This window comes from Equus caballus, chromosome 4, assembly GCF_041296265.1.
Source record: "Equus caballus isolate H_3958 breed thoroughbred chromosome 4, TB-T2T, whole genome shotgun sequence".
NCBI lineage: Eukaryota > Metazoa > Chordata > Mammalia > Perissodactyla > Equidae > Equus > Equus caballus.
In genome coordinates, this window is record NC_091687.1 from 16,927,893 (window position 1) to 16,999,981 (window position 72,089).

General features: G+C 39.9%; 1 long non-coding RNA gene across 1 annotated transcript; it reads left to right on the plus strand.

Annotated features, from left to right (window-relative positions):
- The first annotated feature begins 21,156 nt into the window (after positions 1–21,156).
- Positions 21,157–51,588, plus strand: LOC138923946 (uncharacterized). The gene is made up of 2 exons (XR_011438325.1): positions 21,157–21,298; positions 51,295–51,588. It is a non-coding gene; the product is annotated as an uncharacterized lncRNA (long non-coding RNA).
- The last annotated feature ends 20,501 nt before the right edge of the window (positions 51,589–72,089 follow it).

Consider the following 72,089-nt stretch of genomic DNA (forward strand, 5'->3'; position numbering starts at 1 on the left):
GCCCAGGTGGGTCCCAAATTCACTCACAAATGGCCTTATAAGAGAGAGGCAGAAGGAGATTATAAACACAGAAGAGGAGGAGGCCAAGTAACCAAGAAGGCAGAGATTGGAGTCATATGGCCACAAGCAAAGACATGTTGTCAGGGGCTGGCCCGGTGGTGCAGTGGTTAAGTGCCTACATTCCGATTTGGCAGCCCAAGGTTTGCCAGTTTGGATCCTGGGTGTGGACATGGCACTGCTTGGCACGCCATGCTGTGGCAGGTGTCCCGCATATAAAGTAGAGGAAGCTGAGCATGGATGTGAGATCAGCACCAGTCTTCCTCAGCAAAAAGAGGAGGATTGGCAGCAGTTTGCTCAGGGCTAATCTTTCTCAAAAAACAAAAAAGAAACGTTGTCAGACACCAGAGCTGAAGAGGGAAGGGAAAGATTCTCCCTGAGAGGCCCCCAAGAGAGAGCGGCCTGCCAACACCTTGATTTGGGCCCAGTGAGATTGGTGTTGGACTTCTGGTTGCCACAACTCTGAGAGAATAAATTTCCATTATTGTAAGCCACCAAATTTGTGGCAATTTGTTCCAGAAGCTACAGGAAACTAAAACACCAAGTAAAGAGTAAGCATAAGAAAACTACAGATCAATTGCCCTCATGAACATTGATAAAAAAATGTCAGCAAAATTCTTGTGAAGGGAATTCGATAATCCAACACATTTGACAGAGGCAGGACTTCCAGAATGGTTGTGTGAGGAGCTCCCAGATGCCCTCTCTTCAACAAAACAATGTCCAACTGGTGAATTTTTTTTTTAACCCAATGTTTTAAAGTACTTAGAAACTCTCCTAGAAGTGTACAGCAAATGGAGGAACTTTTATTCAAGAAAAGTTACTATATTTTGGTAAGAACAGCAAGAGGCTGTGGTATTTGAGTCACAAGCCATTCCCAGCCAGCTGCTTAGTGGTGGGAACTCTACTGCAGGTGGGCATGGCCAAGGAGACGGGGCTCCCTCTACCCCAGCTCCTTGTCTGGGGATAGCATTGGCCCCTGCGTCCATGACCTCCCCACAGCTCTGTAGTGCAGAAGCTTTCTTCCAAGCAGACATGGCAAGAGGATTAGAGCTCCCTTCATCAACCAGCCCACTTGTGAGGTGGCATCTCCACCCAGGTGCAGCAGGCTTACAATACAGGGCCCTGATCTCCTTCAACACCTCTTACTCAGAGGGTGGAGGCTCCATGCTGGGAGGGGCAACCTGAAAAGATCAAGGGCTGCCATCTCTGCCCAGAACTCCATGAAAGAGCAAGGACATTGCTCCAGGAGAAATGGACACTGCCTCTGCCCCCAGCCCCAGTATACTGTTATAGACGTCTACCCTGGGGGAGAAGTAGGCTGTAAGAGTAGAGAACTCAGCCACATTTTCTAAGCGGACTGACTATTTGGGATAGAGGGTGGGGGAGTTCACGCTTAAGGGCATTGTTGAAAACAACAAAGATCTTAATGGATAGCAATTAAGAGGAGGCCGGGATGCATGAAGCTAGCAGCAAGAAGTGAAATGCTAAGCCAGCTCAAATTTAACAAAGAGAAAAAGCATTGGCCTCAAGGGGTTGAAACAAGTCTCAAAGACTGTGAAAACGCTTCCCCTGCAGGGAGCCCAACTCTAAGTGGATCAGGCTGAACAAAAGGAATACCCTAGGATGTTGAAAACAATATAGCAATCAGCTAGTAATTAGTGGAGGCTAAGAGCTGGATGCAGGGCAGTAGAGGCAGACCAGCCAGATGCTTAGTGGTGAGTCAGGGAAACAGAGCCAAGAGAGCCCAGATAAAGCCACTGTCATCTGTGGTGTCAGAGACATGCCCATGGCCAATGCTTCGCCCCCAGGGAGCAACATTGTGGCTGCTGTGCACTGCAGGGACATTGGCTTCATTGAGCAACATCACCACTGCATGCACTGTGGCGGAAGTCAGCTTCACCGAACTCATTTAACCAAGTCAACCAACAAGAAACAATAACAAACCTTGGGAGGCAGTCTTACTGTCCAGACTTACTACAATATATTAGCTAATATGTCCAGTTTTCAACAAAAAATTACAGAATATATAAAGAAACCTTTAAGTATGACTCACACTTAACTGGAGAAAATGGAAGGAATGGAACTGCCTTCGAGGGTCCCAGATGGTGGTATTCTCCTTACCTCCCATACATCCTAGATGGAGAGCCTTTGATCTGGAACTGCCAACAGGCACAGACCAGAAAACCTCCTTCAAATGTCTATTTTCCTTAGCCAAAGGACCAGGAAAAGGGTGGCTGCTATGGACTTTTTGTATGCATGTATATTGCCTCAAAATGCATAGGTTGAAACCTGTTCCCCACTGCAGTGGTATTTGGGGGAGGGGCCCTTGGAAGGTGATTAGGTGGCGAGAGTGGAGCGCTCGTGAATGAGATTAGTGTCCTTACAAGAAATACGTGAGAGAGATGGTCCCTTTCGTGTGAAATACGTGTGAAGACACAGCGAGAAGGTGGCCTTCTGTAAACCAGGAAGAGAGCTCTCACCAGATACTGAAATGGCACCATCATCTTGGACTTCAAGCCTCCAGAACTGTGAGAAATAACTTTTGTTTTTTAACCCACCCAGTCCCTGGTATTTTGTCACAGCAGCCTGAACTGACGAAGACAGTGGTTTAACAACAGGAAAACTTTTTGACAGTATGCCCCTTACTCCAGCCAGACACTAACAGAAAACCACAGGTCCCCGGCCCCACCTGGCTAACTGGGGCTGAATGAGTAGTTAATTTTCCATCCACCACCACCGTGCCCGTGGAGGCAGGTGGTGCACTCCAGCTCCCCTTCCAGGCAGGGAGCTGATCTCCCACCCCCCAGGCAGAAGCAGGCAGTGCTGAAGTTCACCTGCCATCAGGGAGCATGGTGGGGCTCAGTGGGGCCCATCTCAGGATCTCACGTTCTCAGCTCAATGAAAGCACTAGGACACAGTGCATGAATGCTCCTGGCAGAGCTCTTTGCAATCTCAAAAAGACAGAGACCACTCACCTGACTTTGGCTGAACAGAAAGTAAATTAGGGCATCCACATGATGGAATTAACCCTATGCAACAGTACTTTAAGAAAGAAAATAGATACATCTTACAAGAAAAACACATAATATTGAATGAAATAATAAAGCTGATCCTAGAAGCCTACAGGAAGTATGAAATAATTTTTGAAAGCTGAGAAACAAGTAGAACTAGATAGTAAAAGGGATACACGAATGAAAATTTTTTTTCAGAGGCCGAGAACGGAAGTGGAGAGTGGCTAACTGGGGCAGGCAGCCCATCAGCATGGGGAGAGGCAACTGCGTAGAGGTACGATGCCTGTGCTGTGCTGCTTCTTGGGTTGAGTGGTGGGTTCGTTTGAGTTTACTACATTGTTATGCTTTTCAGCTTGCATATATTTCATTCTTGTGCAAGTTATGAAAGTCGCAAATATCATCAAGCAGGTAAAGGTAAACCTTTACTTGCATCCTACTATATTCTTTCATTCATGATAAAACTTCTTTAGACAAAGTCTTTTAAGCCCTTAACTTTTAGGCCAAAAAGAGGATAATAAAAATTTTCATCTCTCAAAAGGCTTCTCTATTTGCCATTGAAAACCATGGCTTTCAGAACTATGAGTTAAGAATCACCTCTGGGAATAAGAAGCAGGCATTTGACTCCATGTCTCAGCCATTTCCAGCCCTCTCTCTATGATGGTAGATAAACCCTGAACCATCAGGAAAGGATGACACACAGAAAGAAATACCATGAATGGGGCACCCTGTTTAATATTGCAAGTGTAGGGGAGGAAGACATTTCCTCTACCTGCTCTGGGTCCTTCTGGCTGGACAACAAATTAAATTCACATGAGACAGAATAACAGGAGAAAACTAAACAAAGCTTTATAACATGTATACATGGAAGAGGCTCAGGCAAACTGAGCAACTCGCCAAAATGGCAGAAGCCACCACCTTAAAATCCACCTCAGATAAAGACAAAGGAGGATGTTGGGGGTGGGGGGTTCGATCATGGAAGTTTACCAAAAAAGCACAGTAAACAAGAGTAAGGTTATTATGCAGATTTGAGTCCTTGCCTTCTGCACTGATAAGAATTTCTAGAGATGCAGTCATCCCTCCTTCCTGGTACAGAGAGGGAGACACCTTTACAGATGGAGATTTCCCTTATAAATGTAAATGTCTCTTAACAAAGGGTAAGTAAATTCTCCTTTTTAGAGTGTTTTTCCTGTCTGCAGTTTTTAAAAGTAACCAGCCCCAAATAATCCTTATGCCAAAGAGGCATATCTTGAGGTGGCCAATTCTAGTCCCCAACACAAGGTATTATCTATTGACTTAAGTGCAATGTAAGGGTCAACAACAATGTTCTTCTCAGGGGGACTGGATAGTACACAGTTGTGATTTTTGCATATTTCTATTTTCTAATTCTCGCTTTTCCTATTTTCATCGATATACATTTTCGTGTCTACCTCACAGAGTGTTGGCCCCAAAGGTTGAAGGTGAGATCAGTGGTGATCTAACCAGTCACTTTCCTTCAGGTTTCTACAAAGAGTAGTGAGCACCCACCTCATGGGCTTTGCAGGGGAAGAGAAATGAGGAAATGAAAAGCACCCACTGGAATGCAGTGAGTTTTTAAAAGGATGGAAAGGGATCACGGCTCTGAAAGAATATACAGCATGTTCAAAGGGAACGTGGGGATGTTTTATAAAAAGATATTGCACAGAATCACATTGTTAACTAAATTTTGGAGAATAAATAAGAGATTACAAGGGAGAGATATGGGGAAAGGACATTCTGGAAATACTAGGGCAAAATAAATCATTGAGCATATCAGTAAGGAAGAAGACAGGAAATGCTCATGTCCTCAGTGCGTCTCATTAGTGTATCTACAACTGCCAGGGAAGCTGTAAAAGTTGCCAAGTTCTAGACATCTCGAAAGTTCTTATTCTGGATTCTGGTCTTAAGAAGAGTTGCTTCTTGGCTAGTTAGGAACCAGACCTGCGCCATACTGCCTATCTCCTCCCTCCACTGTTTCCCTGGAGTGAGTTCCCCACACATCTCCCCTGGGGCCCACTTGGGCTCTCAGTGCCCCCAAGCTGTACAGGTTCACTGTCCCGCATGGATTCTGAGACTGCTGCTACATAAGAACACTGCACTGCCAAATGGCCCTCGGGAATGGTTGATCTTGAGAGTTCAATATCTCAGTGGGTGCTCCCCAGACGTGGAGGTTCCAAGGGTTTTCTCTATCATGGGAACCCCACAGAAATGTGATCTTGACATCAGTGCTGGGTATTAACAACTGCATCCTGTGCGAGGTGAGGCAAACACACAGAATTTCTGTTCATGCCTATTTTCCTTCCTCAAGCTCCACTTTGATGATGTGATTTTAGCAGAATTAAATTTGAACAGGTCAAATGACATAATTGATGACATGAAGCTTCGATTATAATGACTAATTGATCAACGGCTGCCAGAGCAGTTTTTGGCCACCGTTGCATACACATGTATGCATGCACACACGCTCATGCTCTCTCTCTCTCATATTGTGTTAGTGACAGGCAGATGGTTCAAACACAATAAGTAACAGATTAGATATAGTAGCTTCTTAGAAAAAACAATATTTATGATAAGAAATTGTCTATGGGCCTGAGTTAGGCAGGCTTCATTTAACTGAGCTTACACACTGGATGCTCGCTGCTTCTCATTTTACTTTCTTGCCTCAAACATCATCCCTGAGTCCATATTAAGCAACGGAGAGCTCTGGAGCAGAAGTATGTTTACTCTGCCCCCACAGCTTACCCCAGCCCAAAGAACGGCCTCCTCGCTTCCGCAGTTTATCATTCAGTCTCAATTTTTCAGTCATGGGCTAAAAGAGAAGTACATCCATACAGAACGGCCCTGCATTTTCTACAAAAGCTGCTGATATGGGATATTTTCTACCGAGAAAAGTGCATTCTCCTAAAAATATTTAAATATCATGAACAACATAACATATTTTTCTTTTGAGGGCTTATCTATCGAAATGCTAAAAGCTTCATAACATTTATGTGCAGTTTCAAAGACTTTACTTAGCTTGCGTTTCTTCCCATAATTCATCATCTAAGAGGAGTGACAGCACCTCCAGAGCAATATTTGTTGCGCGTTAGTGCGTCTGATGTCCCGATGCTCCCTGGAGGTGGGTGCTGGTGCTACCACCACTGCGCGGATCTGGAAACTCATGCTCAGGGATGAAAAGCAATTATCAGAAGCCACACAGCTAGTGAGTAAGGGAGTCTGCACTTGAATCCACATTCTCAGGTTCCATTCCACCACCTCCTGCTCCATTGCAGCCATGCAATAATTGTGTTCAGATTTCATTACAGATGCTCTTTTAAAAAGTAATATATAAATTAAATGAATAAATAAAATCGTATCCCAAATTCCCATACTCCGACCATTCTTTCCATTGATTTTTGTCCTAATCCCGCAGAAGGAGCAGTGGACCTGCAGTGGAGACAGGTAAATGAGTTCAGGTGACCATGTGGGGTCTGCACGCAAGTCTCTAGAGCCCAGCCTTGACGCTGTCCTGGAGGGAAGCCCCAGAGCTCTATAAATCACTTCAGTTATTCAGTAAGCGCTGGATTTGTGGGCCTGAGACTGAAGACGGGGAGCCTAATTTGGATGCTGTTCTAGTAGTGCAGGCAGAAGAAATCGGAGCTTGTATAGAAAGAGGACTTTGAAAGTTAAGAGGTAGAGAACGTGAGGCTGGGGGCGTGAGGGAGGGGTGTTCCCAGGATGGATCTGGGGGGTCATGTGAGAGATCTGTCTCCATTCAGGGCCCCAGCTGTGGGAGGTGACATCACCCAACGCTGTTGTTGGGCTATGTTAGTGTGGATCTGAGTTACCCTTGGCCAGAAGTACCAGGAAAGCTCTACTTCCCCGAAAGCCAGAGATCATTTACAAACAAATTAAAATGTAATCAAACTTTGGCTTAACTCTAGAATAACAAAAATTGCTTGTGTGAGTGCCTATAGATTTTTCTGTATATCCGCTCAAAGCTAAAATTTGCATTAATCCATATCACTGAGAAAGATCACGAGAATGTTGGAGCTGTGGGCGCTCTGTCTGGTCTAACCCTCTCCTTTTATGAATGACTTTCAGAGACAGGAAGACAATTTCCACGGACATGGGCATTGCCTCTGGAAATACAGCCTCCCTTGCAAGGAAAGAAGCTCATTGTGCAATTTGGGGAAGACAGTGAGGACCGTGAATTTCTAATTGAGCAACTAAGCGGAAATAGGAAACATGATCGTGTTTCTAAATTAAAAGGTCTGTTTGGAAAAATTGTAAGCTTGGGTCCTGACAATCTCCATAATTTTCCTAAAAGCATCCTGAAGCATTCATGATTCAGCATTCTTTTAGCTACCATTGAACATCAAAGGAAAAAAGTCCCTCTAATATGTTCCAGGCAGTTCTTTTTTTCAGATGATGCTGCGACAGCCATCTTTAAACACTGTGGGTTATACAATAAATGCTGGCCCCGACCGGATTAGTAATTTGTTGTAAATAAGGGGAATGTTTAAAGAGCAGTTTAATAATATTAAACTTTGTGAACTTTATCTTGTTTACTGATCACTCATGCTAACCAACTAAAACATGCAACCATCGGTCACCATTAAAACGCTGGACATGAGTTGCTTGATACAGATTTTTAAGCACAGGATTTTATTGCTTGAATACGTGGATGTTTCCCTGATAGATTTCTACAATATTTTTGCTGTAGCATCAAACTCTTTTTGAGCATGACCACCTCTGGCCCAAGAAAATGCAAAACTCCTCCAAAATGCGCCAAATTTCCTCCAGCCTTGTTTGAAGCCTCAGTATGGAAGTGATGCTCAGACTGAAGCTGGGGGAAGAAGAGGAAGGAGCTAATCAAAGGACAAGTGGGACATTGTTCCCGCAGAGGGAGACAGCCTGTCTCTTCTCTGGGACACCACCGCTGCTCAGGGACTTTCTTAATGGCCATCTTTGTGCTCATAGATTTAAGGGTCAAAATTGAAAAACAGCTTCAGAAGATAGCAACCTGGTTTTCTATAACTGTCCTAATAAAAAATCTTCACCATTTCATTAAATGCTTCCATTAATAATGTAACAGTTTTCACATTGCTCTGCATTTAGAAACTTCCAGGCCACTGTTTCAGGTAGCATGTGAAATAAAACCTATTTGCTATGCTTGACCAAGAAGGAAAGAATTTTAACGTGGAAGAAATATTAATAAAGATCACCCACAATTGCATCTCAGTAATTACAACTTCTATAATGTTCCGCATTGGTTTTCTCAGAGCCGTTCTCTGAGTGTATCATTCAGTTCTCCCAACAACCATGGAAGTGCTTACTATAATTTTCATTTCAGAGATGATTTGCTGGAGACTCAGAGATACTAAGTTAACTTGCCTCAAATTATGCAGGCAATTAGTGGCAAGAGCTGGATTATAAATGCTCGCCTTTCACCTCCCAAGTCAGTGCCATGCTCTCATGGGAAGCCAGATCACTGAAACGCATGGCTGTCTGCTTCAGAAGACTGTGCGTTTCCCACCCACAGAGAGGTTCCCTGAAATGAACATGACCTTCTCCAAAGGATGCTGTGCAAGGGACCCCCTCTTGCAGTGGTGGGTGCAATGGATGGCTTGGTAGTTATTTCTTTGTTTTCAAAACCTGAGACTCAATGATCCTTTCAATCCAAGGGTGTGTGTGGAGGGACAGCGGACCACTGATGTGTCATTGACTTTGTCACTACACTGTGATACCCGGTCCCTGCCTTTGAGCATCTTGTACACCAAAAGGGAGGACAATTTGGTAAGTGACTTCTTAGAGAAATATGACTTCAGTGGTCTACGTTTCTTCAAATACAAATTGAAATAAGGAGAAGGCTCTACTGAGTTCTTGTGTTGGCCTCTTTGAACCAGGTGCTGTTCATAAATTAACCTGCATCCAGGTGGCCTTAGTGGTGATGGCGTCAGAAAGGTCTGATTTCAAAATCACCTAAATTGCTAATCAGAATGAGAAAGAGAGAGAGGGTCTATTGCCACTTTCTTCCCAAAGTCCTTATCTGAATTATCTGGGATTGTGACTACATGTACATTTCCTAGCAGGGTGCCCATTACAATGTCAAGTCCCCCCCAATTTTGCGGCTATTCTTCCCACCTTGCTACTCCTGGGCAAGACTGACAAGGCCCCAGATGCTCCCTCAGCTGTTAGAGAATGATGTTTCACACCATGCTCCCTGCAGAACACATCCACAAGACGCTGGAAGGTGTGCTACTAAAAAAAGTGTCCTAGGGGCCTGCCTGGTGGCATAGTGGTTGAATTCACACGCTCCTCTTCAGCAACCCAGGGTTTGTGGGTTTGGATCCTAGGTACAGACCTACACACAGCTCCTCAAGCCATGCTGCGGTGGCATCCCACATACAAAATAGAAGATTGGCACAGATGTTGGCTCAGGACAAATCTTCCTCACCAAAAAAAAAAGAACAGTGTCCTAGGGCCAAGCGTGTCCCATGGAAATTATGGGGCTCTGCACATAGTGTGCCCTGAGAGTCTGTAAGAGGGTGGTATCACTCCAGCATTAGCCCAGCATGGCTCCTGAAAGATGATGCTCTCCCACCCTCCAGAGAACACGCCAGAAGAGTTCCACAGAAGTCGGTCTGGGAAGAGCTGGTGCAAACAGAAAGTCCGCATTTCAGCAAAACAGATGGAGAGGGAGCACTTAAGAAAGAGTATTAGAGGGGCCGGCCTGGTGGTGCCAAGGTTAAGTGTGCACTTTCCGCTTTGGCGGTCCGGGGTTCGCTGGTTCGGATCCCGGGTGCAGACATGGCACCGCTTGGCAAGCCATGCTGTGGTAGGCGTCCCACATATAAAGTAGAGGAAGATGAGCACGGATGTTAGCTCAGGACCAGTCTTCCTCAGCAAAAAGAGGAGGATTGGCAGCAGATGTTAGCTCTGGGCTAACCTTCCTCAAAAAATAAAGAGTATTAGAAAGGCTATGAGCTAGAGTGACATCTACCTTGAATGGGTGCCAATATATTGAGATACAAATAATTTGAGCTTTACCCTATGTCAGTTGTTGGTAGCAAGTTATTTGGCACATACCTCAGATGTAAGGACTGGGCACAACCTTGCCCTGATGGCCACAGGTCTCCGAAAGCGCCAGGAGAGCACCGACTGCTCGGTTCGCACTGCCTCTTAGCAAAGACTAAAACTGCCTTGAGGGAGAGAGGAGCCCAAGTATCTAAACACAGGGCAAAGGGACGTCTTGAAAAGAGGGCTACTTTTCATTTTGCTTTTTACTTCTTATCCCCCAACCTCGGTAGCCTTGATCCCAATTTAAAGATCCGCTATTCCAGGCCTACGAACTCTGGGCCCTTTCGGCCTCACCCAGGGCTCAGGGCTGGAGGCTGTTTCCCACACGCTGCAACTGCCCAGCTCAGAGCTGACCGTGGGGGAGCTTTGGCCAGCGGCTGCTATTTAGCAGCTAAATCAGAAGTTTCTAGGAAACATATCTCTCCCTGCATTTGTTTCCTGCTGCCCCTGGGGTATCGGGGGCCAAGGTCAAACATAAAACCAATCCTGCAGCTTCTCCTTAACCCTGGTCATGTTGCTCAGCCTTAAATGGGGGTTAGGAAGAACTCTGGACTGAGGACCAGACTTTTAACCCATCCCTGACCCCATTGGCGGGGCCGGGGCCAAGTGGCCTTGCCCAGAACGCTGCGGGTCCTTGTCTTTCCCTGTTGATTGCAGCTGTGTGGGGCTAAGGTCACTTCCCAGCCTAAACGTCCTGCAGTGCACTTGCCTTCTGTCCTCCTGCTTGCACGGCTGGGCTTCATGCTGAGGTAGGGAAGCTCCCAATGTTAAAATGCGGCCCAAGGTTAGAGGTTACTCCATCAGTGACAGGCAGTGTGTCCCCAAGCTCCACAAATACTGTCAAGTGAAATTTACTGTAAGTGTTGAAGCAAATTTCCTAGAAATTAAGCTCAAAAGTCTATATAAAAACTTTTACTTGTTCATATTATTTTAATCTTTTCTCTTTTTTAAATATATAAAAATTTGAATTTTTAATATAAAATATTTTTAGTGTTGTCTTATTTAATGTATATATAATTTGACAACTTCCCTGTGAAATAAGCATAGGATATGGCTGAAAAATCTGATTTTCAGGTGATCACACTGGTAAATACACAGCTTGAGATTTATTCTTTACCTGAGTTTTCCCTACCGGATCTCTTCATTCTGTTGGACCCAGAGTTTTGAAACTTTTTTTGTTTGCTGTACCTTTTGCTAGTCTGGGGAGCCCTAGGGACCCCTCTCAGAATAATGGCCTTGAACACATAAAACGAAATACATAGCATTACAATGGAAATGAACTATATTGAAATAAAATGATCATCTCAACATTGTATAAGGTCCATGTATGTGTGTACTGTCAACGAAAATAATCCATAACCAATCTATACGTGAAAATTTGAGTGAGTTTATTCTGAGCTGAAATGTGAGGACCATGGCCCGGGGCCTTTCTTCCCGAAGGAAGAAAGGGCACCAAAGAAGTGGGGTGCACAGAGTGGTTATATACCCCCAGAGAGGATGCTTCACGTAGGATCGAAATGTCCCTTTTACAATAGTCGCGAGACTGCTCTGTCAGCACAGCGGTTGATGGACACAGCAGGTAGGTCTGCTGTTTCAGTGAACACAGCAGGGTGGCAGTCTGTTGTCTCCAGCTGAGTGGTCACAGGTGAGTGCCGCAATCAGTTCCTAGCCTAAGGAAAGATGCTTAATCTTTAAGGAAATGCCAACGTTGGGAGGGGGAGGGAAGTTGCACCTTTATCTCAAGGGCCTTTGTTCTTGCCATAGTAAATGTACATACAGTGCATGCTCAAGGGCCAGTCAGGTCCTTTTGGAAAAAACAAAGTCAGGCCGAATTAGGTTTATACCAAATGGCTTCCTCATATACTCCAATATATCCTATTACTTGCCATTTTTATTTGTCTGTACAAAATAAGATCTAATATTGTGTGTGATAGTGTCAGGTGATCTCAAAGTAGCAATTATATAGTTGACATCTCTGCAACAAAACTCCTCAGATGTAAAAACATCTGTAATTTCAATTGTGGTAAAACCATCAGCCTTGCTGATGCTGTTGTGTTTTTCTTCTGTCTACATTTTAAAAGGAATGAAATGCTAAATTTCAGGTAGAAGTTAGTGAGATTGATGATGTCATTTTTTTCTTATACAGTTTTAGAGACATGAAGTGTGCTACCCACAGATTCTGACCAAGAAGCCCCATATCAACACGTTTGAAGGCCTAATCCTGAAGGTGGAAGGAAGGTCACAGGAGGATGTTGTCCCTCATCTTGACCGACTGACTTCCCCATGTCAGACTTGAGTTTGAAAATCTGAGAGAAACAAGGGATAAAGAGAGACTGGGATATAAAAATAACTTTCCAAAGGTATTGACCACAAGCACGTGACCTATTTTAATTTCAAACCAAGGGCAAGGTTATAAAAGGTCATCAGAAATCCAATTTGAAGATTTCTCTCAGAAACGTTTGTAGATAAAAAGAAGATGATACGTAAGGGAATATTTGCTTAAAGTTCATTAGGAGAGGCACAGGATATTTCCAGTGTCGTCTTCTAGGAAGCTGACAGCAGGTGACAAGGGAGCAAGTCCACTTCCCAGAAGGGAGTGTCAATCTTATCAAAACCTGTCAGTAAATTGCTAAGGCACCTCTCAGGAATTCTAGTCACTCCCTGGAAATGGGTGTGCACTCCACTGTGAGCAATGGTTTAGGGCAATTTTCTTTCTCAGGGAGGAAGAGAGGAGCAAATGGAACACAATTAACTGACCCGGGAAAAGGAAGACCTCGGATGGGAAGCAGAGAGCAGCACCTTCACTGGCCACACACAGGTGAGTGGACACTGTTCAGGACACAGTGGCTGCGGAAGGCGGGTGACAGGTCTGTGCCACGATGGGCAAGTTACTCAGCCTGCTGAGGCATCAGTTTCCTTTTAGGATTAACTGTGACATCTCATATCAGATGATTTGTACAATGCCTGGTACAAGGTGTAGATTCCAATAAATCATGTTTTCCACTGAGTCGTCCATTCCATGAGAGGTACGCACAGTTGTATGTCTAGCATGTAGCCCAGTGTCTGGGACACAGTAGACAACTCGTAATTATTTACTAAAGAAATGAAGGTCAAAGAGGAATCTGAAGCTCTATTTCTCCCATCCCACCTCATTTCAAACACTCTGTCAACCCTTAGGAACTTCATTTCTTCGCACTCACCCCTAAGTTTGTTTTCCAAGAAGTAGGCAATATATGTGTTATTGAATTGAACTGTCTTCTTATCTATAATAATAATAGCTTTACTATTAGGTAATAGTAGATAATAATGGATACCAATGAGATATCGCAACCCAAATGTGTGTTTTTATACAAATAACCCATTGCTTAACCCCCGGGCACCACTATTCTACTAAACCTAAAAGAAAGACAATTACTCTAAAATATCTGCATCCTAGAAACTCATCATATCACCATGTGTGATATCCACATCATGAGTCAGTATTACACTTTGGGTTTTTTGTTATTTCAGGATTAACTTCTCTGTGCTGACCTGGCTTCCCAACAGCTCTGTTTTCTCTACCCCAGGGTACATGATTGACTGCTCATCCTCCCTAAGTTTTCTGAGTTTCAAGTCTGACCTGCTATTGGAGTTTCTAGCTTTCTGGGGTGGGGCAGACTTGAATACTTTTCCCCTGGTACCTCCATTTTTACTGTCCCTGGATGTAAGCTCAGGATCCTTTAGTGAATAAGGTCTTTATCACTGTAATACTTATCAGTCTATTGACACCAGGAAAGAGGAGGGAACCTGGTAACTTGAGAAGTGGGTCTGGGCCTCTGGAGATCCACAGGCTACGGGTTCTTGCCAGTGGCTGGCTCCCTCTCTTAGATAGTGCCCAGAAGTCCCTCTCATGGCTCCCTTTTCTCCATGATTCCTGAGGGTAGAGATGAAAAACATCCCCTGTCTTACCTATGCCAAGTGACTTCCTCTAGAGAAGCTGTCTTTCTGGGCATGAAGACCAGGAGGCACAGCCAAGAGGCCAAGGTCTGTGAGCAACGGGAAGGTCCCTGCTCATTCCCAGTCTCCTTGTGGTCTAGTTACATACCCGGCTCCCAGCCAACACAGTCTGAGAATCTCAAGGTGCCTGTCTCCCTCTACACGAGGTATGGCTGGAGACAGAGGGGTCCTCAGGACTTTCTCCTCATCTAGGTGGGGTCGTATCCCCTGATAGAGCTTGACTCATACCTGGGCAGGTAGCATCCAGCAAGTGCTTCCTTCCGACAGGCCTCATTATTCAGTCGATAGTGATTTCACACCACCGCTCTTCTGAATGACATCTTCAGAGTAAGTTTTATTCAGAGGCGCTGTAGGACCCACCTCTACATGCCTCCACTGACAACCTCCAGTTCACGGCCCCAGGATTTAGGGGCTTCTCATTAGACTTTATTTAAAGAAAGATCTTTCACAATTTAAATCAAAAGCAATCACCCCAGAACTTGGAAACTATTAAATCACACAATTCTGTGAGGGCCTTTTAGTTCTGTACCTAATTTTGTTAAGTACTTGTCTCATTCTACTTCTCTCGGAAAATATTGTGGATAGTCTAATTAAGTCCTTGCATGTTTTCTCCTTCTTTTTGTCCTTTCTTCCTTCCCTCCATCCTTCCTTCCTCCCTCTTTTCCTTCCTTTCTTCTTTTCTTTCTTTGAATTTGGAGTTTTTTAGAAATCAATATTTTGTATTTCCATAAATTATTAAATATTTGCTTTCAGAAGTGGTTTACCCACTGCCTGGATTCAAAGATAATGCAAATATATAGATAAAGATGAAGACTGGAGTCTCCAATGAAAACAATATTTGAAATAGAGTCCATTCTTGCCCCCTGATTAGAGAAGCTGAACTGAGAACAGGCTGTCATGCACAGGTGTCCTTTCAGACACAGGCAGAGCTCATCCAGGAGGCAGTGGGTACAGGGAAAAGAGTCGCCTATGGGGTGTTATTAGATTGGCGTTCTGGCATAGAGGGTAAACTCTAAAGCTAGACTCTCTGAGTTTTAATCTGCTTCAACTACTTATTCTCTGGGCTTTGGCTTTCTCATCTATAAAATGAGAATAGTAATGGTATCTCTGAGATTGTTGTTAGAGCTGCAGTTTTCCCGTCTCTAACTAAAAGGGTTTTCTTGGGATGACACAATTGTCACTCATAGAACAAGGCCCAAGGACTGATTCATAAATGCCTACTTTTAGTATGATTCTTGCCACTAGACAGTTGTCTGGCAGCAAACCACTTCACTCTGAACTTTAGTCTCATCCTTTGTCGAATGTGATAGTCATCCATCTCCTGCTTCATTATGTCAAATCATGACTCAAGTCCGGGGAGACTTGATTATGTTTGATGTTGAGCAATGAATTGTTAGCATCTAAGTTAATTGATGACAGAATTCTGGAATGTAAGGATACTTCAGGGTCATGCGATCCACGAACTTTCTATTCATTGTGTTTTCTTCTCCACGGGGCTCCTTAGAAGTGGTCTTTCTTTCCTTCTTCTTTTTTTTTTTTTAAGTCAAGTGTTATGTAAGGTCTCTCTCTCTCTCTTTTTTTTTTCTTGGTGAGGAAGATTGGCCCTGAGCTAACATCTGTTGCCAATATTCCTCTTTTATTTTTCTCCCCAAAACCCCAGTACATAATTGTATATTTTAGTTGTACATCCTTCTAGTTCTTCTATGTGGGATGCTGCCATGGCCTGGCTTGATGAGTGGTGTGTAGGTCTGTGCCTAGGATCAGAAGAGGTGAACCCCGGGCCGCCAAAGCTGAGCATGTGAACCTAACCACTGTGCCACCAGGCCAGATCTAGGAGTGGTCTTTCATTGGTCAGAATAAAGACCCACATAACAAGTAACAGGCAATCCATTCCTGTTTTGAGTAGTTTTAAAGATTATGAGGTTTATGTTTTATTAGGTTACAGATTTTTCTCTAACTTTTCAACCACTCCTCTTAGTTCTGCTCCACGGAAGCCTGTGCCCTATTTCTCTGTTAGAGTTTCAAATATTAGAGACAAGCTTTTGTGCAGTCTGACTCAAACCACCTCTGTCAATCCTCAAAATCTCATTTTTCCTTCTTGTTCCATCGTATGACAAACTGAACACGTGACTTTTTTGCCTCTCTCCCATCCTGCTGTGTGTGTGTGTGTGTGTGTGTGTGTGTGTGTGTGTGTGTTTATAAACAGCAAAGCACCATTATGAAACTTTGTTTTGGACTGAGGTTTTAGGATGCTATCCATAAGAGCATTATATTGAAGTAAATTTCTTATAAAGCCGCAGGCTAAGGTTTTTGTTTTTATTTTAACCAGTATAACTAAAATAGAACATTTAAGCTGAGAAACTGTGTTAAATTACAAATAAGTAAATCCCCTGGAAGGGAATAAGTTACTTGACCCTAATCTGTACCTTTCTTTTGTAATCTTCTGAAAATGTTTATGTAGTTTTTTTGTGTGTTTTTAATACTCATGCTCCTTGTTCTTCTTGGTTTGGGCCCGAATGTGAAGCAGATGTGCCGAAATAGTAAAAAGAATGAGTTTTGTAATGTCTCCAGTTCAAAAAAAGAAGACACGGTGTAATGAAATTGACCCCCTCTCCCCTGTTCCCCATCTGCAATCTAAAACTCTGGATTATAAGATTTAACTAACCTTCTTTAGGGTACATGATCTTATCTTTATTTCCTTAATATAAATGACTTGCAGATATTCAAAAGGACCTGAAGTGGCTTACATTAAGATATATGTGCAATATGGTTAAAATTAAAAAGTCAAAAAACATGGAGAAGGAAGAGATATAAATACATCAGTTACTTTGAAATATTGCTATGATAATTGGACATCAAACTGACCACTTCTGGGCATCTTCATAGCCAAGATAAAAGGAAAACAGTATCACTCAAACACTTCTCACGGTCTTATTAAGAAGAAAAATGAATCTAAGTCTGTGCCCAATAAGTTATTCCTGGCATTAAATTCTAAAAGGAAAGTATTGTGTTTGTATACCTGGTAGGGACATTCTATGACACAACAAATAATAGCTCTTAGAAAGTTTTTCTAAGACATAAATGTTTAAGTCATAGGTATAACGTTCTTGCAGTAGAAAAACTAAAAAGGTCCAACTATCTCTGCTTTTGGTGACAAAGTTTACTAGAAAGAGATACGTCCCTTGGTCAATCACCTGACTGAACAAAGTTTATCACCAATTCCTGCTATACTAAAATTTTCTTCTAAACTGCTTGAACTAACGTGAAAAAAAATTAGCACATGGTTAGCTCACTACTGAGCTGGTGATAGATGGGAGGAAAACTCTTGATAACTTGGTTAATTTTGTCAAAGTGTTTGTATGAATCTCTTTTATAATTTGAGAGTAATCAGGAAAACAGGAGAGAAATGAGCATCTGGAGAAGAGGAGAATGGGAAATGAGGCAAGTACAACATCCAAGCACATGTGGATCTCCCGGCTGACCCGGTGCTGGGGCAACTATGCTTCTCTTCTTTGTATTGACTTGTTCTGGTGAAAAATACAAAATAGATTCTATACATACAAAAATATAAAAATAATGAATTAATCAAATGGCACAGAATGGGCATATGGTCAAAAGCAAAAGCCTATCTCCCGATGTAAACTTTATTAAGTTCCTTGTCAACCTTAGAAATTTGTGGTGCAAATACAAGCATAGATTTGTATTTATGTCACGTATATTTTTGCATATATATGGTCTTACTATTTACAGTCTTTTTTCACCCTTAACAATGTATCTTGGACATATTTCCATAACAGTATCAGTAGATTCTCCTCCTAATTTTGAACAGCTGCATAGTATTCAGCTATGTGGATGGCTTTGTGTTAAGTAACTGGTTCTCTGTCAATGGCCGTGTAGATTGTTTCCAGTTTTTACTATTGTAAAATAGTCTGAGATTGATATCCATGTACACTTATGCAAGTGTATCTGGAGGATAAATTTTAAAAGTTGGATCAAACAGCATTGACATTAAGATTCTGGTACAGATTGCTGAATTATCCTCAAAAAAAAATTGCATGAATTCGAATTTCCTCCAAAAGATTGTATGAACTCGAATTTCCACCAACAGTATGTGACTATGCCTGTTCCCCTCACTCAAACAAAACTCTGCTCTCGTGGTCCATGCAGATGCCCTAGGTGGGGAATGGACACTTGTTCACTTTGCATTCTTCTCACTGTAAATGACCTTGAGCACCATCCTATAGGGGTCTTGGTCATTTGAATGTATTTTTCTGTCAATTGTCTTAATTGTTTATCTTTTACTTATTGATATGTAAGGCATTATTAACTCTTTTCTATCATTTGTGTTGTAAATTTTTTCTGGCTGTCATTTGACTTTTGTACAGTAGTTTTAACAGAACTGAAATTTGGAAATATTCTGCAGTCATATGTATCTATCTCTTCCTTTATGATATCCAGGTTTGTTTTATGCTTAGGAGCATCATCTCCACACTCAGTTTTAAAAAAAAGGTTTGCCAACCTCGTGTTCTTGCATTTTAAAATATTTGTACATGCAAGGTCTTAATCTATCTGGCATTTAGTTTTGTTTGAGGAGCCATATGTTATCTGCCCCATTTTTTTTCTTCGAATGGCAAGAAGTTCCCCCCAATGCAGTTATTGAATAAGTGTTTGCTTCAGTCTTGGAAGGTATTCATAATTCAAAGCCAATAAACGATTATTAAGTGCCTTCCAAATGCACAAAACTATTTTAGCCACCTACAACATAAAGATTGGTGATGCCTTTGTGCTTTGGAAGATGATGCTTGACTGAGGAGTTAGAAACACAAATGAATTGTAGCAGTACAGGTGGTATATGTCACGGAACATCACAGACCACTACCTGGGTGGTCTTTCTTAGAGGATAATTAGAAATTTGCCAGGAAGAGATGGTAGGAGCCTTTAAGAAGGACCAGCATATCTATCGACATGGGAGATTTCGACCTGATAGATTCAGGGAACAGGATGTAGCTAAGGACGACAAAAGTCCAGGTGTTAGTAGGAGAGTTCCTGTCCTGAAACTGGGAGGATTGATTGAGACCTGAATGTGAACACTTTGGCCTGCAGGCTAAAAACTCCAGGTATTCCTGCAGCCCTGGAAGGCAGGAGGCATCAGACAATAAGCGAAGACGTGTCGGGATGAGAACCTTGGGAGGGAAATTCTCTGGCTGGTGAGCACATCATAAGCAAGCAGTGGGGAGACCAGAAACAGAAGGAGCAGCTCAGGAGCTGTTCAAACAGCTTGGTAAACAGGAGTGGAGGCTGGGTTGTGAGCATGTGAGAGGTGGACATGTGAGGAGCCCTGGGGCACAGGGTGAAAAAGATGAGGAGCATAGGCATGAGCATGCTGAGTTTGGGACTAACCTTGTGTGCATAGTAGAAACACTGAAAATGCTCATTCTTCTTCTGCATTGATCAAGAAGAGAGCATGTCACCCTGGAATGCTTTCCCCATGTTTCCCTGACTGCATTCCACGCCCTTCCCTGCAGTCGCTGCACCTGAGACATATGCTGCAATATGATCCTGCATCCTTTTGCAGTGATTTAAGTGCACTACATGCTATTGGCCTTCACTAAGCAGGAGACTCCTCAGGGCTAGAGAAAGAGGCATTACTTGTTTCTTATGCACAGTACCTGGCCCAGGGCCTGACATAAACTAGAGGCCCTGTAGACTCTTACTGAATGAATTGGTAATTAATTTGGGCCACTATGAACATCCAGCAGATTAAGAGGCTGCATAAGAGTTAGTCAAATCCTCCAAATCATCGTGAACAGGTCTCAGTACAGGGCGTGGGGTTAGTGTGCCTGTGCTTGGCTGGCATGTCGTGGCTGTTTGCCACAAGGATTCTGGATCGTTTTTTGTCCAACTAGACTCAATTGCCCAATATTTGAAAATGAATCATGCTGGGCTTACCCGCCATAGGATCCACTATTTTCTGAAAGCTGGAGATAGAAGCATTGCTTTGCCACTCTCACTCTTACTTTTACATTTTCCTGGATTCTATATTTTCCCAGGACAACCAGACCTTGCTGGTTTATACAACCATGGAAGAAGTGCGGAAGCATTGAGTCCCAGCTCTGCCCCCACCAGGGTGTAATCACCAAGGCAAGTGCATCTCCACCAATAAAAATGAGAATATAGTGGTGACTAACCATAGAGTCATTGTGAAGATTAAGAACAGAGTGCATTGAATGTGATCACTTACTTGGACAAATAAAGCCTATCTATTAGGTAAAATTGAGAAAATACAGAGAAGCAAATGAAGAAAAAAAAAAAACCACCCACAATGCCACCACCCCAAGGTAGCCACCGTTAAAATTAAATACGAAATGGAGACCGGATTGAGAATTCCCTAAGCAGACAAAACCATTGAAGCCATATAAGCAAAATAGTTTATTTGATGAACATAAACAAAACTTAGATTATTTCTTGTAACTGCCTCTGATATTATAAAAGAAACGTCTCATCTTCCTAAAAGTGGTATAAGATAATCATTTTAAACTAACCCCCTGTCGTCTGGAAACCCCCATTGTAAGAACCAGTCATTGTAAAGGTTAAAATTCCTCGTTTTCACTTGATCAGCCATCCTGTAAAGTCATGACCCTAAGCTTCCTATCGGTTTTAAACTTGAAAGCTCCCAGTTTGTGAGCTGTTCTTATAGGCTCGAGGAACTCTTACTAAATAATATTTACTGACTTGCTGGTTTTAATCTCGCTACTTCTGGATTTTTGACACCACCATTACTATTTTGGTATATCATCTCTCAGACTTGAGTTTTCTTCTTCACTAAAATGGTGTTTTTACTCAAAACCATAGCACAAACCAAGTTCTGTGTCACTAAGCGTAGTTCTGGAATCACATTTTAAACTCGCTGCACAGCATTCCATGCACGGTTTGCTGGTTCCCAGTCTCACTGTCGGCCACTGACGTTGTTTACAATCACTCACCTGTGTACAGAGAGCCAGTCGATAACAAGCAAGAACAGCTCACATGGGTCCGCTTCACTCTGCCCCAGGCTGCCGGCTCACTGCGTCCACACTCCCCATGCAGCCCAATAAGGTCGTATGACTGACACCCCCACATTAGGTGGAGGAAACTGAGACACGGAGTTCTCACAGACGGTAGGTAGCAGAACTGAAATGAACATCCATGTGCTTCCTTCAGAGTAGTTTTCCCAGTCCCCATGCTCTGCAAATCCTTAGTTAGACTCTCTTTTCCTTCTGTATTAACATAACTATTAATTGCAAAAATGGAGTGGCTCTGTCTAAATTAAATGTATGTTTCTAAGTTTTTGAAAATGGGACTGAGTTGCTCTCCAGGAAATTTGTATTAATTTTCATTCCTGCTAGCAGTGCAGCAAATTGTCCATCTTTCTTCCCATGAAAACAGTGGGGATCGACTAGAATAGACTCACACAATTTGCCAAGTAGGACATCAAAAATGTTCTCTTAATTTGCCTAGACGTGTATTTCTTTTATTACAGGAGGGTTCATTGTTTTCCTTTTTTTGTTCTTGTTGTTCACTTTTTCTCTCTCTCCTTGAATGATTTGCCATTTCATAATCTGTTCAGTTACTTCTGAGAACTTTTTTTTTCTTTTGGTGAGGAAGATTGTCCCTGAACTAACATCTGTTGCCAATCTTCCTCTTTTTGCTTGAGGAACATAGTCCCTGGGCTAACATGTGTGCCAATCTTCTTTATTTTTTGTATGTAGGATGCTGCCACAGCATGGCTTGATGAGCAGTGTGTAGGTCTGCACCTGGGATCTGAACCTGTGAACCCCAGGCAGCTGAAGCGGAGCATGGGACCTTAACCACTATGCCACCAGGCCAGCCCCTGAGAACAATTTTAATTTCTAATTTGGAAGAGTTGTTTGTTCAAGAATATTAATACTTTTAGACCATCTGTATTTTAATTGTTTGTCAAAATGAGTGTACCATTTTTTAATTTACTTAATTCTAATGTCTATCATCTTTCTCAAGCAGATTTTTTCTGCCTTAAAAATGACTATTTTCTGGGGCCAGCCCCTTGGCCAAGTGGTTAAGTTCATGCACACTGCTTTGCCAGCCTGGGGTTCACCATTTCAGGTACTGGGTGCGGATCTACACATTGCTCATCAAGCCATGCTGTGGTGACATCCCACATAGCAGAACTAGAATGACATACAACTAGGATATACAACTGTGGTCTGGGGCTTTAGGGAGGAGAAAACAAAAGACGAATATTGGCAACAGATGTTAGCTCAAGGCCAGTCTTCCTAAGGGGGAAAAAATGACAATTTTCTTTAAAATATGTTTATCTTCTAATGCATTCCAATCAAATTTTAACTATAAATTAACCAATTTATTTTAGCAAGTGGTAGTACCATTAGTTGTCCAGTTTCCTGATAGTCTATCTTTTCCTTCTGTATTTGTAATGCTGCCTTAATCTTACATTAACGTTTTTAAACAGGCACTAGTGTATTTCCTGAAAATCACTTCTTTTTTCACTCATTTGCCTCCCTTTTAATTATTATAATTTTACAATGCCTCTCATTATATGAAATGCTAAGCTCACACTGATCTTTTTAAAATATTTTCAGGGATAGTTTTATACTTTTTTCTCCCTGATGAATTTCACAATCACTTTATATAGTAACATGTTCCAGTGGAATTCCATTGTTAGTATATATGGATAATTTAAGGAGCCTTAAAATATTTCTAATGAAAAAATACATGGTTTATTATTATTTACCCACATGGCCCTTTTTTGGTCATTTTCCTACACATGTATCCTAATTGCTCCAATTTTTGTCCATGTTGTAATTGAGCTCATATCCTCCCCCACGTACTAGCATCTCTCATCTAAATTTTATAGCAACATGCTGCCTACCAGTAAGTACACCAGCCACCTTAAGAACTAAAATTATCTCCATATCAGCCCTGATTTTCCTCACAGAAGTAATGACTGTCTTGAATTTCATGTGTCTTACAGTCATCTCTTCTTTTAGTTTTAATAGCTTTTTAAAAATAATATGATATTGTATGTTATCTACAATGACTTTATTTTTCACTTTTAATTGAATGTTTTTATTAGAAGCTTCATTAATGCTGATTACAGCTGTAGTTTATTCAGTTTCATCGTATATATTTTGCTGTGTGACTACACCACAATTTAATTTTGCAGTTTTCCATTCATGAATATTTGAGTCATTCCCATTAGTTTTGTCATGAAAAAATGGTACTCTTAATCACACGATATCTAGGATATGCTAAAAAGACAAGTAAAAAGAAAAAAAGCAGGAAAAGGGGAGTCAGATGATATACAGGTGGCCAAATGTTGAGAAGAGTTGAATCTGGCCAAAGAGTATTTGGGTATTGTTATACTATTCTTTGTATCTGTGGGTTATTTAAAACTCCAAAATTTACAATCTGAAAAGAATAAATTAAAAAAAATCCATGAAATTCCTTACAATATACTGGTAGATGAGCAATATTTCTCTACCATACAGACTCGAGAACAGAGTTGTTGAGTCATAAAGCATGTGAATGTTAATCTATACACTGTTGTGCCAGTGGTTTTCCAGTAGTGTATAAGGGTCTTTAGACACACATGCTCTCTGACACTTTGTATTATCTAATTTCCTATTTTTTTATTTGAATTTTTTTCCATATGTTTCTGCACCATTTGTATTTCTTACGGAAAATCCTTGTGTTCATATATTTTACAAATTTTTAAAACAAGATCGCTTGTTTTCTTGCTTTCTTTCTTGCCAGTTAAGAGGTTTTTAAAAAATATATGCTAGATGCTAAATTTATGGTTTTGCTTTTTCTTTTTAGAAAATGCTTAACTTTATTAGTAATCAAGTATTGCAATTTAAAAACACAATGGGCACAATTTCACACCATCAGACAATTATTAAGAAGGATGTCAATATAAAGTGCTGACAAGAATGAGATGTGCTGCAAATTCTCATCCATTGAGGCTCTAAATGTAATTTTTACAATCACTTCAGAAGACAGTTTGGCATCACCTAGTAAATGTACTATTTGTGTACCCTCTGATTAAGCCATCCTGTTCCTTAATCCATCTCCCAGAGAAATTCCTTTCTTTTTTAATGTGGTGACATTGGTTAATAACATTATATAAATTACCGGTGTACATCATTATATTTCAATTTCTGTGTAGACTACATCATGTTCACCATCAAAAGACCAATTACCATCCATCACCATACACATGTGCTCAGTCACCCCTTTTGCCCCCCTTCCTTCCCTTTTCCCCTCTGGTAACCACCAATCTACTTTCTGTATCTATTCGTTTGTTTGTTGTTGTTTAAATCTTCTAATTATGAGTGAGATCATACAGTATTTGACTTTCTCCATCTGATTTATTTCACTTAGTCTAATACCCTCAAGGTCCATCCATGTCACAAATGGCAAGATTTCATCTTTTTTTATAGCTGAGCAGTATTCTATTGTGTATACATACCACATCTTCTTTATCCATTCGTTCCTTCATGGGCACCTAGGTTGCTTCCAAGTCTTGGCTATTATGAATAGTGCTGCAATGAACATAGGGGTGCATGTATCTTTATGTGTTTGTGTTTTCATGTTCTTTGGATAAATACCCAGCAGTGGAATAGCTGGCTCATATGGTAGATCTATTCTTAATTTTCTGAGGAAACTCCATACTGTTTTCCATAGTGGCTGTGCCAGTTTACACTCCCATCGGCACAGTATGAGAGTTCCCTTCTCTCCACGTCTTCTACAACACTTATTGTTTCCAGTCATGTTAATTATAGCCATTCTGACAGGGGTGAGGTGATAGCTCATTGTAGTTTTCATATGCATTTCCTTAATAATTAGTGATGTTGAACCTCTTTTCACATGCCTGTTGACCATCTATGTATCTTCTTTAGAAAAATGTCTGTTCAGATCCTTTGCCCATTTTTTAATTGGGTTGCTTAACCTTTGTTGCTGAGTTATATGTGTTCTTTATATATTTTGGATATTAACCACTTGTCAGATATATGGTTTGCAAATCTCTTCTCCCAATTGTTAGGTTGTATTTTGTTTAGTTGATGGTTTCCTTTGCTGTAGAAAAGCTTTTCAGTTTGACGTAGTCCTATTTGTTTATTTTTTCTTTTGTTTCCCTTGACGGGTGAGACACGGTATTCAAAAAGATACTGCTAAGACTGATGTCGAAGAGCATACTGCCTATGTTTTCTTCTAGAAGTTTTATGGTTTCAGATCTTACATTCAAGTCTTTAATCCATTTTTAGTTAATTTTTGTGTGTGGTGTAAAGTAATAATCTACTTTCATTCTTTTGCATGTGGCTGTCTAGTTTTCCAAACACCATTTATTGAAGAGACTTTCCTTTCCTCATTGTATGTGTTTGGCCCCCTTGTCGAAAATTAGCTGTCCATAACTTTGTTTATTTCTGAGCTCTCACTTCTGTTCTATTTATCTGTGTGTCTTTTTTTCTGCCAGTATCATGCTGTTTTGATTATTATAGCTTTGTAGTATATTTTGAAATCAGAGATTGTGATACATCCAGCTTTGTTCTTTTTTCTCAGGATTCCTTTGGCTATTTGGGGTAGTTTGTTGTTCCATATAAATTTTAGGATTCTTTGTTCTATTTCTGTGAAAAATGTCATTGGAACTTTGATAGGGTTTGCATTGAATCTGCAGATTGTTTTAGGAAGCATGGATATTTTAACTATGTTTATTCTTCCAAAGCAAAAACATGAAATATCTTTCCCTTTGTGTCTTCTTCAATTTCTTTCAACAACGTTTTATAATTTTCAGTGTACAGGAATTTCACCTCTTTGGTTAAATTATTCCTAGGTATTTTATTCTTTTCGTTACAATAATAAATGGGATTGTATTCTTAATTTCTCTTTTTATCACTTTGTTGTTACTGTATAGAAATGCAACTGAATATTGTATGTTGATTTTGTATCCTGCTACTTTACTGTATTCATTTATTATTTGTAATAGTTTTTTTGGTGGATTCTTTAGGGTTTTTTATATATAAAATCATGTCATCTTGCAAATAGTGACAGCTTCACTTCTTCCCTTCCAATTTGGTTCCCTCTTACTTCTTTTACTTGCCTGATTGCTCTGGCTAGGCTTTCCAATGCTATGTTAAATAGGAGTGGCAAAAGTGGGCATCCTTGTCTCATTCCTGGTCTTAAAGGGATGGCTTTCAGTTTTTCTCTGTTGAGTATGATATGAGCTGTAGGTTTGTCATATATGGCATTTATTATGTTGAGGTACTTTCTTTCTGTACCCATTTTCTTCAGATTTTTTTTCATAAATGAATGCTGTATCTTGCCAAATGCTTTCTCTACATCTATTGAGATGATCATGTGATTTTTATTCTTCGTTTTGTTAATGTGGTGTATCCTGTTGACTTATTTGTGGATGTTGAACCATTCCTGCATCCCTGGAATAAATCCTTCTTGATAACGGTGTGTGATATTTTTAATATATTGTTGTATTCAATTTGCTAGCATTTTGTTGAGAATTTTTGCATCAATGTTCATCAGTGATATTGGCCTGTGATTTTCTTTTTTTGTGTTGACTTTGTCTGATTTTGATAGCAGGGTAATCTTGGCCTCACAGAATGAGTTAGGAAGCTTCCCCATCTCTTCAATTTTTTGGAAGAGTTTGAGAAGGGTAGATACTAAGTCTTCTTTGAATATTTGGTAGAATTCAACAGAGAAGCAATCTGGTCCTGGACTTTTAATTTGGGAGAGGTTGTTGATTACTGTTTTGATCTCCTTTCTGGTGATTAGTCTATTCAAATTCTCTGTTTCTTCTTGATTTACTTTTGGAAGGTTGTATAATTATAAGAATTTATCCATTTCTTCTAGATTATCCAATTTGTTGGCATATAGTTTTTCATAGTATTCTCTTATAATCTTCTGTATTTCTGAGCTGTTTTGTAATTTCTCCTTTTTGTTTCTGATTTTAGTTATTTGAGTCTTCTCTCTTTGTTTTTGGTGACTCTAGACAAAGGTTTGTCAGTTTTGTTTCTCTTCAAAGAATCAGCTCTTAGTCTCATTGATTTTTTTCTATTTTTCTTTAGTCTCTATTTCATTTATTTCTGCTCTAATTTTTATTATCTCCTTCCTTCTACCAATGTTGGGCTTTGCTTGTTCTTCTTTTTCTAGTTCCTTTAGGTGCCCTGTTAGGTTGTTTATTTGAGATTTTTCTTGTTTGTTGAGGTAGACCTGTATTGCCATAAACTTACCTCTTAGAACTGCTTTTGCTGTATCCCATAGATTTTGGCATGTCATATTTTCATTTTCATTTGTCTCCAGGTATGTTTTTATTTCTTCTTTGATTTCTTTGTTGACCCCATAGTTGTTCAGTAGCATTTTTTTAAATCTCCACATATTTGTGGTTTTTCCAGTTTTCTTCCTATGCCTGATTTCTAGTTTCATACTGGTGTGGTCAGAAAAGATACTTGGTATTATTTCAATCTTCTTAAATTTATTGAGACTTGTTTTGTGGCACATATTGTACATTAGTACTTTTTTCTTTGACCTTCATATTATCGTCATAGGTCGTTGGTCTCCTACCTTTACTGTATATTTGCCCTTACTGGTGATTTTACTTTTTTTGATGATTTTCTTATTCCTATTTGTGGTCTTTTCTTTTTCAGTTAAATCAGTCCCTTTAATATTTCTTGTAATATTGCTTTTTTGTTGATAAACTCCTTTAGTTTTTGCTTGTCTGGAAAACTCTTTAGCTCTCCTTCCATTCTGAATGACAACCTTGCCAGGGAGGGTATTCTTAGCTGTAGGTTTTTTCCTTCAGCATTTTAAATATATCATGCCACTCTCTTCTAGCCTGTAAGGTTTCTGCTGAGAAGTCAGCTGATAGCCTTATAGGGTTTCCTTTGTATGTGACTTGTTGCCTTTCTCTTGCAGCTTTTAGGATTCTCTCTTTATCTTTAATTCTTGACTTTTTAATTAAACATGTCTTGGTGTGGGTCTCTTTGGGTTCATCTTGTTTGGTGCTCTCTGTGCTTCCTGTATGTGGATGTCTGTTTCTTTCCTCAGGTTAGGAAAGTTTTCAGCTATTATTTCTTTGAATATATTCTCTGCCTCTTTCTCCCTCTCTTCTCCTTTTGAGGCACCTATAATACAGATGTTAATGCATTTGATGTCCCAGAGGTCCTTTAGATTGTCCTCTTTCTTTTTAATTCTCTTTTTTTTTTTTCTGTTCACCTTCGGTGATTTCCTCTAGTCTTTCATCCAGCTCACTGATCTGTTCTTCTGTATCACCTACTCTGAGATTTATTCCCTCTAGTGAATTTTTCATTTCCATTATTGTATTCTTCTGTTTTGATTGGTACTTTTTTTTTTTTTGCTTGAGGAAGATTAGTCCTGAGCTGACATCTGTGCCAATATTCCTCCACTTTATATGTGGGTTGCCACCACAGCATGCCTGCCAAGTGTTGTAGGTTCATGCCCAGGATATGAACCTGTGAACCTGGGTCACCAAAGTGGAGCACACTGAACTTAACCATTATCCTACTGAGCCAGCCCCTGATTAGTTCTTTTTTATGTTTTCCAATTCTTTGTTGAAGTTCTCACTATGTTCATCCATTCTTCTCCTAAGATCAGTGGGCATCCTTAAGACTACTAGTTGTAGTCTTTATCAGGTAGATCGTTTATCTCTGTTTCATTTAGTTGTTTTTCTGAGGATTTGCCCTGTTCCCTTATTTGTAACATATTCCTTTGTCTCCTCATTTTGCCTCTTTCTCTGTGCTTATATCTACATATTAGGTAGGTCTGATACATCTTCCAATCTTGGAGAAGTGGTCTTATGTAAGAGAGGCCTTATGAGGCCCAGCAATGTGCTTCCCTCTCATAACAAGTTCCAAACGTTCCAGGCGTATTCCCTGTGTGGGCTACATATGTCCTTCTGTTGTAGTGGAGTTGCTCTTACTGCAGATGCATGGGGAGTCTAAGCATGTAAGGCTAGGCTAGCTGGTTGTAAGGCTCAACTGTGTGCAGCTGATAATTTTCCTTCAATCACTTTATTGGGCGGGGGCGCGGGGGGGGGGGGGGGGGGGGGGGCAGCACAGTTGGCTGAAAAGTCTAATAACACACTTCAGCTGCAATTTTTCTGTTAAGTGAGTAGGCTCCCAGCACGGCTAGCTGCTAGTCTCAGGGGCTCACAATTGCTGTAGGCCTCCAACTTGCAAGGCTGTTGTCAACTCTCACAGTAGTGCTGCTGGGTGGACCAGCCACAGGCGTGGCAGCACACAATTGTTTCACACATTGGGTGGTGAGGGAGATCCCCTGTGTGCCTTAACATTGCTCCCAGCTGTGAAGTGCCATGGCTAGAGTGTGGCTTTTTCCTCTCCAGAAAGGTATTTCTGCCTCTTCCACCTTAGCACTGTCCCTTGTTTGGGGATTCTTTTTATCCAGTTTCTGGTTCTCTTTCAGGGACAGTTGTTCCAAGGGTAGTTGTAAATTTGTTATGTCCATGGGAGGAGGTGAATTCAGAGTCTGCCTATGCTGACATCTTCCTAGAAATCCTGTTTTTACCTTTATCCTATTTTAACTTGCTTTACACTGTTTTTTGATGAACAAACCATAATTTTAATGTGATTGAATCAACCAATTCTTTATTTTGTTCTTAGAAACTTTTGCGTATTGTTTTAGAAATTCTTTGCTGATTTGTGGTGCATAATGATATATTCCCACATTTCCTTCTAAACGTTTCAAAGTTTTTCTTTCACATTTAAATTATTAGTCCAATTGGATTTGAATATTATTATTTTTTCCATAGGAATTCATTTCTATTTTGTTTCATGTGGACAACAAGCTTAGAACACTTATTTCTCCTTTGCCACCTTTCCTCCTTCTTCTAGCCTGCAAAGTCGGCTTGAGTTTTGAGTATCTGTGTTGCGTCATCAGATAGGTTGGGAAGACCTGTAATAAAAGACCCATCACAGGACAAAAGGAGTCTGGACTACTAATGGAAAGAGTACCTTCATTCAAGCCATAGACTGCTTACTTCCAGACTTACTTTTTGGGAAAGAAAAATTAAAATTAATTTGGTTCATCAGCTTCTGATGAATCCATATTATACATTTTAACAATCAAATGTAATTTTTTAAATTTTCAAATATGTCTACTCATGTCTTCCCATTTATTCTTCAGTCAATTTTACATGTCTGTAGAGTTAGACTTAATTAACTAATATGTGGTTTTGATTCTGGTAATGATTCTCAGCAAATGCACTTTTATGTCCATGGACAAGAGTGAAGCAATAAATTTATAGGACCTTGCTTTGAAATTTCACAATCTCTGTCTCTTACAGCTGAAAAAATTATGGAAGGACTTTTTATTGCACTTGAGTTACTGTGACTGGTACTCTTTCCCCATCCTTTAGTGAAAGAGTTCTGTTTAAAGCTTCAAAACGCATGAATAAAAACTGATAGAGCTAAAAATAAAAAGAAAGAAAACCAAAATTATATTTGGTGATTTAAACACTTCACTCTCAGCTATTGGTAGAACTGATGGACAGAAAATTAGCGAGAATATAGAACTGCATGCCACCACCAATCAATGGGATTGAAGGGACGTGTATAGAATACTCCACTCAGAAACAGCAGAATACACATTCTTTTCAAGCCCCCATGACAAATCTCATCAATCTAGACCATATTCTGGTCATTAGAAACAACAATAACAACAACACAATTTTAAAAGAATTGAAACTATACAGGGTGTGTTCTCTGACTGTAATAGAATCAGATTCTTAGAAATCAACAACAGAGAGGCAACAGTAAAATATCCAAACACCTGTAAATTTAGTGACACACTTCTAACTAACCATGGGTCAAAGAAGAAGTCTCAAAGGAAAGAAAAAAAAAAAACATAGAACTGAGTATAAACAAATGCAAAACATATCAAAACTTGTGGGATGAGGGAATTACAGACCAGAGAAGAGAGAGTAGACCTGTTTCCCCTGTATTCCTGCTATGCACTACTAGAAATCCTAGAAATGGCACAGCAGCCAAAGTAGAACTCTGGAAGGTGGTAAGGAGGCAAGCTGGTTTTTGGACCTTAGGACAGGAAGAAGATGACAATGGCAGTGTGTCTGTGTCCCTTCACCCAAAAGAGGAAGACCACCCCCACTCAGCATTTTCTGATCCCCAACATAGAAACGAAAGGCAGCCTAGGAAGACTTGTTGCTCATGGAAGGAATTTGTGTCCATTATACAACATCAGGCCAGATTTATGCCACCGGTTAGGGAACTGATTGGGGTTCCCACCAGAAATAAGTAGCCAGGGGAGGTGCTCCTTCCCCACTGGGCCTGAGGCTCCCCTCTGGGAGTCTATAGTATAGTTGGAAGGTGAGACCCACCTACAGCGAGCACCCAGTCCAGGAAGCCGTTTTGTTTCCTCAGACCTGAGACTCCTCTCCCTGACCAGAACACCCAGTCAGGCAGGAGTAGTCAGAAAAAGGGCCACAGCCACAATAAGGTAGCCAGCCTGAGAAGCCTTCTTCCCAGGACTCTAGACTCTCTGATCCTACCCAAAGGCACCTCTGCAGCTCTCCCCCACTGAAAGACACCTGGAATTCAGCCTAGGGAAACCTCTTCTGCTTCTCTTGGCAATACAGACAGGGATGTGAGGAGCCCCAGGGTCACTAGATATGTGCAGCAGACAAAAATGACACAAGAGCTTATTTTTTGATTCATAGAAAATAACCAAGTGAAATTGTAGAATTGAAAAATACAATAACAATAAAAAATAAGAAATTTGATAGATAGGCTCAGTAGTAGTGTGGAGATGAGAGAGAAGAGAACTGGCAAACTTCAAAATCGATCAATAGAATTGACCCAGTCTGAACATGGAGAGAAAAGAGACTGAAAAATAAATGATCAGAAGCTCAGGGATGTATGGGACAGTAATACAAGACCTACCATTGGTACCTTTAGAGTCCCACAAAGAAAGAAGAAAGTGAGAGGGGCCAAAAGAGTATTTGAAGAAATAATGGCTGTCAACTTGCCAAACTGGCAGAAGATATAAGCCTACAGATCCAAGAAGGTGAACATTCTCTAAAAAAAGATAAATCAAGAGAAAAGCATGCCAAGGCACAACATAATTAAAATTCTGAAAACAAAAGCAAAGAAAAAAATCTTAAAAGCAACCAGAGAAAAACAGCAAATACTCATAGGGGGACCCAATTTGAATGACAGTAGGTATCTTATCTGAAACCATGAAGGCGGAAAGAAGTGGCAAAATATTTTTCAAGTGCTGAAAGCAAAAGCTGTCAACTGCATATTTGATATCTGGCAAAACTATCCTTAAAGAAGAAATAGACATATCCACAATTACAGGTGTAGACTTCAGCACCTCCTTTCTGCAATTGACAGAACTACTAGACAGAAAATCAGCAAGAATGTAGAAGATCTGGACAACACAATCCACCAACAGGACCTAATTGACATATATAGAGTGCTCCACCCAACAATAGCAGAATATGCCTTCTTTTTTTTTTTCCAAAGTGCCCATGGAAAATTCACTAAGATAGACCACATCCTGGGTCATATAACAACCCTCAACAAATTTAAAAGGATTGAAATAATACAGATGCATCTTCTGACCACAATGGATTCAAACTAGAAATCAATAATGGAAAGATGAAAGGGAAATCTCCAAAAACCTGTAAACTAATCAACACACTTTTAAATAACCTATGGATCAAAGAGGAAATGTCAAGGGAAATTTTAAAAATACATAGAACTGAATAAAAATGAACACATGATAGAGAAAGCATTTGTGACTCACGGCTAAAGCAGTACTGAAAATAAAATCGATTTTGTTAATGCTTATGTTAGAAATGAAAACAGGAACTAAGTCAATAACCTAAGTTTTTATCAGAAGAAACTAGAAAGAGAAGAGCAAATCAAGTGAGTAGAAGGACAGAAATGATATAGAGCAGAACTCAACAAAATTGAAAAATGCAAAACAATAGAGAAGATCAATGAAAGAAGCAGCTGATTTTTCAAGAAAAATGAATAAAATTTACATACCTCTAACAAGACTGAAAATAATAAAAAGGGAAAAGGCACGAATCACCAATAGCAGGAATGGAGCAGGAGATATCACAGTAGATCCTGGAGCAATTAAAGGAAAAATGGCAAGCAGCTGTTAACTCTACAAATTGAAAAGAAATGGACCATTTCTTGGAAATTACAAACAACCAAACGTCTGGAAAAAACAGTTTGGCAGTTTCTTATAAAACTAGACATGCAACTACTGTAAAACCCAACAATTGTAATCTTGGGCGTTTATCCCAAAGAAACATGAACTCATGTTCCCACAAAACCTGTACACAAGTGTGCACAGCAGCTTTATTGACCATAGCCTAAGCTGGAAACAATCCATGGTCTTTCAACAGGAATGGTTAAAGACTCTGTGGTCGTACATTCATGGACTAGGACTTGTCGCTAAGTGGGCCGCAGAGAGCAACCTGGATGGAAGTCGAGGGAGTTCTGTATTTTGATATTCAGCTCTGGTTATGCAAGATGTTACCACTGTTAGAAATTGGGTGAAGGGCACACAGGACCTCCTTGTAGAATTTTCAACAATTTCTTGTAAAATTATAATTGTTTCAAAATAGAAAGTTAAAAGTAAGCAAGTGTGTACAGATCACCATTGATGAGCTCTTTGAGCATGACCCAAGATTTAAGACAATAATGAAGAGCTCCTGCTGTAGCGCTGTGCATTGCAAAATAGACCCTTGGGTCTGAGTTTAATGTGAATCAAGATCTAAATAAATGTGCCCTTGGCCACTGAACTTAAGTCTAATTACAAAGCTGGATGATGTCATATCTTAGCTCCAACCCCCCCAGGGGCTTCCCATGATTTTCTTAGGAAAAACCATTATTCTAGAACAGTGTATAATAACTAACATGATCTGACCTCCTGCTAGTTCTCAGACCTCATCTCTCATATTAATCAACATCGAAATACATCCTAGAATCTTTGCTCAAATGTGAACTACTTTGACCATCCTGAAAGATAATGTCATCTCTAAGGGGAAAGTAACATTGGCCACAGATTTCCCTAGATACATTCCCTAGACAGGGAACATGACTTAGAAAGTACTCTAGAGATAGAGCTCAGTGTTTTGACTCCTTTTGAAGGTAAGAGAATTCAAGGAATGCAGAACTCCTGAGACCCTCTTGAAAAAATGCAAGAGGACAAATGTCAGCCCCCAAATAATGAAGGCAGAAAGCACAACAAAAGTTCTGGAAGAGAGCACTGAGTTCAGTTAACTGTAGCTGTGGACCTAAAGCAAATGGGAGAATTCTGATTGAATGGAAAAGAAGTGTCCTAAGACTTGAACATGTAGAAATATTATGCTTAATTAAAATCTGGAAGCCTAAATGAAAAAAGTAGTAAAATGCTTTCTTTGTTTATTATAGGGAGTCTAGATTTGTCACTTGAAACTAATAAATCAAGTCCCAGTGGCATGCATAGACTTCAAGGTATCAAGTTAAAATTAATTTGGGTGACAGAAGGGAGAGAATGAGGGAATGTGGAGGAAATATCCTTATACTGTCATTGCTAACACTAGCGAGCCAGTAGATATTATATGAGGAACTAGATAAATAAGTGTATCAGAAATGACCAACTAGAAAAGAATGCAGGCCTTCCACGTTATCATTATAGCATGCAAAATTAAAGCATCAATAATGACAGTAAGGATAAAGCATCCATATGGTAAAGGATGTTCGAGGAGGAGGGAAAACGTGCTTTGACTAGGAAGAACCAGCCTCTCCGTCATATCAATAAAGGCACTAAACGTACGTGGGCTATGCTTGCCTATGACACGATAGGATCACAAAGCAAAATTCAGCATTTTACTCATGAAACGTAAGACAACAAACAACTAAAAACAATTGCAAAATGAGAGCAAAGGTTAGAGGGGATGAGGGCCCTTGGGAAAGGCCAGGGCTCATGCCTGAGACAGACTTGAATTGAGCACAAGAGGAATTAAGTGAAGTGAAGACACTAATTGCCTCGTAACTTCACCAGGAGTGATCTTCAAGGAGAGTGATAGAAATCTTGGTATGCCACTCTCACCTTGAAGAAATGAAGCAATTAATGTCAGATGAAAAGTTGGATACTATTTTTAAGCAAGAATATTTTGCTTTCTTCCTGGTTTAATGATCGGAAATACAGGAGAGACAAGTTTAGTTTCTCCTTTCAAAAGAGAAAGAAGGGTTTGTAATTATTTATATACGTAATAGATATAATTCAAATTGAACTTCCAAAGCTCAGGAGCCTATGGCTGCAGCTTTCAAAGAAAAGCAGTATAAAAATAATCTGTTGCTGATATGTGTATTAATAATATTAAGCAATTCAAGGACAGAAATGCTGTTCATTTATTCTAAATTACTATTTGCAAAATGCATAGTTGTTCATTTATGTATTTGCGAAAACTGCCTTCTGTGATTAACTCACTTCTACATAGGATGGTTGTTTTGGGGTCTTAAACCCAGGCTTACAGTTCTCTTCTACTTCTCTGAGTCTTGCTTACATCATCATTTATAAAACCAGAACAAGAGGGTTTTAGGATTCGACCCAATGCACGTGAAAGTGTTGTCATGTAGGTGGTGTTTGTTGAGCTGTCCAGGGAGGATGTTTTTCAGAGATTTTTCAGATAAGCCTTGAGCCAAGCGAAATGTCACCCCTATACATTTCAGACTACAGAACATCTGTCAGTATTTCCTCTGTTTTCCTCTGTGAGCTAAACTCATGGGCTCACCAATAGGAGGGAGACATCCCTTCTGAAAGAACTTGCAGTGGACAGATCACTCACAAACATGATGCGGGTGAATTAAATGCTGTTTATCTTTCACCGAATTGTTTGCCTCTCAGCAGGCCACATCTCGAGACGGTTAGAAGCTCTTTTCACCACTATCTTTCATGGAAGGAATTTGGGTTAGGGAGGAGGAGGAAGAGGGACAGGAAGCCAGCATTTTTTTTTTTTTACAGAGTGAAATTAAATGAAGGAGTAAGCATGCCATTCACATGGCAATATTTAGCTTTATAACCACACTACATTTTGGTAAAATGAATACCAGAATGTTAATGGCAAAATATTGATGCCATGTCAAATGGCCACAGAAGTATTAATGGCCTGTGCAATGGGGTGGAATGATCAGAGACCTCATAAGCTGTTCACCCTTGTTCAGGGTCACACCATCAGTGTAAGAACCAAAGCTGGAAACTTGCACCTCAGTCCTGGTTCAGGACATATTCCACCCACCCCAGAGGCTCCTCTCTGCTGTTTAGACAGTTCTGCCTCTGTTGGTAGGACTTAGGCTCTGAGTTTTTCAGATTGAGGAGATTCCTTTCTATTTGTAATTTGTTGTGTATTTTTATCAAAAAAGGATGTTGAATTTGAGCAAATGCTTTTTGTGATTTTTAAAAAATCTACTGAGATAATCATGTGGTCTTGACTTTTAGTCCATTGACATAATGTTTTACACTAATTAATTTTCAGATATTAAACCAGCTTTGTGTTCCTAGGATAAATCCTACTTCGTCATGCTGCATGATCCTTTTCTTTATTCCTGGACTCAGTTTGCTAGTATTTTCGTAAGGATTTTTGTGTCTATGTTCACATTACTGCCCTGAAGTTCTCGTTTTTTCTGCTGTCTTTGTCTGGTTTGGTATCAAGGTAATATTGGGCTTATAGAATGAATTGGAAAACGTTTCTCCTCATCTATTTTTGAAAGAAATTGTGAAGAATAGATATTAATTCTTCTTTAAAGGTTTGGTAGAATTCACCATTCATCTGGATGAATGTTTTTGTATGTGGGTAAGTTTTTTATTACTAATTTAACCTCTTTTTTATATTTAGATTTTCTATTTCTTCTTGAGTCAGTTTCAGTGGTTTTTATCTTTCTAAGGATTTTTTAAATTTTGTCTGTTATCTAACTTGTTGGCGTAAAGTTGTTCATACAATTCCCTTATAATACTTTTAATACCTGTAAGGTCGGTAGTAGTGCTCTTTCGTTCCTTCTTATTTTCAGTAATTTGAGTTCTCTCCCTCCTGCTCTCCCTCTCTCTCTGTCAGTAGAGCTGTGGGCTTACCAATTTTGCTGATCGTTTCAAAGAACCACTTTTTGATTTTGTTGATTTTTCTACTTGTTTTCTGTCTTCTCTTTCATTATATCTCCAAGAATATACTTCTTCCTGCTTGCTTTAGTTTTAGTTTGCTCCACTTTTCCCAGTGTTCCATGGAAGGAAGTTTGTTTTTGAATTCCTGACCTTTCTTCTTTTTAAATATGGGTATTTATAGTTGCAAATTTCTCTCCAGGCACTGCTTTAACTGCACCTCACAAGTTTTGGCATGCTGTGTCCTCATTTTCATTCATCTCAAAGTATTTTCTAATTTCCATTGTGATTTCTTCTTTAACAAGTTGGTTATTTAGGAGTACATTGCTTAATTTCTACCTATTGTGAATCCCCCCCAAACTTCTTTATATTGTTTATTTCTTTCATTCCATTCTGATTAGAAAATATATTTGTATGATTTCAATTCTTTTAAATTTATTGGAGTCTGTTATAGGGCCTAGTATCATGTCAATGCTGGAGAATGCTCCATGTGCACTTGAGAAGAATGTGTGTTGTGCTGTTTTAGGGTAAGCAGTCTATAGATATGTTTAGCAGCCCTAACTTTAAAGCAAAAGAAAAAAAATTAAAAAGTATGAAAATAAATTGGTAGTTAAAAAATAGGAGAATGGAGAAGTATATATTGGAGAAAGAATCAATTGGACAACAAGCTTTTGTCAGCCTCTTTCCTTCTGTAACATCACTGGACGCACGCTCAGTAAAGAAAATACTGAGGGGAACAAGATAACAAGGTGGTACCCACTGCAAAGAAGAGGTGCTATGAACCTGAGATAGAAAACTGAAGTCCAGAAGTGCAATGTAGCAAATCAATTAGCTATCATTTTGTCATGATTTATCAGTATTTCAAGTAAGCCCCTGAATTTCAAGTAATTCCTTGTACAGCAAGTGACATTTTCTAATGTAACATTTCTGTGATATTGTTATTGTTATCATTATCATTCACCTGTAAGGAATCCTTGTAGATATGTTTTCCTAATACCTCCACCCAAAATTTTAATACCACAGATAGACTAAATACCTTTTCTCATACTGCATGTATATATATGATTTATATATAAAAACGTAAAATTTTTTAGCATCTAAGAAACAATTTTTCCCTATTGGGGGTAATATAGCCCCCTTGGGTAATTCATGCTTTAGTCCAATTTTCCCAGATGAACTCAAGTGAGAAAGAGAAGCTTAATGAAGCATTTGGAAGTGGAGGAAAAAGAGGCAGTGAGCCTGGGAGACTCATAACTAGAAGGGTATTATTTGCATTGTTCTAGTTGAGAGAAGAAAGTCTGCATGAGAACAATGGATGTAAGAATGGATAGAAGACAATTGTGAGAAATGAGTTTATAATTAGAATCATCAGGAATTATTTTATTTCTGAAATTTCATCAACATCAAAAAGCTAGGTGATTTATAAAAGCTTTTCACGAACTAAAAAACATTGCCATATTAAATATAAATATTGATTTTAAGACTGAGACTAATATCAGAAATTTGAAATTTGAAAAACTAAATGGTAGAAAATAGATCATTTGGATCAAGGAACTTTAGAGCATTTCTATGTTAAGGGATTGGATACATGGTTACGGCATTAATCACCAGAGCAGAGAAGAAGAAGCTGGGATAATGACATACCGTCAAACCCCGCCATTGTGCAGTAATGCACTGCAAACATTGCAGCCTCACAGAATGCAAGATTTCCTTATTATAATGTTAAATAAAAAATGGAGTCAAGGTCGGGCTGGCCCCATGGCCTAGTGGCTAAGTTTGGCGCACTTCTCTTAGGAAACCCAGGTTTGATTCCTACACCACTTGTCAGTGGTCATGCTGTGGCAGTGACCTACATGTAAAATAGAGGAAGATTTGCATAGATGTTAACTCAGGGTGAATCTTCCTCAGCAAAAAAAAAAAAAAAAAAGAAAGAAAAGAAAAGAAAAAAGGAAAAAGATCAAAAAAAGGAGTCAAGACTATGCACTTAGCTAAATGGGAGTTTCAGGGATCCAACTACATGATACAAATCCAAATCCAAATCGACTGGAGTTGTATTTCTGCCATGACTTAATTAATGATAGAAATAATTCTACAATCTAGGAGTGAACAACAATTCCAGGGACCTCCTAATTGGTAGCACTTCCTTCATCTACTCCATCTGTGAGATTGGCCCTGCCCTCCTCCTGCCTGAGACCTTGAGATGAGTTGCCTGCCCATTGCCTCATCTGAAAACTTGGCCTGAGAATGGGATGACCACACGCAGTAAACCATAACCAGTCACATTACAGTAAATATCAAGTTACGACACATTTTGTAATAACAAACTTAGAGTGTATTGGCTGTGGCTTTTCTGCCATATTGAACAACACAGATGTAGATCCTTGGGGTGAACAGGAGTGTGAAAATAAATTTGACAGTAGTCAGAGAGAAAGCTGATGAATAAAAGTTCTCTGAAAGATTGGATAGCATGAGCCTTTGGGAAATACTAACACTCAAAAAGACATTGGAAGAAATGCAGCCAGCAGAGGGAAAGGAGTGGAATATCAAAACACAATTCACACAACTGATATTCGGCTGAGACTTGCTATCTGTTAGCATCACATTAAACAAAGAAAATCAAGGAAAAGATTGAGGTTGGCTGGTGAAAAGGTTTTCTCTTCTTGGTTATCTGAACACGACAGCTTGGATAGTTTTCTTGTGGGGAGGTCTGAGGCCATATTCAGACTCAGTGGGAAAGGATGCCCTAAAGGATTAGAAGTGGCTCCAAGTGTGGAGTTGGGAGCATGTGAGCTGCAGTGCCAGGTAGTTGCAGCCTCTAAGTTAGCAAGAAGAAAACAGTGCTAATAAATATATATATCAGCTGCTTTTACACCCTTGGGGAATGATAAAATTAACCTAAGGGAGGAAATTGCTCTTTACTTAGGAAAAAAAGTTAGTTAGTAGAAGAGGGGAAGCTCTAGGCTGATCTAAAAGGAAGCTAAGATACTCTGTATATTGAAGCAACAGGGTGACCATTTTGGGTACAGAGACTGAGAGAGATCACACGAATTGATGTGGGAATTCCCTCTGCCTAGATTCCAGAAAGCAGCGATTTAAGAATATTTAAAAATGAGCCAAGAGGAGAGGTAGAGAGAGTTCTCTCCATTGTAGAGAGAGAGCCTGAACAGACCAGGGATACAGACAGACGCTGTTGAAATGGTTCCACTACAGATGAGAACAATGGATATAAGAATGGATAGAAGACAAATGTGAGAAATGAGTTTATAATGAGAATGGCTGAGAAATATAGCCATTGTGATGTCTGACCTCAAAGTTATAACAGTTAATTTAATTTAAGTTTTTAAGTAACGTCCATGCTATTCGCACATATTTAATACTGAACAACTTTGAATTGGTGACAGCTTGTGGAATGAGACTAAGCTATGATCACATTCTCTCTTGAAGGCAATGAGAGAGTGCTGGAGGGCCGGTGGGAATTAGCAGCCATGAAACACCACCTCAGTCCTGGGCGCCAAGGGGAGAGGATTCATGGGGACCTCCAGGAGAATGTAAATGTCTGCCCTGGTTGGGACCCCGGGAAATATTCAGATGTGCTCAGGACATCCCACAGATAAGTGGTGTCGGACTCAAGTGATTTCATCTGGCCCCTGGAGAAAAGGGGAGCCCAACAGACTGGAGATTTGGGAAAGATTCACTTTTCTATGCGTTTGCATGTTAACACAACAGCTTCAATTGTTTTGCTTTGTATGTCAGTATGAATTTGTTTCAATATATTTCAATTAGATACAAGTTTTATCACGAAAATGCAAGCCTCGTTTGAGTTTTAAAGCTAGGTACAGACTATCTAATTCTTACAAAAAGAAAGAAACTAAAAATAAAACAAAACAAACAAAAAAGGCAGTAACAGTCACGGCCCCAATGTGTTTCACTTCAGTATGAAAAGACACAGGAAATCTCAGTGTGGCTTGATTGAAAACCATAGTATTTCAAAATTAAGAGGCAGTAGTACAAATAGTAATGCAGCTCAACAGCCTTTGCAAGTCTCCAAAATCAGATAATTTATATAGCTTTCAACATTGCTTTTTTTCTTCTTAAGATATTGTAGCATAAGCCTATAAACTTCCTAACTCGATATGTCAAAGATCATTGAGAAAATAGCATTTTGATTACCATTGCTGGTGTCATATAAGTGTACAGAGGTATTTAGTTGTCTTCAGATATTTCTATGAAATAGAGGATAAGCTTCTTTCCATGGAGACACATTCAGCACTCTAAATTATTAACAGAGCCTTCGTGTAGTTACCTCAAGACTCTTAACCTTCCTGGAATTTATATTCCTCATTTATGAAAAGAGAGAATGGGGCCCTGTTGTCTCTGAAGCTTTTTTTCCAAAATAACCAGAACCAGAATAAGGAATGCTACTCTAGTTCGGCTCTGGGAACTCAAGGTCACACAAGTAGAAAGCAGAATAATGTAAAATTGTTTTGGCTCTGTGCAAGAAGATTTAATTACTTAATGTCCAGAAAAGGCACCGTAGGGTGACATTCCAGCAACATAGCAGTAACTCTCTGGAAATGGACCCATAGCAGCGAGCAGAGTTCCAATGCATTTTGTATTTGGACATATGTCAAAAACTAAAGACCTGAATTATTTATTTATTTTTATTTTTGTCCCCACAAACAATGATTAGGAATACAGCCTGAACAGGAGGAAACTCTAAGAAGTTTTCTTAAAATAGTTTAAGGGCTATTATATCAAATACAGCAAAGTTGGGGGTGTGTAGCCCCAGAGAGGAAACCCAAAACCTACTGGAAGGTTTTATAGGATTTTATACGAAGACAGTATGAGTATAAAGTTCCCCACACATAGAGATAGCAGCACTGGAGGTGGTGAGCTTGTAGGTGCTGGGGTTCAGGCAAAGAGCTGAGAACCAGACATGGGGATTTCCCACAACACCCCGTGGCAATGGCACAAAATACTGCCTTCCAACCTTCAGGTCTTCAATTTGAAATGGCCACTTAACAACAATTCCACATCACTTCCACAAACACACTTGAGTCCTCCAGGAATCCTACCATGGTCCAGGAAATATTCTAAGCATTAGCGATAGCAGGATGAAGAAAATAAAAGCCATACCATTGAAGGACTCCCCAGTGGAGACGGAGAGAAAGCCACAATGACAAATAATGGGACTGCATTATAGTAGGAGCTGGAATATTCTCATCAGCCCTCCTTGACCCTCTGGACCTGTGGCAAGACCCATCTGTGGCTCCCATGGTCTTCTGACCTTATCTTCTTGAGCCACTTAATCACTTCATATCTAAATCATCAGATTACCTGTGTTCATCTCCATCAGACAGTATGTTCTTTGTTGACTGGACTTTTGTGTTGTTTACAATACTAGAACAGTGTCAGATACAATAAGAAGCATTCAAAAAATAGTTTTTGCTTATTGAATGAGAGCACAGAGCAAGTAGTCACCACCTTCTCAGGGCAATCAAAATAAGGTTGTGTAGAGGAGACAATATCCGGCATGGTTCTTTAAAGGATTCTGGGTTTCCTCATTGAGGAATGTATCTCCAACTAGACTTGGAGGTGGAGGGGAGGTGTGTGCACCTCACAGAGGTACAAGTGCATGTGCCCCACGTCTGAGCTAGGGACTGTGAGAGTCAGTGACAAGGAAGGTCAGAAGCCACTGTCAAAGCACAGAATGTCATGCAAAGTTATTTCAACTTCATGATCTAGCTGGTGGTTGCACATCAGAATCAACCATGGTAATTTTTTTTTTTTAACCAGCATTTGTTGCCAGTCTTCCTCTATTTTGTTTGTGGGTCACCACCAGAGCATGGCTGCTAAAGAGCAGTGTAGGTCCACACCTGGGAATCAAACCTGGGCAGCCAGAGTGGAGTGTGCTGAACTTAACCACTAGGCCATGAGGCTGGCCCTTATTATGGTAAAATTTTAATTAAAATTTTTATAGAGATAATTATAGATTCACAGGTAGTTTTAAGAAATAATACAGAGAGATCCCTCATACACTTTTCCCTATTTCCCCCAATAGTAACATTTTTTTCTGGTCTAATCTTTGGTACTACGTCAGACATGATCCCTTCTTCTTAGCCACATTCTGCTACACTCAACACTTTGTCAGACCTAGATTTGTCATACGTAGCCCTGTGACCATTCTGATCTCTCTACCTCACTTAAACACCCTTCTCCTTTCTGTTCTTTCTCCATTTGCCATCACTCCTCAATACCACACTATCTGAAATATTGCAGATAGATAGTAAGCCTGAAGATTGAGTAGAGTGATTCTCCCACCTTAACCTTCCCTGTGATTGACTGGGTCTTTCAATGTAAATTTAATGCCTGTCTCTGTCTACAAAAGCCCTTGCTGGGATTTTGATATGAATAGCATTGTCTACAGATCAGTTTGGAGGAAATTTACATCTTCACACTATTGAATCAATGAATATGTAATATATCTCCATTTATTTAGATGCTCTTTGATTTCTTTCATCACTATTTTGTAGTTTTCAACATAAAAGTCCTGACATCTTTTATTAGACTTATATCTAAGTATTTCTCTATTTGAGTAATTATAAACGCAATTGTATTTTTATTTTGGTGTCCATGTGTTCATTGCTCGTGTATAGAAATGCAACAGATTTTTTTATATTTATCTGGCACCTTCAACTCTGCTAAGTTCACTTCTTAGTTCTAGAAGTATTTTTGTAGAGTTTTTGTGATTTTCTGCTTAGACAATCATGTCATCTACAAATAGAGATATGTTTTATTTCTAATGTTCCATTCTATATGCCTTTTATTTCTTTTGCTTGCCTTATTGCAGTAACTATAACGTCCACTACTATACTAAATAAGAGTGGTGAGAGCAGACATCCTTGTCTTGTTCTCAATCTTAGGCAGAAGCCTTTCATCATTAAGCATGATGTTGACTATAGATTTTTGTAAATAGTCTTTGTCAAGTTGTGGTAATTACCCCTTAGTCCTTATTTTCTGACAATTTTCATCATGAATGGATTTTGGATTTTGTCAAATACTCTTTCTGCATCAACTGATACAATCATATGACTTTTTTTTCTTTAGCCTGTTGATATAGTAGGTTACATTGATTAATTTTCTAGTCTTGAAACAGCTTTGTATACCTGGAATAAATCCTACTTGTTCATGGTGTATAATTCTTTTTATACATTGTTTCAAATGCAACAATGCTAATGTTTGGTTTTTTCATCTATGCCCATGAGAGACTTTGGTGTGTAACTTTATAGTTGTGTAATGTCTTTATTTTGTATTGACATTAGGATAATGCTGGCCTCATAGCATAAGTTGTGTTTCCTCTACTTCTACATTCTGTAAGCAATTGTGTGGAATTCATATCATTAATTCTTCAGGTAGTTAAATTGAGACTTTCCTCATTTCTAATGTGAGCGTTTGGCACTATAAATTTCTCTGTTGTACTGCTTTAGCTGCATCCCACAAATTTTGGTATGCTTCATTTTCATTCAGCTCTTTCCAAATTTCCTTTGATACTTATTCTTTGACCTATGGATCGTTTACAAGTGCTTTGTATAATTTCCACATGTTTAGAGATTCTCCTGTTTTTCTTTCTGTTGTTGATTTCTAGTTTGATTCCATTATGGTGAGAAAACACATTCTGTAGGATTTCAGCTATTTTAAAGGTATTGAGATTTGTTTTGTAGATCAAGATTTGGTCTATCTTGGCAAGCTCTGAAAAAAGATGTCTGTTCTTCTGTTGTTGAGTGGCATGTTCTGTATGTCAACTAAATCCTGTTGGTTGATTATGTTGTTTTGATCTATATTCTTGCTGGTTTTCTGTCTAGTAGTTCTATCAGTTTCTGAGAGGAAGATGTTCCATTCCTCACCTGTCATTGTGGATTTATCCATTTCTTCTTTCTGTTTCATCAGTTTTTGTTTCACATGTTTTGAAGCTCTGATGTTTGGTGCGTACACATTTGGATTTTTATGTCTTCTTGATGGATTCATTCTTTTGTCATATGTAATGTGCCTTTTTGTCTTATTTTATTTCCTATGAAGTCTACTTTATCAGCTATTGATATAGCTGCTCTTACTCTGTTTTGATGAATGTTTGCGTGGTATATATTTTTCATTGCTTTACTTTCTAACTGTATCTGTTGTTGAACTTGAAGTGAGTTTCAGTAGCCTATAGGTGATCTTGTTGTTGTTTTAATCTGTTCTGTCCTCTCGTTGCTATACTTAGACCATTTACATTTAAGGTAATTTTTGTTATAACAATGATTAAGTTTTCTATTTTATTATTTGTTTTCTATTTGTTTTCTCTCATTCTCATTCCTTAGTTTCTCTTTTCTTGGTTTCCTCTGAGTTATTTAATATTTTTAGGACTCCATGTTGATTTATTTGTGATGTTTTTGAGTGTATCTCTTTGCATAGTTATCATAGTGGTTGCTCTGGGTATTGCATGTATCTTATAATGTTCTGCTGATATCAATATTTTACCACTTTAAATGAAATATGGACAAACCCTTCCATTCAGGTTCTTTACTTTCTCTATTTAAAATAGCATTATGTTGGTATCAGATAGTGACATAATTTTTGCTTGAATCATCAGATAGGATTGATAAAACCCATGGGAAAAAGGATAGTCAACTATATATACCTCTATTTTGTTCCTTCCATTGTACCTTATGCCTTCCTAATGTGCCAAGTTTCCTTCTTTCATCATTTCCTTTCTTTTGGAAGAACTTCCTTTAGCCAATCATATTGGATAGGTTTGCTAACAGATTCCTTTAGCTTTCCTCCACCTGAGATTGTTCTCATTTCCCTTTTGTTCTTGAAGAGTAGTTCTACTGGGTATGGAATCACAGTTGATAATTTTATTTTCTTTTAGTACTTAAAGGATATTGTGCCACGTTCCTTCTCTTTTTTTCTGGCTTCAGTGAGAAATATGAAGTCATCTGAGTTGGTGTTCCCTCATAGGTAAGGTGTTGATCCTCTCTGGTTGCTTTTAAGATTTTTTTCTTTGTCTTTAGCTTTAGAATTTTAATTATGATGCACCTTGTTGTGCATTGCTTTGGATTTATCCTGTTTGGATTTTATTCAGTTTCCTAGTTTTGTAAATTTCTTTCTTTTGTAAAATTTAGGAAGTTTTCAGTCAATTATTTCATCCACTAGCCTTTCAGCCCTACTCTTTGTTTCCTGTTGTTCTGGCACAATCGTAATATGACTCTTTTGTTATTGCCCCACATGTCCCTCAGGTTCTTTTCATATTTTTTGCTCTATTGTTCAGGTTGGGTTAATTCTAATATTCTGTCATCACATTCACTTACTCTATTTCTGTCATCTCCACTTCACTATTGAACCCATGGACAGAGGTTTGTAAATTTCTATTGTTGTATTTTTCAGTCCTATAATTTTATTTGGATCTTTTTTATAACTTCTATATCCTTTCTGACATTTTCTATTCATTTTCACATTTGTTTCAAAAGAACCAAACCTGGGCTACCAAAGCAGAGCACACTGAATCAACCACAAGGCCACCAGGGCTTCAAGTATCTCTTGACAGCAGCTTTAAAACCTTTGCCAGATAATTTTAATAACTGATTTATGTTGGTGTTGGTATCCTTATACCCACAATTAGCATCTTTACTGAGGATTGTGTAGGATAATTTTTTAATACTGAAAAATAGCACAACGTCAGTGTATGGGGGACTATTGCATGTTTAACTGAGAAAGAGAATGAAACTAGAAGGATATAAGTTAAAGAAAATTCATCTTCTTAAGATTTAAAGTAGTAAAAAAAAATCATAACCTGATGAATAAAATGAACAATTTCCAGGGAAAACTGTGTCCCTGTCCCAATAATGTCTAAGAAATGTCTTATAATTGCCCTTCTGAAGAAAAGAATAGAATGGAAAATAGAGATAAATAGATGGAAGTAGAGTGAAGAGTGGCAAATAAAGTTTTAAAGAATTTTCTGGCAGGTCATCAAATGCAGAAGAATAATTGTTGCATATATGAGGCAGAGGATAAAACAGTGAAAACAACAAAAATTCAGGATTTAACAGCTTGCATAGGAGGCTACTAAAATAGGCTGAAGCTCACAACTGTTTGTAAAGGCAAGTGGGAAGAAACTTTGCAGGGAATCTAAAAATAAGGCTAGAACCCATAGCATTTATTCTTGGTGCTCTACTTCTTTCGTTTTGAAGCATGGAGCAGAAAGCCTGACTTACAACATCAGGTATAATTGGTCCTCAACTTTGGGAAATATAACCTATGTACAAGTGAGAGAATTAGCCTTGTATCTGGGAGAAAGCAGCAGCAGAACAAGGATGAAGCAGAGGGTATATAACATTGTCTATGGCAGGGGGCATCCTGATCCTCTAGCACCTTTGGGAATTCTGGCTGGCAGAGTAAGACACCAGTACCTCTGACAATGTCCCCCTCCCGGATCTGACCCTGCACGTACTGTCCATACTCTGGCACCTTTTGCATTTGCCTTCAGTTTCCTCCTGTCTGACATTTCCTCAGTAGCAACATCAATCACTATATCTTGAAAGTTAGAACAAAATAAATCTGAAGGCAACAAGTACCCAGTGTGTCCAAATTGAGGAATAAATATTTTTAGGGATCTCTGCATTCCAGTAAGTTTTTCCAAGTACCCTAAATGTTGTCCATTTAGTTTTATGAGACATTGTTTGCCAGCAGAAGCCTTGCCAAACTCCCAGACATATCACAGAAGAACTGTGGTGATGGGAGAAGACCTAGAAAGAAGCACTGTGGGGCTGAGTTTCATAATTAAAACAGCAGCTCTTCTCCTTCTAGTGTGTTCTAGAGCCAGTCCATCATGACTGGTACTGTACACAGATTCTGACCCCATCCTTATCCCCATCGGACTCTGACCTCCATACTGACATTTCTAGGTGCTTTCTAGTACCACCCACTGCATAGTCACCAGGCATTTATAGTTTCAAACTGAAAAGCTCCAAAACCTAAAACAACATCATTTTCCTCAAATTCATTCCTCTCTGTTCTCTGTTTTTTTAGATTTCTGTATGACTATTTGGTGTCCATTAATCACAGGGCCAAAGTGTTTAACTTTTTCCTGCAAGTCATCTTGCCTAGAACTCGTCTTTCCTGTGCAGACCAGCCAATCCAACACTGAGCCCCCACCCACCTCCTTATCCAACCCTCACATAACAAGCCAATATTCTCCTGTCCTAAATCATCCCAGGACCAGGTATCAGACAACTAGAGACCACCCCTATAGCCCAAAGTGCACTGGAATTATTCAGACTAGCCAATCCTAAATTATTTATTGTTCCTGCCCTGCCTTTTCCCAAGAAACTCCAATAATAGCTCTTGTCTATGCTCTGCCCTCGCTCCCTCTGCCTCTTAATCAACCCTGGTGCTGTCCCATGTGGCCCTGCATAGTGTTGCACATCACCTTTCATGCAAGTAATGAATTCTTTCAGTGGCATTGGCCTGTCTACATCCTTACTCAGCCACTTCCTCAAATTAAAATACATGAGTACAAATAAGACACTCTCCCCTTGGGCCATCTTAGTATGAGGTTTAGGCTGAAGCATGTCAGAATTTGGGAATTTGATCTTAGCCTTACCAACTCCTCCCTGTTTGAATCTGGCAGCTTGACCCTCACTTACCAACCTAAGAGGAGGTATTAACACCCTTCCCCAGGAAGGTCTGACAAGGACATAGAATGAGTGCACTATTTAAATGCAAAGAGATGCAGACTGTCAGACATGAAGGATTTCAGTCCCCATAGTTCTGTAGGTTACAAGAGATGGAATCTGTCTTGTTTATTACTGTAACTCAGCCCATGTCTGCCACAAGTACAAGTTAAATAGTCACGTAATTACATAAATAAAAGTGTGGGCAGTGAAGCCACCCAAATTCTCCTCATCCACAGGATGTTGAAGAGATATGAAATTTCGATTTTGCTTTGAACTTATTGTCAACTGTGGGATCTTACAACTCAGTGATTATTGGGCGGGTAGAGTTTAATGCCTTTTACAGCCTAGCTTCTGAAAATAGCAGCAATGTATGACAAGGTTAGACCAGACCCAGAGCACAGAGTCTAAAATGGTGTTTCTCAGCCAGGAGGATGTGTCAAAACACAGGTGCTGTCCACTCCTGTATCCCTATATGCTCCTCCCTCCAAAGACCAGTGAGGGTGAAAGGCACGATCCTGGCTTCTGTCTGGCCTGACCTGAACTCTTTGTCAGCTGGCATTTTTTAAATCTGTGCTGTGAACACAACACAGAAATATCTGCAATTAACATGTTTGTGTGTATGTGATGCGTGTTAGTATGTGTGTATATATGTATGGTGCGTGCATTTGTATATGTATGTGTGCATGTGTGTGGTTGCACGTGTATGTGTGTATGTATGTGTGTGCATGAGTGTGCACATGTATGGTAATAAATGCATTTTCTGTGACTGTGTAGAAAGCCAGGAGCTGAGTAACACGCTAAAGGTAATGAAACTGGTCCCTGGGGAGCCAGGCCAGCTCCCACGCAGTCTCCACTCTCTCCAAAGCTTCATCTTTGCTCCCAGAAAGGCCACATGAAAAATCAGGCTTCTTGGAGAATTCTCTCTCCAAGCAAAGGGACAAGAAACCAATGTCCCTGCCCTGTGGGTGGTGGCAAAAACTCTAGTCCACATGAGGGTCAACTCTAAGACACTCTTCTAGCTAGAGATGCTGGGACCTGCCAAAGCTCCTTTATACACAAGTTCTGTTTTGTTTTTTCCCTAGTTAGGTCAAGGCCAAGATGATTTAGTGTTCACGTCTGTGCCTTCCTGGAATCCCACCCTCCCCAAGCACATATCATTTTAAGGAAATGTCTCCCAAAAGGTTCTGCACCACATTGTTAATTCACACACCAAATGAAAAACAACGCAAGTCCAGGGAGGTGTCATTTAAACCAGTAACCCATTCTCTTCTCATCTTTCTCTTGTAAATATTGCTTGATTCTTCCTAAATTCCTAAAGTTGTGCTTATTACAAAAGACCATTCATTTGGACTAGGTGTATTTGTATACAATTTTATATGGTTTCTATAAAAAAGTGAAAAGAACTATATTAGGTTATTGTGGTTTTAAGCATTACATGTCAAATCTGCCTTTGTGAATTTGCATGGAAGATTTATGCCTGCATGACATTCTTTCCTATTACAGGGAGCTTTGATTTTTCACACCTACTCCTGGACCTGGAAAACTAAAATCCACCTGGATAATCCCAAAAGAACTAGTGGGTTCAAATTTGCTGTGTTGATTTTATATGATAATGAATGAATGAAAATAATGTATGCTAGAATTTCAGAGTTAGAAGGAAAGGTATGGTCTCCTACTTCTACCATATTCTTAGGGTAAGAGCACTGAGGGCCCCACTTGCTGAGGCCCAGCTGCATTATCTGATCTCATCTGCAACTTCCTCTCCCCAGCCCCCTCTCTGTGCTGCAGCTGTGCAGCCTCCTTCAAGAGCCCCCTGCCATGGGGTCTTTCTACTTCCTTTTCTCTTCTCCTGAAACACTTAGGCCCCAAAAGGCTTATTTCCTTCTCTCAGATGTCTGCTCAAATGTCAACTCAAAAATAAACACACCACTGACCATACTGAATAAAAGAGCCACCCCACCTCAGTCCCAGTACTCCCTAACCTTTAGCCTTCTTTCCTCTAGCCTTTACCATCATTGGAAAAAAATCTATTTCCATTTTAAAAATGCATTTTCTGTCTCTTCATTCATTGCTGTATCTTTGCATACAACAATAGTTTCTGGCACATTGTAGGAATTTAAAAAATATCTTCTGAATGACCCTTAATTACTTACTTACCTACTCTTCAAGTAAAACAAATTTCTGTCATTGGCTAGTCATGGCTCATTTTCATTTGAAATCTTAATAATTTGCTGTTAATTTTGTTGAATTAGATGAGTGAAATAAGCCCCTGGGGCTTCCTGGAAGGCATTTTGCTTGGAGTTCTCCTCGTGATGCTCGTGTACAATGTGAGGGCTGACAGCTGAAACCACGTCTCCCACAGCCCACACAACCTCCTTTCTACATGTACGAGACTAAATATGAAGATGGGTTTTTTCGTAGTCACAATGCTATTATTCCAGGAAACTCTTACTCAAGAAGATTAATGTTGCAAACAACTTTATTGTCCATTCCACAAGCTTCCTGAAAGATCTCTCATCAATAAAAGCATCCACTGATAGTTTCCATCCAAGACTCTTGAATCCTTGCCTGCCAACTCTTCTTTCTTCTGTGCCCACACGTCCTTAACTATCATATCATGACCTTGACCAATTCTGACCAAATCCCTGCATGTAAAGAGCACCTTACCCCAGACTATAAAGTCTCAGTAAATATCCTGACTTTGCCCTCCTCCTCTGAGGTGACATCAAGACCCAGTTAAGTGGGTCTTCCTTTCCATGGTAAAGAATAAATAAACTCAGCTTTGTCTTACCACAGCTGTGGTGGTGATATTGTGGAGAGTCAGTATTCGGCTGGGTATAAAACATATTTCATAGGTTGCTTGTCCATCGGTGGGTAGAAATGGGCAGAGGAAGAGATGACATGGCCTGCATCTGCTGAGTGGGTGTTCTGGGCCTGGAGCTGCCTGGGCCCAGGGGATAATGAGGGAATGAGGAATATATCTGCCATTGAGGAACACAAAGCCTTTTTCGGGAGAAAGTTATATAAACCATACTTGCAATGTCATGGAAGTTGTCCAAGAGAGGAAATGGCAAACTTTGGGATGGAGGTGGTAAGGGAGGCTGAACCAAGTGCTATCAGCCTCATTTTAACAGAAGAGGGGATGAGATAGGAAGGAGGAAAGGTCTGCAGAGTGAAAGCAGGACTCGTGCCCATCTGCCTGCATCACGTGGCATAAGGAGACAAATGGCTGAGTTTGGGGGTGGTATATGTTGAAGCTGCATAGTTTGTGCTTTGAAATGTAGACTCCAGTTCCTGAGTAGCACTTCTGTGTGGGGCAGCCCAAGAAGAGTCTCAGGTCTCAGTCAGGCCTTGGCTGATGCTTCTGTGGGAATGGCCCGTCTCACAGAAGACTTCAGGCCCCAGCACCTGTGGGGTTTTCCCTCTCTACCATTCTGGGGACTGCTGCAGCTCCATCTTGAGCAGTGAAGAACTTTCAGGAAGGTAACTCCAGACCAAAGTGTTTAAAGGTGTTTAAAGAACAGAAAGGCAATCCACATAGCTTAAAGGGAAGAGAAGTTCATGGAACTTTCCTGCTCTGCTGTGAACACACCCCCAGACGTCACCTCCCTCCTGGTCTGTCTCTGTCCTGTCATCCCTTATTCCAGCCACCTCACTGGCCCCCAAGCTGGTGCTGGGGGCCCTGGAGGGCTGGTTTTCTTCACTGTTGATGCTCTTTTTCAGAGGAATCTGCTTCTGTCATCTCTGCCATTTCCCGTTCTCCTGAATAATAATCAGAGATGCTCCAGAAAGAAGTTTGGCTATAAAAGGATAACTGATAGAGTGAAGGAGTGTGAGATCAAAAATAAACACTTACCTCTGGCAGGTCAGGGAAAGGAAAGGCCTAAAACCATAGAATTTGCATCATTTTGTGCCGTTCCTGTTGTAGGTAGGGTGTCTACAGGGAAGGCCATGAGAAACTGCACACGAGCTGCGTTACTATAGTCAAGTAGCTAAGTGTAAAGCCCAGGGTGGATCCAGGGAAATGTGGCCGAGCAGCCAGGAATACAGGAAAGAATTAGGGGCCAGTAAGGGAGCCCTCAGCATAAAGGAAAAACAGACCCCTTGTTCCTGCTAAACGAAGACTGGTCAGATAGCTTGCTCACTAGTTTATTCAATAGAAAACATGATTTGAGCATATGACTGTGCCTTCTTTCCAGAAAGTTGCATTGGTTCCTGGGGATCCCTAACTTCATAAGCATGTCTTATACCCTCTGAGATCTCCTGGACTGCTCAGAGATGCAAAAACTATATGTGGGAAACAAAGTGTTTTTGGACTTCCTCATCTCCATTGATCTCTGCCTCTGCTCCCTATTACCTTACACAACCTTTGGTTGTAGGTGTGATGAACACTATTTTGCAGATTAGAAAATCACATCCCAGAGATGTCACGGAAGTTACCAATGTCACTCAGCTATCAGCTGAAGAAGTGGATTTCCGACTCCTCCTAGTGTGTCTGCTCTTTCCCGTGAAGGGAGCCATCTCCCTCGAATAAGTGAAGATACAAGAGTTAATAATGCAGCTGATTTTAGAATTATGGGTCCCAAAGTGGTGTGGGTCATCTGTTTAAGGTCCTGGGCACCCAGTACAGAGGAACATCATATGGCTATTGCCTCTCATAGACTTTTCAGTGAGAAAAAGTCACTCAAGCCAGGGGACCTGACCAATAGTGGAACCATAAAGGGGCAACAGAAATTCACTGTTATATTGCAAAGTACTAATGAGATAGGTCATAACTGATGAAATAATTTTTGAGAGCATTAGCCAGAATAATCAAGAGAAGGTTGGAATGTGGGGCGTATGTATGGAGAAGACAAATAGTTGAAGGCTAAGGCTTGAGTAAGGTCAATGGATTCGGTGTTAAAGCCTCACTTTTAGGTTGTGTTGGCTGTTTGGCACCATGGCTCAGCTGACATCCTAAAGCAACTCTGTACGTTGGGCCGACCTGCAGGATGCATTTGCAGAATCACGTCTTAAACAGGCATCACTCAGACTCTCTGAAAATGTCCGGTGCTGAAAAACTCACCTGATCCAAGGAAGCTCATTCCATTTTCTTATAAAGAATAATTATAATGGAAGTATTTTTAATTACATTTATTCGGGACTAGGAAAGATGTGTTAGGATCTAACAAATTCCCAAGTAAATTGTCGTCCATAGATTCAGAATTGAATAATTTAGGATTTCATATTCTTTTAAAATGTACTGAAACCTCCTAATAATTTCCACTTTTTCCAATTAGAGGCCTGCTGCCAAGAATTAGTCAGTAATGCCTCAATGTTCTAGTCCTGTATTCTACCCTGCACGTAGAAAGAGCCTTTCGAAGTCAAAGAGAGCCAGGGAAAAGGCAAGCACCTTCTATAAGCCTTTCAATCATCTGCTCCATCTTTGCAGGAACCCAAGGAGTGACACAATGATTTATGGTCTGATTAAACAGTTGAAGCATCTGCACAGAAAGAAATAGACAAATAAATAACCATAAAGAGGAAATGCATACTTCCTACACTTTGAGTCTTTTTTTTTCCTCTTTTTATATACTATCCCATCAAGCCTAACAGTGATTGAACAGGATGAAGTCATTGTTTCTTTTTCAGAAATCCATGTGGGTCATGTTTGAATGAAGAAAGATGCAATATTTCATCCTTTATGGGTTGAGAGCTCTACAGGTTACAACAGCACTTTCCTACAGGTTTTTAACTTTCAACTCAAAGCAGCACTGTAGGATCTGTATTCTTATCCCAATTTTACAGATTAGAAAACTAAGCCTTGATGTTGGCTCACACACTAGGGAAAGGGAAACTGTTATTATTTGGGAGAGGAGGGCAGCAAATGTTACTATAGTTCTTAAAAATTTTTCCAAGTTAGAAGCTTCTGGGACAGAGACACAAGGCCGAATAAGTACCCTTTCTTGTAGTTGGGATATAAGATCCTAAAGGCAGGCATTTAAGGTTCAAAACCTGGTTCTGGTGCATAATTCATTTTCTTTACACCCTAGTTTCCTCGTCTGAAAAATGGGGATTATTTTAATACCTCTTGCACAGTATGTTTAAAGATTTAAATATGACAAAGCAGTGAAAGATTGGAAAGGATGGTGTGAGGATAAGGCACAGGAAATACAAAAAGTTATTTCAGGAGATTGTATCTTTCACTATGAAGTATGACATTACTGAGATTATTTATTTTTCCTCTTGGTATTAGAGAATGACCCAAGTGGCCAAAAGCTGCTCAATGGAACAAGAAAAGAGAGAGCCCACAGTGACACTGAAGTGACCAGAACTTGCAGAAACAGGAGGATTGACCAGTTGTCAGAGTCTAGGCAAAGATAGTGAGCCAAGGAAGTGCAGATGTTCACAGGTACAAGCAGACACCTGGACCCAGAATCACTTCCCTCCTCCAGCTCCCATCCATCATTCCAAGTCTGGGTGTTGCCTTGCTGGCCACCCACCTGATATCTATGATGCATTTCTATCTCTCTAATTCAAATGAAAAGGGAATTCAGGAAGGACGTTGAAAGAGGAGGCAGTGGATCACTGTAGGGGGCAGAGAGAGAAGGGTAGGAACTTGTATAGACAGATGAAATTAGGAAACAAAAATCAGGAGGTGAATTAAGTAGATGGAGAGAATTTGGAAAACAGAGAAAGCAAGAGGCGACATGAGCAAGGGCAAGCAAGGCAGAACTGGGTTTCGTGGTGTTGGCCCCACCAGGTCCTAGTGTTGTCTCCTTTAGTAGGACTCATGCAGGAAACATGGCACCCAGGAGAGAAAGACACAACTAGAAAATTCTTCTCTCTTCTCTCCTTCCCTCATGGACTAGTCAATGGAGATTTTGGTGGAAAAATAAAAATGAATTACAAAAATCCTCCTTCTTTTGATGCTTTGTTTTTCCTCCCCCTCCTTTTTAGAGCATTGTTTTATGTCTGGATGTTAGTCTATTCCAGGACCTAACACCGCATGGGAGAATTTGGAGTCATTCTCATCAGGTTCTCATTTTGGCTTGAATAAATGCATTTTTGACACAATGGACCTCAGTTTTATCACCAATAAAAAGAGATTATGATATATATCTTTCTAGATCATTAGGAAGAATAAATTAAAGACTTATGTGAAAGTTATAACTCAGAATATGGTCTTCATAGTCCTTCATAAATGACAGATCCTATTCTGTGACACAGCTTAAGCCATAACCAAGCACAGTATCTAACAGTAAATAGAAGCTCAATAGACATTTTTTTGGAGAGAAGAAGAAACAAAAGAAAATGAATAAATAAAGAGAATAAAGAAGCATATCAAGTTGGTCTTCAAATAGAGACACAACCTAAAGATAAGACTGTTGGTCGAGGATATAGGCCACGAATAGACAAATGACAAGAACCTATTTTTACTGGGATGATGGAATGCCAGCTAAAAGGACAGGTGTATTAGTCAGCTCAGGTTGCCATGACAAAATACCACAGGCTGGTGGCTAAAGCAACAGAAGTTCATTTCTCACAGTTCTGAAAGCTGGTGAAGTCAAGAGGAGGAGAGAGACAGCTAGCTCTCTGGTATCTCTTCTTATAAGCACACCAATTCCGTCAGATAAGGGCCCCACTCTTATCACCTCATTTAACTTTAATCACAGCCTAAATGCTCTATCTCTAGATACAATCACATTGGGGGTTAAGTTTTCAACATACGAATTTTGGGGGGACGGGACGCATTTCAGTCCATAGCAACAAGGTTGTGCACAACAAACCAGGTACAATACTTCTATTAACACCATCCCGTACTCCTTAAAGCAAGATTCTCAGAAGTGTCTGAGGTCTGTGTTGAGCCATGGGAGGAAAACAGATAAAAAGAAAGAGATCGGACTTAAGAAGTCTTTATCTAGTTAAATAAAATTACACAATTTTTTTTTAAAGGATTCAAAATTCCAGCTTAGAAGAAGGCAAGATTTATGTTCTTGTTGTTGTTGCCTTTTCTTCCTCCAAAAGACAGAACCACAGTGACTTTCCAGTCAACTGGATGAGATGACTTCCTTGCTTAGGGCACGAGGAAACTGGTCTCAAAGACTCACTGCGGGGGCCTCACCAACTCCCCCCGGAGGACAGACATTTCCAGCCCACAAATCCTGTTGAGGCCAGGGCCAACCCACTCTTGTACTGAATCTCTCATTTTCAGAAAATGTATTGTTTTGATGTAATCATCAAAGGCTAGTGGAAAAGAATAATATTATTCCACAGTTTAAGGGGAAAGAAAAGGACATCTGGAATTAACTTTGAATGTGAAAGATGGTGACCTCATAGGCAACACGGAGAGAAAATGGAATAAAGCCCCACAGGCAGCTTTCAAGGTCAGGGACTGAAGGCTGAAGACATAGATTATTCTAACCATTGAGGTACAAAAAAGAAGTGTGCTCTGTGTGCCGGTCCTTTTTATCTATCTATATTTCTGATTTGTATTGACGTATTTCCCTTTTAGAGGAAACCAGCATAGAAAGCAAAAAAGAACTGGCCTTAGAACCAAACACAGGTCACGTCCTGATGTTTCACTAAAGCCAGCTGGGTGGTGTGAGGGAGAATAACTCAAATTACGGTCCTGAGTTTAGGTCGCCAGATAAAATACAGGACTCCCAGGTAAATGTAACTTTCAGCCCAAAACAAATAATGTCTTAGGATATATATGTCCCCAATATTGCATGGGATATTCTTGTATAAAAAAGATCTGTTATTTATCTGAAATTCAGTTTTAACTCGGTGTCTGTATTTTGATTTATACATCCTCTGCCAGAGAAGGGATAAAAACTGCTGACCTGCATAGTCCTGTGGGAGCAGTGATGACAGAGACAAAACACTTTGCATGGGGTCTGCCATTTAGGAAACACTCCAAACAGTAACTATTATTATTATTATTATTTTATGTATTTACTTTTGGTGAAGAAGATTGTTGCTGGGTTAACATCTATGCCAGTCTTCCTCTATTTTGTACGTGGGATGCTGCCACAGCATGGCTTGATGAGTGGTGTGTATGGCCATGCCCAGGATCTGAACCTGCAAACCCTGGGCTGCCAATGCAGAGCACACAAACTTAACCACTAAGCCACTGGGCTGGCCTCTATTTTTTATTTTAACATCATCAAGAATGAGGACCATGTGTCATATATCTGGATATTCTCATCACCTTGCATACTTTATTCGGGTGCATTTCTGCTAAAGTATGAAACAAAACAGGGACAATTTTAATAAGAAAACTTACTGGAAAGTACTTACGTATCATAATAAATAAAAATGTATATTACATACGCTTAGTACATATTATATATATTTTCCCTACTCTACCAACACATGTAGATTGTTCATTAGGTTTGTCAAAGTGTCCTCCATCCTGGGTTTTGTCATGAAAATCTGTGTGTGTGAATGCACCCATCCTGTATCATTTATGTAAGGAAATGAAGAGTTGAAAGAGTAGGAATGTGATGACTGCACATGTGGCTGCCTCCAGCCTTTAATCCGAGGCTGTGCTCTTATGTGCTTTCCCTCAGAATGCCCTTATTTCATGATGCCAATTAGATGGAATGAAACTTGAACAGCTCAAAAGCACTTAATTTAGGACGTTGAGACTTAATGACAATGTCTCCTTACCCAGGGCTCCTGGGATGGCAGAAAGCAAGGAGATCGGCCCTGGATTTGCTTCAGTCTGTGACCCTCGGGTGAAGCAGGCACTTGGGATCAGATGACTGGCAACTGTCCTAATTAGCTGCTTTCTGGAAGCCTGGATAACCCAAGGGAGCATCATGTGTTGACTGCCTCCTCTGTATGTGATGCTTGAGTTCTCAAAACAGATTGAGAGAGAGGAGAGGGGAAAGAGAGAGAAAGGGAAAATCAAACGCATCATTCGTCGGCTAAACAAACACCCATTATAAAATCTCGCCCACAGTTGAGTAGAGTTTTCATCTCCCACGGTATGCACATCACTCTTTTCTGGAATGAAAGAAGACAGTCAGGTGCATGTTAAGATCTACTTCTTGAAATTCATATAATTCTAACTTTTGATTTATGAATCTATGGACTAACAACAAACAGACGAAATACAGAGAGGAAAAGTAATTTACCCATGGGCACCTGGCCAGGTGGGGGTAGGGCTGACCTTGGGGGCTGGATCTCCGGATTCCCAGACCTGCGCTCTTTCATCCCTGGATCCTCCTCAACATGTCCCACTGTCCTGAGACACCCCCACAGAGGGAGTCGTTGGTGTGGGCGAATGAAATCTCCTTGGGTTACGCCAGCCAAGTCAGCCTTGGTACAGCGCTCACCCAGGGAGGGTTTGAAGGGTCTTCTTTCCATCCCTGTTGAAACTTTCTCTTTTTCAAAATTACTGTAGGTGAGATGTTGCTCTGGCCTCTCTCAGCATCTGTTATTTGAAATTTCTCTTCTAGAAAATTGATTTTCGAGACCTAAGCAACTGATAAATAAATTAGGTTTTGGAGACAATTGGTTCATAATATAACTTCAGAAGATGATAATCAGTGAATGTGATGTATTTTGACGGGAAGATTTTCAAGATACTCTGCCCAATGGAAGCTGCAAGAGGGTGACCCTTTGAGGACATTAGGAGGCTTCCTGGGGGGTGGGGTCACTTGGTGGGCTTCAGTCCTGCCTGCACACATTCGCCATGGATACGGTCTCTGGCAGGTGATCCAACTGTTCCATGTATTTACACAGTTTTTCTAAAATTAGAAAAAATAATTTTACCTACCTTTTCAGATTTCGATGAGGATGAAACAATAAATAGAAAAGCATTTTTAGATTCTAAAATGCTATTTGTAGTATTAATATTAATAGAACAACAGTATGACTGAGAATTTGGTGGGAGATATTCAGGATTTGTAAAGGTATTGTGTCCTGCAATTAAAGGCTCATTGAAAAGAAAAGTTGCAAAATGACAGCTCTAATGTCCACTTGGCGTAGGACATACATATTATTCTTGACATGCTGCCAGCGTTTCATAGGACAGTGTAAAAGACATCCTTGCACAGACACACACACACACATTTGGTACTCTCGGTGTGCTGCCTTACGCATTCACACACAGACATCCATACGTAGATGGACGAATTATTATCCTCTGCATTTTCCTTCATTTTCAGAAGTCTAAAACTTTGAGTCTTCATGGATCTTATTTTGGTATGAAACTTCATGTTCAAAATATTTCTTTTTCTTTTCCCCAGGAAATATACCTGATTACACCTTAAAAACTAACATGAAATTCATTTATAACCAGTTTAATTTCCCTCTTTTTAAATTAATTGCTCAAATCACCAAACTCCTTTCTGTGGAATTGAGTCTGAGGGGAGTGTGTGTAGGAGAGGAAGAGAGCTTGAGAGTACATTTATTTTTCTCTTTCTCCCCAGAACCCCCCCAGCACATGGTTGTCTATTCTAGTTTTAGGTCCTTCTGGTTCTGCTATGGGGGACGCCGCCTCGGCATGGCCTGATGAGCGGTGCTAGGTCCATGCCCAGGATCTGAACCAGTGAAACCCTGGGCCACTGAAGTGGAGCGCACAAACTTAACCACTTGGCCACAGGGCCAGCCCTGAGTGTACATGTCACGATTGGTCTTACAAAGCCCTGTTGCTCACATTTTGCACAGCCTGGGCTCATCAGGGCACTTGGCCTTTACATGGCCAGGCACTTATGCAGGTTGGTAGGAGGGAGATAGGAGGAAAGGAGATCAAATCTTAGTAGTTTGTGGCCAAAAGGGTGAAGCTGAAAGACCTGTCAAAATTACACAGACCTCTCCCTCAGGACGCAAACACGAAAGTTTATATTTGCAATTGTTTTCAAACTATGACCTCCCATGGCCATCTATGCACCCCCATATGCTGGTGATTCCTACAGGTAACTTGTGTTCAGGCCTTCCTGCTGACTCCAAATGCACGAACCCAAGTGCCTGTTGGAAATCTCCCTTGAGATGCATGGGCCTGTCGAGGGCAACAGCTCCCACGCTAAGTTCATTGTTTTCTCTCTTCTGCACTCCTAACCTGCCCACCACTCGCTCACCAAAACCAAAAACCAGCAAATGGGCAGTAACAGGGTAGACAGAAGCCCCGCCCTGAAGCAAGCCGAGTCCACTCTGGGGCACCAGGTCCTCCAAGCCTCTCCACTCACTGTCCCTTCCTGGAACCTCACAGCCCTGGTTACGAGGAGACAAATGATACATGATGGATAAGCACAGGGGCACCCCGGAGCCCATTGTTTTTTTAATACCAGACAAAGAACCATTGTCCACAGATAGGCACCTGGATGGTTCTCAAGGTTTTCCTCTTACAGACAATGTCACTCTTAACACTAGTGCTATTGGGAGCGAGACTCACTGGGGGCTGTATCTACACACAGAAGTGCATGCCTTCAGGTATGCGCCTTTTAAGCTCACTAGATACTTTTAAATCGCTTTCTGAAGCCATATCAATTCATGGGCCCTCAAGCAGGCAGAATGTCTGCCCACATCTTCGGCAGCATTTGGTACTACCCCATTGCTGTATTTTGGCCAATCTGATTTGTGTGGAGAGGTTTCTCCACGTTGCTGAATTTCCGTGTCCCCGAGTAATAGCGAGACAGAATCTCTTAGATGTTTGTGAGTCATTTGGAACTCCTCATACCTGAACTTTTTGTTTGTATTTTGACAATTTATCTATGAGGTCGTTTGTTTGTTTTCCAATTAATTTCCATGATTTATTTTAATGTTCTGGCTACCGATCAGTTTATTATATACATCGCAAATATCTTTTCCTAAATCGCTACTTACCTTTTAACTTTCTTTACAATGTGTTTTTCAAAAAGAAGTATTCAGATTTGATCTGGACTATGAGTTGTGCTTTCTATATTTTACCTAAAATATCCTTTCCTTTTCAGGAGATCATAAACTATATTTCTGCATGTTCTATGAGAAATTTAGTTAGATATACAACCTCTTTTTCTTGGTTCTCCCTTCTATTTCATCGATACATGTGACAAACTCTTAATCTTATTATAACTTCAAAATAATCTTGATATATGTCAAGTTAAGTCCACCTTCCTTGCTCGTCTTTTTCATAAACTTTTGGTCTCTTCTTGGAGTTTTACAATTCCAAAGGCATTCTAGAATGCATGTGTACTAATTCTAATTGCTCATTTGTAAATGTTTGGATCACAGATTGACTTAGCCATCAGTAACATCTTTGTGACTTTCATTGTTTGAATACTTGAATATAGGCTATCTCATTATTAATTAAGGTATTCTTTAATAGCTTCAGTAACATTTTATAAATAAATTTTCTGTGTAATGTTTTTGCAAACTCTTTGCTACCTCAATCCTTGAGTTGACCCATGGTTTTGTTTCCATTATAAATGATGTCCTTCTGCACGCAAATTTTCTTATATTGATCCTATATCCAGAGACCCTGATGAACTTTCTTTGTAATTTTCATGGTTTCTAGATTAATACACCTCTCAGAGCCTTAGTTTAGTTTATTCTACAGTAAGTCAAGATAATAGCATCTACACCTTATATTTACTTTGAATGTAAACTGAGACATATGTATATAAAGTCACGATGCTTACAGTATAATAAGTGTGTGACGAGTATTAATTCCTTTCTCGTAATTTTTCTTTCCAGTCAATGAAGACAGTAACAAATCCGCAGACATTTTTATAGTAACTCTTAATTACATATTCTCTTCCTGCCTAGAATTTTCATTTTATGAAAGCAAGTAATCTCTTTTATCTACTGATGTGGCCCCAAGGCGTAGAACAGGGTCTGACACATCATGGGCATTCAATAGATAAAGGTGGGATAAAAGGATTAATGAATTAAATCATATAGTAATACAGAAATCGTATTTTCCCAAAAGAGAAATCAAATAGAATTTGCTATTTTGACCAACTTTTTTTTAACCCATTATCTTTAGGCCCTATTAAGATTAGCGAAGTTATTTTGAGGCAAATTTTCTTTCAATCAAATAATCTATCCCACCCATTAAAGTTCTACTTACTAGAGTTTTCTTCCATGAAGAGGTTCCTTTTACTTCTCATTTACTATCTCTCTCTGGACTTTCCAGCCCATTATGTACACAGCCCTTTGACCTTCTCCCACTGCTGCGTCATTATGCCCAAGGTGTCCCTGGTTAGACTGTAAGCCCCTCAAGGTGTGTTCTCAAGATTTCTCCAGGTATCTCTGAGTCCTCCAGTCTCAGAACAATGTTCTGACTATAGGACCTGGTACTTATCACCTAGTATTTGTTGAACTTATGTGTGAACCAATGAGTGAATACTTCCTACATTTCTCTCTGCACTTGGCTTCTCACGGCATCTCTATCTTCTCTCAGGATTAAAATCTCTAGTGACTCCCGTCACTCAGGAGCCAGTCTCCAGAACCCTCTATTTTCCACGCCCTGATCCAGCTCACAACGCTTATCATGTGCACCACGACCCACCTCCACTGGCCTGTGAGGTCCCCAAGAACATGTGTTGTGTCCATTTTGTGTTTTAAACCTGTTCAGCCACTCCAGCCCCTGGCAAATTATAGATGATGGAGAAAGATAAACTTAGTGCTTCTGTAAGATAACAGGTTTAAAAAGAATTTCAGAAGCAATCTTGATCTGTACTAAAGATAGAGGGTAGAGATTCCTCTTGTCAGGAGTAATAGAAAGAACAAATAAGACTTTTTTAGGATCTTTGACAGAGAGCACAGCTGACGACAGCAAATTAGCATACTCAGTCTCAGCAAAGCCAACTAAGGCCACTGTGTGCCTCTGAGAGCAATGTGACACAGCCAGGAACTCAAAGCTAGGAACTCAGTATTTATTTATTTTTTCTGTCTGTTTTATGTACATCATGAATGCCCATATCTGTGTGTGAGGGGAAGACAAGTATACCATGGCCTCTGAATAATTTTAAGCTCGGAAATAGGTATACACAGCTTAAATGTCTCCCCTTCATGCTGTGCTTTTATCATATGTTATAGGTACACGCCTACCCTTCCTGGTTTGAATCAGCTATCTCCCAAATTACGGACACAAAAACATTTTTATTTATCTATAACTTATAATTAGTATGCAGATTTAAATGCCCCTCAAGAATTTTTTTATTTATGGACATTGTTAAAGAGAAAACTATAATTGTTGATGTTGGTCTTTAGCTAGTTTTCTAAATTGGTAAATATACAAATGAACAAGACAATGCTCATTTTTATGATCAAAATGCTTTTAGGGAAAACAGTTAAATATTAACACAGTAAAGTCCATTTTTGGTAAAAGTGTGTTTTATAATTTTTTTAGCACAAATAAGGAATCAGTTAACAACAGAATCTTAAACTTCCCAGAGAATTTTGCAAGGAGTTTGATTATTTATAGGGTTTTTAATTTTTCTAAACTTGTAACAACAAAATAAATGTGGATGATCTTCAGAAGGCTTAGGCAACATCTATTGTTTCACGAGAAAAATCTGTGGGTACCAGAGTCCCATGGGTCACCCCATGTGTAAATAATAGCAGTTGGCTATATTTGGAAGTTGAAATGCTTCCATGTGTGATAGTGTTGGGGGGACTTCCTCTGAAAATGGGAGTCTAGATGTGACAACTTTTCCTATTCAAAATTTTTCCGGGTGGTTGAGGACAGAATTTTAAAGTTGAATTATTTCACATACGCAAGTTAAAGAATTGTCTAGAAAAATAAAATGTTGAGGCAGTGTTTCCTTTTTTTCCCCAATAGAATCTCTATTGTGTTCAGGCATGTACCTCACCCCCGTGTAGCCTTTTAGCTCAGGGAAAGCACGGGCTCTTTCTCAGGCCTTGAGCAGGACAAATCTAAATATGTCACCTTGTCCCCCATCAGAGGGCTTGGGAATGGCTTGCAGACCAATTGAGGCCAGACAAATGCATGGAGATATTTTCCATGGCCTCTAGAAAAATCTGCTTTGGTTTCCTTCCCTCCCCTCCCACTCTTGTCCCATCCTTCTCCTCATCTCCCTTCCCTTCCTTCCTCCCTCTCCTCTCTTACCCTGTCCTATCTTCCTGACTCTTTCCTTCCTCTCCTCTCCCCTCTTCCTCCTCCTCTTCGTCCTTCCTCTCTCTCTTTCTCTCTGTCTCTGTCTCTCTCTCTCCACATGCTGTCATGCAGAAATTAAGAGGCTGAATATACGACGGATAATGGCCAGACCATATATAAAGATAGAACTCTGACCCACAGCATGCAGCAACCAGCCCAAGAAACCAACCCGTTATCTGCAGCAACCAGCCCAGAAAGGCAGGTGTTAGCTGTAAGTCAGGCTTGTAACAAGTCTTTGAGTCTAATGACAACCCAGGAAGCTAAATAATAACCCCTGTAACAATAGACCTAAAATGACGATGACTTGAGATGCTCCCCTAACCAATCCCATGGGACGCCTGACTTCTAGCAGCCGCCCCAGCTTCCCCAGGCTCACAGCTCCTGTCAGGGCACACCTGAGCCTTCGTTTTTCAATATGAAGTTTTCACTGTCCTCTGCCTTCCTCTGAATCTTTACCAAAACACAAGTGATGGTGGCTGACTGCCTCACTGTGGCAAGCTCTGAATAAATCGCCTTTGTTTATTCTCATTTGGCTGGTCTTCATTTAACTCCACAGATGTGACACAGAGCATCTGTCTGTCAGTCAAGGCTCAAACCAGCATGCGCAGGAGAGCAGACCTCAGAATGTCCCATAGAAGCAGAACTGGAACCCCTGGCTGAGAGCATCCTGAGGCATCTCTATCTTGGATTCCCACATGGTAAACTCATAAATATCTTTTATCATTTATGCCAATTTGCCTTTTGCTTTCTATGACTTGCTCTTCAAAAACTCAAAGTCTATATAAAATTTAAATTGAGATTTGGAGGTGCTGACATAATAGATTCTAAAATGTCAAGTAGATTAAATGGGGGAGAGAAAGAGTGGGCAGAGAGGACCCACTCTCATGGGCTGGGAAATGCATTGAAGCATCACGCTGTGTACCAAACAATGCTGCTGCATTCGGTAATGCGGGGGGAAAATTTAAGGATGTGGCGTGAAGACAGATCACATCAGACAATTAGGAGATGATTTTAATCAGGTGATTGCAATAGGAATTATGTTCATTGATTAAAAAGGAGGGTTTTTTTCAATTCATTTTACTGAGATCATAATGGTTTATAACATTGTATAATTTTGGATGTCCATTATTATTTATCAATTTCTGAATATACTTCATCATACTCACCCCCAGTAGTCTAGTTTTTAATCCATCACCCTACATATGTGCCCCTTTTTTTTTTTTTTAAAGATTGGCACCTGGGCTAACAACTGTTGCCAATCTTTTTTTTTTTTTTCTGCTTTATTTCCCAAACCCCCACTGGCACATAGTTGTATATCTTAGTTGCATGTCCTTCTAGTTGTGGGATGTGGGATGCCGCCTCAACGTGGCCTGATGAGCAGTGCCATGTCCTCCCCCAGGATCCGAACCCTGGGCCGCAGCAGCGGAGCGTGAGAACTTAACCACTCGGCCATGGAGCCCGCCTGTACATATGTGCCCTTTTATCCCTTTTGTCGACCCTCCAACCCCCTTCCCCTCTGGTAATCACTAATCTGTTCTCTTTATCTGTGTATTTATCTTCCACATATGAGTGAAATCATGCAGTATTTGTCTTTCTCTGACTGGCTTGTTTCACTTAGTATCATACCCTCCAGGTGCATCTATGTTGTTGCAAAAGGAACGATTTTGACCTTTTTTATGGCTGAGTAGTATTCCATTGTATATATATACCACTTCTTCTTTATCCACTCATCTGTAGAAGGGCACTTGGGTTGTTTCTACATCTTGGCTATTGTGAATAATGCTGCAATAAACATAGGGGTATGTAAATCTCTTTAGATCATTGATTTCAAATTCTTTGGATAAATGCCCAGCAGTGGGATAGCTGGATCATATGGTATTTCTATTTTTAAATTTTTGAGAAATCTCCATACTGTTTTCCATAGTTCCTGCACCAGTTTGCATTCCCACCAGCAGTGTATGAGGGTTCCCTTTTCTCCACATCCTTTCCAACATTTTTTGTTTTTTCTCTTGGTGATTATAGCCATTCTGACTGGTGTAAGATGATATGTCTTTGTAGTTTTGATTTGCATTTCTCTAATAATTAGTGATATTGAATATCGTTTCACATGTCTCTTGGCCATCTGTAATCGTCTTTGGAAAAATGTCTGTTCATATCCTCTCCCCGTTTTTTGATTGGGTTGGTTCAGGTTTTTTGTTGTTGAGTTGTATGAATTCTTTATATATTTTGGGGATCAACCACTTGTCAGATAAATGATTTACAAATATTTTCTCCCAGTTGATCGGTCATCTTTTTGTTTTGTTCATGGTTTCCTTTGCTTTATAGAAGATGTTTAGTCTGACAATCCCATTTGTTAACTTCTTCTTTTGTTTCCCTTGCCCCAGTAGACTTGGTATTCGAAAAGATGTTGCTGAGACCAATGTCATGTCAAAGAGTGTACTGCTTATATTTTCTTCTAGGAGTTTTATGATTTCAGGGCTTACATTTAAATCTTTAATCCATTTTGAGTTAATTTTTATGTGTGGTACAAGATAATGGTCTACTTTCGTTCTTTTGCATGTGGCTGTCCAGTTTTCCTAACACCATTTATTGACGAGAATTTCCTTTTTCCGTTGTATTTTCTTGGCTCCTTTGTTGAGGATTATCTGTCCATAAATGGATGGTTTTATTTCTGGGCTTTAAATTCTGATCCATTGATCTGTTTGTCTGTTTTTGTGCCAGTACCATGCTGATTTGATTACTATAGCTTTGTAGTATGTTTTGAAGTCAGGGATTGTGATGCCTCCAGCTTTTTGTTCTTTTTTCTCAGGATTGCTTTGGCCATTCAGAGTGTTTTGCTATTCCATATAAATTTTTGGATTCTTTGTTCTATTTCTGTAAAGAATGTCATTGAGATTGCAAATGGGCTTGCATTGAATCTGTAGGTTGCCTTAGGTAGTATGGACATTTTAACTATCTTTATTCTTATGACCCATGAACATGGAATATCTTTCCATTTCTTTACATATTCTTCAATTTCTTTCAATAATGTCTTATAGTTTTCAGTGTACAGGTCTTTCACCTCTTTGGTTAAGTTTATTCCTAGATATTTCATTGTTTTTGTTGTGATTATAAATGGGATTGTATTTTTGATTTCTCTTTGTGCTAGTTCACTGTTAGTATATTGAAATGCAACTGATTTTTTAAAATTGATTTTGTACCCTGAAACTTTGCTGTAATTGTTGATTGTTTCTAACAGCTTTCTGGTGGATTCTTTAGGATTTTCTATGTATAGAATCATGGCATCTGCAAATAGAGAAAGTTTCACTTCTTCCTTTCCAATTTGGATTCCTTTTATTTTTCTTGCCTTATTTCTCTGGCCAAAACCTCCAGTACTACATTGAATAAGAGTGGAAAGAATGGAGACCCTTGTCTTGTTCCTGTTCTCAGAGGCATGGCTTTCAGTTTTTGCTCATTAAGTATGATGTTGGCTGTGGGCTTGCTGTATATGGCCTTTATTATGTTGAGGTACTTTCCTTCTATGCCCATTTTATTGAGAGTTTTTATCATAAATGGAGGTTGGATCTTATCAAATGCTTTCGCTGCAGCTATTGAGATGATCATGTGATTCTTATTGCTCATTTTGTTAATGTGGTGTATCACCTTGATTGATGTGTGGATGTTGAGCCATCCCTGCATCCCTGGAATAAATCCCACTTGATCGTGGTATATGATCCTTTTAATGTATTGCTGTAGGTGGTTTGCCAATATTTTCTTGAGGATTTTTGAATCTAAGTTCATCAGGTATATTGGCCTGTAGTTTTCCTCCTTTGTATTGTCCTTGTCTGGTTTTGGTATCAGACTAATGCTGTCCTCATAGAATGAGTTAGGAAGTGTTCCATCTTCTTCAAATTTTTGGAATAGTTTGAGAAATATAGTTATTAAGTCTTCTTTGAATGTTTGGTAGAATTCTCCAGAGAAATGATCTTGTCCTGAACTTTTATTTTTTGGGAGGTTTTTATTTACCTTTTTAATCTCTTGACTTGTAATTGATTTATTCAGATTCTCTATTTCTTCTTGATTCAGTTTTAGGAGGCTTTATGAATCTAAGAATTTATCCATTTATTCTAGGTTATCCAATTTGTGGCCATATAGTTTTTCATAGTATTCTCTTATAATCTTTTGCATTTCTGCAGGGTCTGTTGTAATTTCTCCTCTTTCATTTCTAATTTTATTTAGTTGAAGCTTCTTTCTTTTTTCTTGGTGAGTCTGGCTAAGCATTTGTCACTTTTGTTTATCTTCTCAAAGAACTAGCTCTTAGTTTCATTAATCCTTTCTACTGTTTTTTAGTCTCTATTTCATTTATTTCTGTTCTGATTTTTATTATTTCCCTCCTGCTGACTTTGGACTTTGTTCTTCTTTTTCTAGTGCTGTTAGGTGCGTTTTAAGATTACTTATTTGGGATTTTTCTTTCTTGTTGAGATGGGCCTGTATTGCTAAGAATTTCCCTCTTATGACCGCTTTTGCTGCATCTCATAAGAGTTGATATGTTTTATTTTTATTTTTGTTTGTCTCCAGGTATTTTTTAATTTCTCCTTTGATTTCTTCATTGTTCTAATTGTTGATCAATAGCATGTTGTTTAGTCTCCACATATTTCTGACTTTCTCAGTTTTTATTCTTATAATTGATTTCTAGCTTCATAACATTGTGGTTGGAAAAGATGTTTGGGATGATTTCAATCTTCTTAAATTTATTGAGGCTTGCCTTGTTTCCCAACATATGGTCTATCTTTGAGAATGAGCCATGTGCACTTGAGAAGAATGTGTATTCTGCTGATTTTGGATGGAATGTTCTCTATATATCTATCAAGTCCATCTGATCAAGTGTTTCATTTAAATCTACCATTTCCCTGTTGACATTTTGTCTGGATGATCTGTCCGTTGATATAAGTGGGGTGCTGAGGTCTTCTACTATTATTGTGTTACTGATAATTTCTACCTTTAGGTCTGTTAACAATTGCTTTGTGTACTTTGGTGCCCCTGTGGTAAGTGTATATATTTAAATAAGTGTTATGTCCTCTTGGTGGAATATATCTTTTATCATTATATACTGCCCCTCTTTATCTCTTATTGTCTTTTTTTAACTTGAAGTCTGCTTTGTCTGATACAAGTATGGCAACAGCTGCTTTTTTTTGTTTGCCATTAGCTTGGAGTATTGTCTTCCCTTCCTTCATTCTAAGCCTATCTTTGTCTTTAGAGCTGAGATGTGTTTCCTGGAGGCAGCATATTTTTGGGTCTTGTTTTTTAATCCATCCAGCTACTCTGTGTCTTTTGATTGGAGAATTCAATCTGTTTATATTTAGAGTGATTATTGGTATATGAGGGCCTAATACTGCTATTTTATCTCTTGTCTTCTGGCTGTTCTCTGTTTCCATTGTTTCTCCTCCTTTGTATTTCTGACTGCCATTTCATTTTGGTGATTTTCTGAGGAGGTTTTCTCCATTTTCTCTCTTTTTGTGAATTGTGCATAGTGGTTACCTCACTTTTGCATAGTGGTTACCATGAGGATTGTATAAAACTCTCATAGATGAGATAGTCCATTTTCTCATAGCCTCTTATCTCCATTAATTTAAACAGGTTCCTTCCATTTCTTCTCCCCTTCTGAGCTATTGCCCACAGTTGCACCATGGACTCCCCCTCCTCACTGGGGAAGTGATCAAAAGCAGGCTAAGGACTACTGAGTCCTCCTACAGTTGCTTTAGTGCATGTTTCCACTTTCAGGGCACTTGAGCCAGGCTGGAAAGTATTCCTGTGCATGCACAGGGCTACCAGGGGAGAGCAGGGAGTGCTCACCTATCTCCACCACTTCCAGGGGTGCCAGTCCACCCACCCTCAGATGTATAGCTGTGTGTGTCTTTCAAGCACCCTGTTGTGCTGTGTGAGCTTCCTCCATTTGTCAGTGAATGTCCATTTGGTTGTAGTTCAAAATGGGGAGAGACAAAGGAAACAGCTCACTCTGCCTGTTGCTGATGTCACTCAAAAAAGGAGGGTTTTAAGCAGGCAAACAAGGAGTCATTTGTGAGTCTTACGAGACTCATGAGGATCATGAGGAAGTATAGAGACAGGTATTATTTGGGACTATGTGAGGGCAGGGTAGGGGAAGTTCCCCGCTTTCTCAGAGCAAGGGGCTCAGCTGAAGTTCAATGTTGTCATTAGCATGTTGTTGTGGCCTTCGCTAAGATTCTACAGAGAGCCAATTTTAGGCTGAAAATGATGTATCTGCAAGCAAAAAGGAAAAACAAAGAAAGAGCTCTTTGCTGGTGGAATTCATTTTTAAAGAAAGACAGAAAGTTAAGTAATTAGCGGTCTTCCAGGTTTAGTGAAATGCCACTGTTGGTCCCAAGAAAAAATTCATATTAGGAGAACAGGAAGGTGGGAGGTTTAGTAGAAGTTAGGATTGAACACAAGACAAACCTGGCCCCTCCCAAGCACTTCCTACTAGTCATTGCCCAACTTACAGAGGGCCAGTCAGGCTCTTTGAGAAGATATGGCTTAGATTTTTCCTGATTCCGGGGTCTCTTTTAAAACAATAGCAAAAAGAAAAGAGAGTCTATGGAACATAATTCTGGAGAGATTGATAGCAAAGCTTATTGCTAAGAGACAAACAACCCCAGATTCAAAAAAGAGGGACAGACAATATATCCAGTTGACTAGAATTGAATACTAAACATTTAAATACTGCACATTGCCAAAGAAATCCAAGCTTGGCTAGTGTGACCCCTGAGGCGAGCCCCAGCCAAGCACCACCATCAGCCCAATGAACTGACCAACAAGGTTAGGCTGTTAAGGTGGAATTCAGGAAGGCCATCAGACCCCTTGAAACAATCCAGTAGTCCAGGTGAGCCCACCTAGGACAGAACTGGGCCATGCAGCCATATAGCAGTGGAGATTCTCAGAGTGAACAGAACTTGCATC